The 71,801-nt window shown below is 44.1% G+C and overlaps 3 protein-coding genes and 1 pseudogene across 5 annotated transcripts in view; all 4 read left to right on the forward strand.

Moving 5' to 3' along the window:
• The window catches only part of LOC112235074 (keratin, type I cytoskeletal 18), a 6,001-nt gene extending 575 nt beyond the window's left edge, over positions 1-5,426 (forward strand). Inside the window, exons 2-7 of the mRNA XM_024403469.2 lie at positions 2,314-2,396; positions 3,113-3,269; positions 3,630-3,794; positions 3,919-4,044; positions 4,397-4,617; positions 4,918-5,426. Coding sequence (XP_024259237.1) covers positions 2,314-2,396; positions 3,113-3,269; positions 3,630-3,794; positions 3,919-4,044; positions 4,397-4,617; positions 4,918-5,038 — 873 coding nt within the window. The 3' untranslated portion in view covers positions 5,039-5,426. The remainder of the gene's footprint in view (positions 1-2,313; positions 2,397-3,112; positions 3,270-3,629; positions 3,795-3,918; positions 4,045-4,396; positions 4,618-4,917) is intronic.
• A 1,292-nt stretch (positions 5,427-6,718) lies between these two features.
• Positions 6,719-9,771, forward strand: LOC112235075 (keratin, type I cytoskeletal 18). Its single transcript, XM_024403470.2, has 7 exons — positions 6,719-7,230; positions 7,983-8,065; positions 8,190-8,346; positions 8,459-8,623; positions 8,704-8,829; positions 8,931-9,148; positions 9,462-9,771. Exons 1-7 carry the CDS (start codon positions 6,817-6,819, stop codon positions 9,610-9,612), a joined length of 1,314 nt encoding a protein of 437 aa, XP_024259238.1. The 5' UTR covers positions 6,719-6,816; the 3' UTR covers positions 9,613-9,771.
• A 20,733-nt stretch (positions 9,772-30,504) lies between these two features.
• LOC112235081 lies at positions 30,505-45,200 on the forward strand (annotated as a pseudogene).
• A 21,648-nt stretch (positions 45,201-66,848) lies between these two features.
• LOC112235199 (tensin-2) overlaps positions 66,849-71,801 on the forward strand; it is a 60,200-nt gene continuing 55,247 nt past the window's right edge. For 2 of the 3 annotated variants that reach the window (XM_042299711.1, XM_042299710.1), the window contains exon 1: positions 66,849-67,174. In XM_042299711.1, coding sequence (XP_042155645.1) covers positions 67,049-67,174 — 126 coding nt within the window. In that variant the 5' untranslated portion in view covers positions 66,849-67,048. The remainder of the gene's footprint in view (positions 67,175-71,801) is intronic. The other variant, XM_042299709.1, reaches the window with a different exon arrangement.

Genomic DNA, 71,801 nt, shown 5'->3' on the forward strand with positions numbered 1-71,801 from the left:
TATGAGATGCTGGACAAATCTACACCATAGAGCTTTAGGGAAGTAATATATATTTCAAATGCAAGTTCACTGTAATAGAATGGCTGACCCGACGGAAGAGAGTAACAGAGTGACAGAGAGTAGTGTGGGAGTGAAAGAGGAAACACAGTGGCCCTACTATGTCCTTGTCAGGTTATTGACCTGGGTAGTAAAGACCCAGTGTAGCTGGTTCGTCCTTTAGAACCCTGCTGATTAGTGATGGCAAGGTGCCGGCATCCCCAGGCAGAAGGTCAAGGGGCAGACAGAAAGCAATAAGAAGGGGAATTCCAAGGGGTTCTGCTAGCTGACCTTCGACATGGCCAGAGTTCCAGGTCCAGCTAGCATTTTCAGGGGTCATGGATGTGTTTATTTAACTTCCTGTTATCAGTTAACTGTCTATCACAAAGATTGTTAGCAATGAAATGATGATACTGTAGCATTTCAAACGATTATCTGCATTATAACCATCAAGAGTTATGCACAAATTTAACCATGAAAACTGGGAGAGTCGTTACAGCTGTAGGTAAAGTTAAAAAGGTTATTTTGATATTTTCTCTCAGCTGTGGTAAGTGTGTAGCAGTAAATTAAATGAGAAAACTCCATCATAGACTATAGATGAGAGAAAGTTCAACTCCTTACACAAGGCTACTACCCACTGGGCACAGACGTCAATTCAACGTCTATTCCACGTTGGTTAAATGTAATTTCATTGAACATAAGTTGGTAAACAATGTGGATTCAACAAGTGTGTGGTCTGTGGGTCTTTTATGGTGTGGTTCTTACTCACAACTTACACAAGGCTACTATTTCATGGTGTGGGTCTTACTTTGATGGTGGAGCATGGTAAATGAGTTTGTGAGTCAATGTACTGTGTCATTAAAAAGTAGTCCGTCTAACCACGTCATTCCATTCCCATTTCTCTGATAGTGTTCCATGTATATATATAACAGTACTGAATGATTGACATATGGGTTTATAATGGTTTATGTGTGTATACTGTTGGGCGAGCAAGGATATTCTGAGTCATTCAACTGGACATGTTCAGAGCTGCTGATACTTGGGAAAAATACTGTTAGACATCTAGTAAACAGTCATTATTATAGGCCTATTGCATCTGCAACAAGTTACTCTTGTACTTTAAAGCATACAGTAAATACTGCCTGATACTATATTATATTATTTATTAAAATATTAAAAAAACATATCTGAAAAGCTCTTTCCATTGGATTCTGGAACATTCCAGTCATGCTTCTGTGGTTTTGCTGTGTAGACCTTGCTGGAGCAACGTGCCAAAGTCAAACCACCTAAAGTGACAAGAGTAATAACTATGGAAAATATGGAGATTAGATGCAAGATACCAATAGAGAGAGACAAAATGCAAATATATCACAAGACTATCATTACAGAATTTATATTGTTAGCTAACTGAGCTCCTGTCCATTGTGAATTAAGTTCCTGATGAACTCCACTAACAGAGTGGAGCAGAGACCAGGCTTTGTGGAATTCAGCTCCGACTACATCGATTCGCCCAAGGTCAATACTTTAACAACATTGTATTATAAAATGCTACATAAAAGGTCAGGGGAGGAATGTCTAGGGAGTTAAGCTGGTGTTTGCCAACATGGATGTGTTGGCTTTACCAACTGCCCATTGCACGTAATCAACCCCCAACGCATAGATCACAATGGGTTCATTTTTCTTTGTCGTGATACCAGGATGTGACCGCTAGTTCAAATATTCCTCCTTTACAAAAACAAGGCTTCTCACGACAGGAACAACAGGAAACCCAACCCAGTAACCACCCCCTCCCCATCACACACACACCAACCTCCCACACACACCAACCTCCCACACACACACCAACCTCACACACACACACACACACACACACACACACACACACACACACACACACACACACACACACACACACACACACACACACACACACACACACACACACATACACACACACACACCAACCTCCCGCCTGATGCAAATCACCTGCCTCCATCCTGACATGTAGTCCACTGCACTTTCAGCTTGGCTGTTTGTTAATGATTGCCTCCCGAACTTTGTAACCTGCATCCATCCATCGCCAGCCTTATCTACTATACCATGGATAGCAAACACTGCGGCTGTGGGGCAGCTGGCCTCCGCTGCTCCTGGCTGCCACTGTCATCAGCCTTGTCACTTTCATACTCATTACACAATAGTACAGCATTGAAACTGCTGTGAAAGAAATGAAATGAAAAGTATGTTGACGTTAACTTGTTTTCTCCTTGTCAATGGCAGGTGTTTGATGCCACAACAGACAACGCCCGTATGTGTCTTCAGATCGACAATGCCCGCTTAGCTGCTGATGACTTCAGGGTGAAGTAAGTCAAGCTAGGCAAAGCAGACAGTTGCACACGCGCCTTAATTAACGGTGTAAAATAAGCAGACATTTGCTGACACGCCTTAATTAACGGTGACTAAACAAGCAGACGGTTGCTGACACACCTTAATTAACAGTAACTTAACAAACACCGTTGATGTGCCACATTAACTGCATACCCTCCATACTCTACAGTCTATGCTTTAACTGCCCAATGCAGCCATTTTTATCTCAATATCCAAATATCTAAATAGCTTACTGTGATTGTTTTCAATTAAAATGGTCAAACTGACACAAAAATAGCTTCTTAGCAAAGAGACATTTCTCAAAAAATAATTTAGGATTTTCTGGAAGTGTTCTTAGTGGGCAGTGGAAAACTGAAAACTAGGTGTTATTGGCAGAGAGGTTTGGAACTCTCTTTCTAATTGGTCTACTAACCAAATGACCGCCTGGTGATGTCAACAGGAAGGCCAAAACTCCATCCCACCAAAACAGGCTGAAAAGGATGTCTTTTCAAACTGCTCTTACACTAATTGGGCATTTTCATAATTTTAACACTTTCACAGCATTAATTCAAATCTCATATTATGGAAGTATATACAAAACACAGGAAAATTATGTTTTGACCTCATTGGGCCTTTAAACGGACACTTTGGAGAATATTTCACCGTAGCTCTCCAGGGCATTGTATCTGATGCTGTTTGCTGTGTGTTGCAGGTTTGAGTCTGAGCTGTCCATACGCCAGTCTGTGGAGGCTGACATCGTTGGCCTGAGGAAGGTCATAGATGACACCAACATGGGCCGCATGAACCTGGAGAGTGAGATCGAAGCTCTGAAGGAGGAGCTCATCTTCCTGAAGAAGAACCACGACAACGTAAGTTCACCATGGCCAAACCCCCCCTTTCAACCACCAAACCAACATAGTACACAACCCCACCCCTCTTGCACCACCAAACAAATGTTTACCATCTCCCTTGTCATCACAATGGCTTAACTAGAGCAAGACCTAGCATGCCACCATCGGAGACAGTCAACCATACTGTATAAACAGGGGTTGTTTCGTGTGATATCTTTGGGATTTAGCGGGGGTGTGGTGGGTGCGGCACACACATAGGACGCACCCAGGGGGGCACGTTGAGTACCCAAACGAACAGCCTAAATATGGACGCTGACTTCACTCTTGAAAACATATTGCTTAATAAATTTTAACGTTGTTGTCCTTCTACCCCAACAGGAAGTGATGGAGATGCGTAACATGATCTCCCAGTCTGGAGTGCAGGTGGACGTGGATGCTCCTAAGGGCCAGGATCTGGCCGCCATCATGGCTGAGGTCCGGGCCAAGTACGAGAAAGAGGCCCTGAAGAACCAAGAGGAGCTCAAAGCATGGCATGAAACACGGGTAACACCTACCAGCTTATTCATTTACCACACACTGATGACTTCACAGTGAAACCGTCACAGAAACTCCTACTTAACCAATGATTTTAAAACTGACATCTGTATCACCTCTATGTCCCTTCCAGATCACAGAGGTGCAGTCTGTGGTGTCACAGAACACAGAGGCCCTCCAAGGCGCACACACAGAGATCAACGACCTCCGTAGACAGCTACAGACACTGGAGATCGAGCTGGACTCACAAAAGAGCTTGGTAAGATCCCTCAACAATACTATATTCACACAGCCAGTGTGTACAAAAGACATCATGGCATCAATGCTATTGGTTAAACTCTATCTTTTGGTATTTATTTAATTAGTCTATTGTTGATATTGTCCCAGGTTTTACATGTCAGCCGTATTTCTATATTTTAAAAGTTATATATCTTGAAAACTGGATTGCTGACATGCACCACATTTTGGGACTATATCAACAATGGACTTATGAAACAAACACCAAATGATAGTTTTTTGGGTGGAGTTTTTCTTTTAAGTTTTATGTTAATTTACAAGTTACAATCACCTGTACTGACTGTCTTTACTCTTCCTCTCTCTCTGTCTAACAGAAAGGATCTCTGGAGGGGACGCTGCGAGACACGGAGATGCGCTACAACATGGAGATGGAATCCTTGAACAAGATCCTCGTGGGTCTGGAGTCTGAGCTGACCAACCTCCGCTCCAACATCCAGCAGCAGACGCAGGAGTACGAGCACCTGCTCAACATCAAGATGAAGCTGGAGGCGGAGATCGCCACATACAGGAGACTGCTGGACGGAGGAGACTTCAAGTGAGTAAGACAGAGGGAGAGAAATCCTTAATTGGTGTTGCATGCATAATTCCTATAATTAAGCAGACTTGAGAAAGGGAATTAACATGAAGTTTGTTGCCAGCCAAGAGCCTACTGTGGTAAATAGTCATCCAATGGCCATTTTCTGTCTTGGAGGCAAAAATAGCCATTGCATAAATATTTTTATGTTGACTGATAGTTGTGAATCTCTCTCTCTCTCTCTCTCTCTCTCTCTCTCTCTCCCTCTCCCTCTCCCTCTCTCTCTCCCTCTCCGTCTCTCTCTCTCCCTCTCTCTCTCAGGCTCCAGGATGCTCTGGAGGACCAGCGGACAGTGAAGACCAAGGTGATGACCGTCACACAGACCCTGGTGGACGGGAAGGTTGTCTCCTCCAGCACAGAGACAAAGGAGAGGAACCTGTGAGACTACATCCATCATTCCACATCGTCCTGATTGTACAACACCATCCAACACACCAAAGACATAAGATAACATCTAGCTGGATAAGAAGAAAATTATCTCCACTTTATTTATTTCATCGTGTTTCTTTTGCTTTTGAGTCTTAAGTGTTTTTTAACTTACGCATTTAGGCGTATATACATTTACAGTACAAGTTCAGAACTGAGTAATTTGGGATGAAATTGGCTTTAACCAATATGATTTTACCTTTAAAACTAGCAATTGGATTAAGTAAAATATCTGTAAACCTGTAAAATGTATTTTTCTACCCTTGTCATCTTAGTTTTCTTTCTGTCCAGTTGAATTTGCCTGGTGTGATGTACTTTCATTGTCCAATAAAACATTGGTCAGACTCTTGGCTCTTCTCTTTTAATGGCTATGCACTTGCTGTGTAACTCAAAAATCAGGTTTTATAGGTTATCACTTCTCATAGATTGTGGTAAATGTCATCATGGCAACTTTAATACAACTAATTGACACCAATAATTAACACACATTGAACAGAGAAGTTAATCATTTGCACAGATCTGAAATATGGAAATCATTTAAAAAAACAAACATTTTATTTAACTAGACAAGTCAGTTAAGAACTAATTCTTATTTTGAATGACAGCCTAGGAAAGGTGGGTTTAGTGCCTTGTTCAGGGGAAGAATGACAGATTTGTACCTAGTCAGCACAGGGATTTGATCTTGCAACCTTTCAGTTACTAGTCCAACACTCTAACCACTAGGCTACCCTGCCACACCTGTATCTTTCATAGTTAGTGTTATGTTACCTACTGATAGTGCTTCACAAAAGATCAAACATGACATTTTAGTCATTTAACAGACGCTCTAATCCAGAGCAATTTACAGCAGTGAGTCCATACAGTTTCATGCTTTTTCGATACAGGTCCCCTGTGGGAATTGAACCAAAAACCCTGGCTTTGCAAGCGCCATGCTCTACCAACTGAGCCACATGATGAAAGAAATATTTGCTTCATTGGTTAGCTTTGATTCAGAGGGGTTGGGTTATCTACGGAAGACACATTTCAAATCAAATGGTATTTGTATTTGTCACATGCGCCGAATACAACACAATACTGTACACATGTGCCGTGTACGTGTACAGTAGAGCCCTTAAGCCCTTAATTAAAGCATTGTTGGTTAAGGAGTTAAGAAAATAAATAAAAATAAGTGTTGAGCAAAAAAATAGAATAGTAAAAAATGTAAAATAAAAGTAACAAATAATTAAACAGCAGCAGTAAAACGACACGTGAGGCTATCTCCTACGGCTATCTCTTCGGTTGAAGGCATTCAGTTGTGCAACTGACTTGGTATTCCCTTTCCTTTTCCTTCCTTAGCTATTGATATTAGATTATAATAAAACAGCAGTTGGCTGTCAATATTTATTCTGAATGACTTCCGAATAAGAGTCTATAACTGCTATTTTAAATTCAGTACATTTGCTATCTACAGTTCAATCTTACATAAGTGGCATAGACTACACTTTCCCCTTCCTCATTGACCATAGTTACCAAACCACAGTCACAATGTGGGGTGGAGAGGTGGAGAGGACAGAGTCTATGTAGGAGACTAAAGGTTAGAAAGTGATAGTGATCGAAGGGAGTGGCGCGTCAGAATGCAGCCTTGTATATAAAAACTCTAACATCCATCCTCCTCGCGCTCGGTAGAATCAATCTGTGCCAGTGTCAGGTGGTTCTCTGTTTCTTCTTCTCTTCTTGGATTTTCTCTCTAAAGACATGGAGTCTGTACGTATCAGTACGCATCCTGGATTTACTTGTCATCGTGCTGAAAGTGGCAGTGGAGGCCTATACGCAAAGCCATGGAGCTCACAGAGTGCCCATGGCGGTGGCGGGGTACACGGGACCAGAATCTCCTCCGTCCACACCAGCAGGCTCGGGGGCTTCAGAGGAGGGGCAGAGCACCAGGTGTACACAGGTGTTACAGCTGATGGTGGCTTCACTATGGGTAATGAGAAGCTCAACATGCAGCTCCTGAATGACCGTCTGGCCACCTACCTGGAGTCAGTAAAGAACCTGGAGCAGGTCAACAGCAAGCTGGAGCTACAGATCAGGGAGGTACTGGAGAAGAAAGGGCCAGCTGGGGCAGACTACAGCCGCTACGAAGCCACGCTGGAGGACCTGAGGAAGAAGGTGAGGCCCTCAAATAACAACATTAAATTCAAGCATGATTCATACAAAGTATTATGTGTGTGGAATCATATCCTGTTCAGGGTTGGGGTAAATTCCATTTTAAATCAAGTCAATTCAGAATGTAAACCAAATTCCAATTCCACATTTTTTAAAATTGAAAATCACTGTTTTTTTGGGGGTACTTCCAGAATTGACTGGAATTTAAATGGAAATGAACCCAACCCTGATCCTGACTGCTCCAAACTGCCCCTACTGTATGGTTAATTGAGTCTCCCCACTCATTAATTTCACAATATTTAAAGCCAATATTTGCAGTTCTCAAATACCCCCAAAAGTACACATTTTTTGCTGTAACCCCAGACAAGCACTCCGGATTCAACTCGTCAACTAATCATCAAGCCATTGATGAGTTAAATGAGGTGTGTTTGTCTGGGGCTACAACAAAAAAATCTATACTGCTGGGGGTACTGGAGGACTTTGAGTTGGGAAATACTGTCTCAAGCCTTTTATTAGGCGAGGTTTCACAGAACCACCTCACAGTAAACTGATATGATTTACAGCACATCTTATCAGAGGTGGCTCCACTATGTTGACGCTGTGTAGACATTTAAGTGAGTGTCACTTTGTTTCTACCTGCACAAAGGTGGAGTGACGGGTTTCACCAAGGGACATGTTTATGTTGCTCCACCCTGTAGAACAGATCCACAGTTATACCCAGAATCATCGCTCTCCTCCCTCTAATATTCCCTCAGATATCGGAGATGACAGTGGGCAATGCACAGATCGCCATCCGAGTTGAGGGTGCCGGCCTAGCCGCAGAGGACTTCAAGGTCAAGTGAGTGCTTATAAACAAAGAAACGTGTCACTTGCTATCATCTGTTGGCATGAATCTATAGGGCCAACATTCTTTCATTATGGCTATGTCCACGTCTTTACATTCTTAATGTTGTTGTCAATAGGCATGAAAGTGAGATTGGGATGCGCCAGACTGTCGAGAGTGATGTCGCAAATCTGAGGAGAACACTTGATGACACCATCGTGCTCCAGCTGCATCTGGAGAACGATATCGAGTTTCTGACAGAGGAACTGATCAACCTGAAGAAGAACCATGCAGAGGTAAGGAATGGTTCCTGTCAACTGACACATTTTCAAATAGGTTACATAGATAGGTTACTACCATAAACACCATGTCATTAATTTAATGGATTTCCTGTTTCCTTTGTGTCAGGATGTGCTGGAGCTAGATACCCAGATTTCCATGGCTGGCGTGCAGGTGGAGGTGGATGCTTCTAAGGGACACGACCTGGGAAAGATCATGGAGGAGATGAGGGCCAAGTACGAGAAGATGGCCTTGAAGAGTCAGGAGGAGCTCAAAGAGTGGCATGAATCCAAAGTACGACTCCTTCCTAACACTTTTCAATGTTCTGCACTGTATTACTGTGGGTTAACATGTTGGTGTGTGTGTGTGTCCAGATCACAGAGGTGCAGATCCAGGTGACTGAGAATACAGAGGCCCTGAAGGAGGCACACACCACATTCAGTGAAAGCAGGAGGAGCTTTCAGTCCCTGCAGATTGATCTTCAGTCCCAGATCAGCCTGGTAAGAATTATTATTTTATACAATAGCTACCAAACCATTTCAAAATGAACTCAATCTTGGTGGATCCATCCTACGACCACGTACTTTCCTCCCAACCACAGAATGCGTCTCTGGAGGGGAACCTTCATGACATTGAGATGCGCTACAACATGGAGTTGCAGAAATACAACGCCGTCCTCCTGAGGCTGGAGGCTGAGTTGACCCAGATCCGCTCCGACATCCAACATCAGACTCAGGACTACCATATCCTGTTCAACATCAAGATACAGTTGGAGGCTGAGATCGCCGAGTACAGGAGGCTGCTGGACGGAGACTTGAAGTGAGTAAAACAAGGAGAGATGACAGGTGGAGCTACATGTCCTGCTTGGTTAGGGTAGTGTAACAACTACAATACCTGAAGTATGTTGAGATGATAAAACTATCAAGTTACTGGAGCGATACAGCTGTACTAGTAGCTTATCATTAAACGGCTGGCCTTGTTCTATTGTTTGCTTCTTATTCTATGAGGCATGGGAATATTTGCAAATTAGATTCAAACTAGCTTCATGCGACTATGCACAAGGGCTCAGGTCTGATATGGAAATGACTGTGTTGTAGTTATGGTATCTGTCTTTTCATCTGTGTCTCTCTAGAGTTGAGGTTGCTGTCGAGAAGAAACCAACTAAAGCTTTCCGAACAAAGACGCTGATTGTCACCCAGACACTAGTGGATGGCAAAGTAGTGTCTGAAGGAGTGACTGAGGATGTCAAATCTGAAGGAGGGATTGAAGCTGTCCATGGATAACCACCCAGTCAAGAAACATCTTCTCTCTCATCATCATCATCACCATTTTCATCATCACCACCATCATCATCATCATCACCATTATGACACAACACTAACAGTTAATTGTTCACAAAATGACCAATGAAACAATCACAATAAATGAAGTCAAACACTTAATGTAATGGTTGTATGTGTATGTCTCTGTTTTCATCTACTGTAACCAATCAGGACAAATCAGTTGGTTTCCTCTCTAAATGCATACACAAAATAAATGCTAAATTGGGGCTCTATTGAATCTATATTGCTGATAGTAATTTATTATTGAGCCGACATCTGCAGCATTTATCAAGTCAAGTCAAGCTTTATTTATATAGCACATTTCAGACATGAATGCAACTTAAAGCACTTCACAGGAAAAAATAATAATAAAAATATAAATATATACATATTTACTACACAACAAACATAAGAAGATGAAAAACAAAATAATAACAATAAAAACTAAGAGATTAAAAAGCACCCTAAGGAAAAGCAAAGCTAAAAGAAGGTTTGCTTTAGGATCTGTTTTAAATATGTACACAGTTTTGGCCCCCCTCAGGTTCTCTGGCAGGCTATTCCAGAGGCCTCTGCTAACACAGAGACATTGCCTTTACATTGAAATCACACTGTAACTCTGAATTTCCATGATACGGATGAAATAGAGCTCTTGATGTGACGTGGAAAGCAACAACAACGTAAAACCCCCACACACTGTAGATATACAGCGTTAAAGAATTGGCACACCCCATCCAGCTCTGTTCCCGGTCTAGCCAGACACATAAATGTCTATGAAGTTCTCTGGAATTCTGGGTTCATTCTGCATTTTGACCCAACATTCTCTCTCTACCCCCTTACTGATGGACTGGGCCTCCATTCCAATGCTATTTCATTACTCACAGTCCACTCTTTTCCTGCACATTAGCTAGTCTGCACTTTATTTGATGCACTTTTTTAGCCTCTATGGTGATCCACTTGCATCCTTTATGACGATCAGACATCCGGTTCAATAAGTTAATATCAACAGGTTGTTATTGGTCAGTTCAAAGTTAAAAACTAGACCACACACAGATATATGTTGTTAGAGCCAGAGATCCCCAGCCGCCTTGCATTAGAGGGATGGAAGCAGAGCAGCGAGTGTATCGGGGAGACTGAGCATGCCAGGCTAATTCCAGAGGCAGTGTGCATAATCTCTATACTGCATACCTGCCATTCCTCTGCATCACTGGGCTCCACTGGACTCTCCTGCCAAGAGATTACCCCTGCAGGCCATCAAAGGTGAGCCGTTATTAGTCCACAGTGATCAGATATGCTATTATTCTTTCTCTCAGCCTGTCAGATTCAAAGGAATACACAGGAATGTGCATGGAGTTTTTCCTTGGAGGAAGTACTGTCGGCCTATTATAATAATTGAATTGTGCCATATAGTAATATATTATTAGACAGTTGGAGGGAGGTGTCATACAGTCATATATTACAGTAGGAGGGTAGTGTCATACAGTCATATATTACAGTAGGAGGGAGGATTCATACAGTAATATATTATACAGTTGGAGGGAGGTGTCATACAGTCATATATTACAGTAGGAGGGAGGATTCATACAGTAATATATTACAGTAGAAGGCAGGTGTCATACAGTAATATATTGCAGTAGGAGGGAGGTCTCGTACAGTAATATATTACAGTAGGAGGGAGGTGTCATACAGTCATATATTACAGTAGGAGGGAGGATTCATACAGTAATGTATTAGACAGTAGGAGGGAGGTGTCGTACAGTCATATATTACAGTAGAAGGGAGGTGTCATACAGTAATATATTACAGTAGGAGGGAGGATTCATACAGTAATATATTACAGTGGAAGGGAGGTGTCATACAGTAATATATTACAGTAGAAGGGAGGATTCATACAGTAATGTATTAGACAGTAGGAGGGAGGTGTCATACAGTAATATATTACAGTAGGAGGGAGGATTCATACAGTAATATATTACAGTAGAAGGGAGGTGTCATACAGTAATATATTACAGTAGGAGGGAGGATTCATACAGTAATATAGTAGACAGTAGGAGGGAGGTGTCATACAGTAATATATTACAGAAGGAGGGAGGATTCATACAGTAATATATTACAGTAGAAGGGAGGTGTCATACAATAATATATTAGACAGTAGGAGGGAAGTGTCATACAGTAATATATTACAGTAGGAGAGAGGTGTCATACAATAATATATTAGACAGTAGGAGGGAAGTGTCATTCAGTAATATATTACAGTAGGAGAGAGGTGTCATACAGTAATATACTACAGTAGGAGGGAGGTGTCATACAGTAATATATTACAGTAGAAGGGAGGTGTCATACAGTAATATATTGCAGTAGGAGGGAGGTGTCGTACAGTAATATATTACAGTAGGAGGGAGGTGTCATACAGTCATATATTACAGTAGAAGGAAGGTGTCATACAGTAATATATTACAGTAGGAGGGAGGATTCATACAGTAATGTATTAGACAGTAGGAGGGAGGTGTCATACAGTAATATATTACAGTAGGAGGGAGGATTCATACAGTAATATATTACAGTGGAAGGGAGGTGTCATACAGTAATATATTATAGTAGAAGGGAGGATTCATACAGTAATGTATTAGACAGTAGGAGGGAGGTGTCATACAGTAATATATTACAGTAGGAGGGAGGATTCATACAGTAATATATTACAGTAGAAGGGAGGTGTCATACAGTAATATATTACAGTAGGAGGGAGGATTCATACAGTAATATATTACAGTAGGAGGGAGGTGTCATACAGTAATATATTACAGAAGGAGGGAGGATTCGTACAGTAATATATTACAGTAGGAGGGAGGTGTCGTACAGTAATATATTACAGTAGAAGGGAGGTGTCATACAGTAATATATTACAGTAGGAGGGAGGATTCATACAGTAATGTATTAGACAGTAGGATATATATTACAGTAGGAGGGAGGTGTCATACAGTAATATATTACAGTAGGAGGGAGGATTCATACAGTAATATATTACAGTGGAAGGGAGGTGTCATACAGTAATATATTACAGTAGAAGGGAGGATTCATACAGTAATGTATTAGACAGTAGGAGGGAGGTGTCATACAGTAATATATTACAGTAGGAGGGAGGATTCATACAGTAATATATTACAGTAGAAGGGAGGTGTCATAGAGTAATATATTACAGTAGGAGGGAGGATTCATACAGTAATATAGTAGACAGTAGGAGGGAGGTGTCATACAGTAATATATTACAAAAGGAGGGAGGATTCATACAGTAATATATTACAGTAGAAGGGAGGTGTCGTACAGTAATATATTACAGTAGAAGGGAGGTGTCATACAGTCATATATTACAGTAGGAGGGAGGTGTCATACAGTCATATACTGTATTAGACAGTATGAGGGAGGTAGTGCCGTCTCGGCTACTGTCTTTTCTTAGTTGTATATTTGACTTTGCTCTGGGCTGTTTGAGGCCATTCATGGTCAGTGTTTCAACAAGACTGGAATGAGATTTAGAACCAGTAAAGTGCTCTAAAATGGAATGGAATTAAATAAATTATGTGCAATGAAGAGACAGCCAAAGACAGCACAGTAAAGCACTTAGTAGAAAGCATATCCGCCAGTTCAAAGGTTATCTCAGCCTTATTTAAAACCTCATTCAAAAGTAAAGAAAAACCCTGCAGCACTAGATAATGAACTTCAAAATAACTGACTTGTAGCAGGCAGGGGGTTGTGGGGGAGGAGTGAGAAGGCCGGGGGAGGCAAAGGGAAGGAGACGGGTGGATTAAGTAAGAATATAAGTGTGAAAGAGGCCACTGTTCACCTAGCTTTCAGGCTCTCCCTCCTTTTCATTTTCCATTTCTGGTGCCTGGGTAGAAGGTTGGACATTTCAGGCGAACCGCACAAAAGACGTATTTTGGCTGTTCCGGTGGTGCATGAGTCACTGGTCTGGTCCCAGTGGTCTGGTACAGTGGTCTAGTCCCATTGGTCTGTCCAAGTGGTCTGGTCCCATTGGTCTGTCCCAGTGGAAACTCTAACCAGAGAACTGAACAACCAGTCACAGAGAGCCACACAGTATAGTATGACTACTTTCGGCTAAAAATACAGCTCCCTGGTGTGCAGAAGTAAGCAAACGTCTACTTCTTGATGTAAGATTTCACAGTGTGCCATTCATTCTTACAGTATATCTGTGAGGAGTTACCATGAAAACACATCTGGGAGTAAAATGAGTTTTGAATGTAAACTATAATAATTTAAACTATAATAATTCACCCACTATTATGAAATCAAACTAAAGGAACAGGAACTTATTATTCTATACCAGTACCAAACGTAAGCTCATCTAAAACCTAACCTTGGCATTCTTGGAATGAGTAACTAACTCAAACTCCACAATTGAAGTTAAATGATTAGAACAAGTAGTAATGGTGTCTGACTAGAGAAACTCAGGATCTTTTAGTTCATTGTGTACAAAGACCACTGTACTTTGCTATGTGAATACTGTGTAGAGAAAGGAATGTTATAGCAGGAAGGGAGAGTCAACATTTATAGTGAACAAAGGATGAAATGACCCCCCCCCCCAATTAAAACAACCCACCCACAAACCTGCTGAGTTCATCAACAGGTCTTTCCTCCAACATGAAACGTCAATAGACACGTCAGGTTCACTTTGTCAACCTGTTCTGGACAAGACCTTGGAAAACAAGATCCAGCTTGTTTTGTGTTTACCGTTATGAGTGGAAAATATGGCCAGGGTAGTCCTGTCCACCCCATTCGCATTCCTTTCTATCTGGGCACTGATACAAAGGGCAAGGCAGGCGTATCTGACCAGAGGAATGTAGGGAGTGGAGAGTGGAGGAGAAGGCATGGGATTAAATGTTAAGTCTCCTAAATGGGGGAGTTTGAGCAGTTCTGGACTGGCTCCAAATGACATTTCTGTGAGCTTCTTTATATCACCAGAAAGACCGATCTGTCTGCTCTCTGTTTCCACTCTTTCAGCAGAGCTGACTTGAAGTGTCAGATTTCAGACCCCACATTTGCATAGGGAGTGACATGTCACATTTTCTGGCCTATTCAGAAAAATAATCAATGTTCTTCTTTCTCTGAGTGACGGAGTTGCATTCGTTAACGAGTCTGCACACATTTAAATGGTGTCTCTGTGCCGCTCAGTGGACGTTTAGAGATAAATGATCTGTCGTCAGTTATATGAAATGGTGCACTAATTATGATGATAATTATTTTACAGTTATAAAAAAGGTGAAATCTTATAGTAAGTCATTTATATTTGATTGTTACTAAATTTAGAAAAATAATTTCAGTCATTTCAAGCCCTATTTGTTGAATAGGGAAAATATCATACCACATTTTTCAGATTTGCATTGTATGTTTACTTGAGCTTGTGTCCTTTGCAATTTTGAACTATTTTTTTTCCAGACCTTTCTAAAACAATGCAACATTACCAGTTATTGTTTATGGCCATCTCATGAAAAATAATAACGTTTGGGTATGTCTATTTGGGCTGAAATATACATTTTGCCCTATCATTCCAGTTAACAATGGTGCCATTTGATGATTAGGTCAGACATTCACTCAGAGCCCCATCCACAGACCTGTCCAAGTGTTAATGATCTGGGAATCCATTGTAGGGTGCGTTCGTAAGTTCACTCCGGCTATCTACTCTGATTTCAGAGCACTCTCGTCTGAGTGTGCCAGAGAGCAGAATAACTGATGAATTTACGAACGCTCAACACCCGTTGAATAAACGTTGGCAAAAAAGCGGAATTAAATTGTTGCCAGCAGCACAGTTACAGGTCACCAAAGCTCTGGATAACATGAAAACAGCCTAACCAGCTCTGCTAGGGTGAGTAAAATGTGAGGTGTTCTCTCATTTGTGTCTGGAAGTAGCTAGCCAACGTTAGCCAGTTAGCTTGGGTGCTTGACTGCCATTGTGAGGTCAGAACGCTTGGATCAACCCTACTCCTCGGCACTCCAGTGTGCACTCTGAGCGCTCCGAGAGTAAAAAGCTCTGAACTTACGAATGGACAATCTGACAACACTCTGAGCGCACTCTGCCACTCCAGATAGAATTTATGAACACACCCTGAGAGACATCTCTCCCACCCTATACTGGAGGGTGTCCACCTTGGTCTATTTGTTGTGAAGGTCCTTCGTGGTCAAGGTCCAAAGTCTTCAGGACATTGTGTCAATCCTCTGACTTGACTTGGCATCTCTCTAGTCACACATTGGATGTTTTGTGTAAAGCCCTTCTTTCATGACATTTGTTTCCTAGACTATGTTGAGATGAGAGGTTTGTGTTTATTGACCAATTTTAACTGAGGAAATGGGCCAACATCCATCAGGTTGGCATCAGGTTTTGTTTACATTGAGGTCGTCAGGTAATTCATGCCATCCCACTGCAGTCTTGCTTCTGAAGCTAAGCAGGGTTGGTCCTGGTTGGTCCCTGGATGGGAAACCAGATGCTGCTGGAAGTGGTGTTGGAGGGCCAGTAGGAGGCATTCTTTTCTCTGGTCTTAAAAATATTCCAATTCCCCAGGGCAGTGATTGGGGACACTGCTCTGTGTAGGGTAGTGTCGTTTGGATTGGATGTTAAAAGGGTGTCCTGACTCTCTGAGGTCATTAAAGATCCCATGGCACTTATTGTAAGAGTAGGGGTGTTAACCCCGGTGTCCTGGCTAAATTCTCAATCTGGCCCTCAAACCATCATGGCCACCTAATCATCCCCAGCTTACAATTGGCTCATTCATCCCCCTCCTCTCCCCTGTAACTATTCCCCAGGTTGTTGCTGTAAATGAGAATGTGTTCTCAGTCAACTTACCTGGTAAAAAAAAATTAAGGAATAAGAATCCTTGTTTGCCCAGTTGTTCTGGCAACATATACGTTGTACATCAACGTTTTCAGTGAATGTTGCCAGAGCAACAGTGGCAAACACACTAACGGCCTCTGAGTAAACCATCTTTATACTATAAAATAGATTATAAAGTAGCATTTTACATGAGTAATATTCTCTAGCTGTGAGAAATGATTGGTCTGCCTGGACTGGACACATGTCATCAGGGAGTGTATGACTGTGACCGCAAAGCTGTAAAAGGGTCACAGTGGCTGTGACCACGCGGCTGTAACGGTTACCACAGTGACAACAGGGTCATCAGGAGACTGTCACCACCATCACACCCCTCTACTGGCCATGCCCCAGGCACGGCGAGTCACAGACCCTCTACTGGCCAGGCCCCAGTCACGTCTGGTCACAGCAGTCATGCAGAACTTCTGCTTTACTCCTCGTGACTTCCTGCTCCTCTGGAGAAGATGCTGACCAACATGGGATCCCTCTTTTCCAATGACTAATCCACAATCCTATTGCTATAGGAATGCATTGGCTTGTATGCTAGTTATACTATCAGATCAGTTCCAGTATTTACAGATAACAGCCATTGGACCATTTGAGAATACGACAGAAAAAAAAGTTGTAATTATATATAATTACCAGCAGGCTATGTATGACTCTAATTTCATGCATACTAACTTGTCTTATCTGAGTATTTCATCTGAAAATTCTCCTGGCATGACAGCTCTGACTGTGAAACTAAACAGGAGCAGTCCAGGCCTTAGATGCAATCATGCAGCTTTGCTAAGTCTTCCTCCCTTTGGACTACTTGGCATTTGGCCTGTCATTCCAGTCAGATAAGACCAAAAAAGGAACTTTCTGCTACTGCTGGGAGTCAGGCACTATCTCTCCCCTAGATAGAAGTGGAAAAGAACTCTGCAGTTGTTGGGCAGAAGGGAGAAATGTTGTAAACCGCTACTTGGCTTTAGCACTAATACTCATAAAAGACTATGCCAAGGGTCTAATAGAACCCAGAGATGAGTTACCTGACTGGAAGACACTTTCTATCTGAGAGTGACATCAATCTGGGGAATCATCATATCTTGTTACACTATATTATCGGCTTGATCATTGTGCAGTTTGAGTGGGCAGAATACCGTAGTGTCAAAAGCAACTCACATAGGAGCTTTGGGACTAAAGTTCCAACAGGACACATATTCATAGCTCTGTCTGATGTTATATGCTCTACGGTCATCTGGGGTGGGAGTGGTTGAGTCTAGGGGGGGAGTGGTGGAGTCTAGGGGTAGGGGTAGGAGTGGTGGAGTCTAGGGGTAGGAGTGGTGGAGTCTAGGGGTAGGAGTGGTGGAGTCTAGGGGTAGGGGTAGGAGTGGTGGAGTCTAGGGGGGAGTGGTGGAGTCTAGGGGTAGGGGTAGGAGTGGTGGAGTCTAGGGGTAGGGGTAGGAGTGGTGGAGTCTAGGGGTAGGGGTAGGAGTGGTGGAGTCTAGGGGGAGTGGTGGAGTCTAGGGTAGGAGTGGTGGAGTCTAGGGGTAGGGGTAGGAGAGGTGGAGTCAAGGGGTAGGGGTAGGAGTGGTGGAGTCTAGGGGTAGGGGTAGGAGTGGTGGAGTCTAGGGGGAGTGGTGGAGTCTAGGGGCAGGGCTAGAAGTTGTGGAGTCTAGGGGGAGTGGTGGAGTCTAGAGGTAGGGGTAGGAGTGGTGGAGTCTAGGGGTAGGAGTGGTGGAGTCTAGGGCTAGGAGTGGTGGAGTCTAGGGGTAGGGCTAGAAGTGGTGGAGTCTAGGGGGAGTGGTGGAGTCTAGAGGTAGGGGTAGGAGTGGTGGAGTCTAGGGGTAGGGGTAGGAGTGGTGGAGTCTAGAGGTAGGGGTAGGAGTGGTGGAGTCTAGGGGTAGGAGTGGTGGAGTCTAGGGGGAGTGGTGGAGTCTAGGGGTAGGGCTAGAAGTGGTGGAGTCTAGGGGGAGTGGTGGAGTCTAGAGGTAGGGGTAGGAGTGGTGGAGTCTAGGGATAGGGCTAGAAGTGGTGGAGTCTAGGGCTAGGAGTGGAGGAGTCTAGGGGGAGTGGTGGAGTCTAGGGGTAGTGGTAGGAGTGGTGGAATCTAGGGTAGGAGTGGTGGAGTCTAGTGGTATGGGGGAGCAGTGGGGTCTAGGGGTAGGAGTGGTGGAGTCTAGGGGTAGGAGTGGTGGAGTGTAGGGTAGGAGTGGTGGAGTCTAGGGGTAGTGGGAAGTGGTGAAGTCTATGGGGGAGTGGTGGAGTCTAGGGGTAGGGGTAGGAGTGGTGGAGTCTAGGGGTAGGAGTGGTGGAGTCTAGGGGGAGTGGTGGAGTCTAGGGAAGGGGTAGGAGTGGTGGAGTCTAGGAGTAGGGGTAGGAGTGGTGGAGTCTAGGGGTATGAGAGGTGGAGTCTAGGGGTAGGGGTAGGAGAGGTGGAGTCTAGGGGTAGGGGTAGTAGTAGTGGAGTCTAGGGGTAGGGGTAGGAGTGGTGGAGTCTAGGGGGAGTGGTGGAGTCTAGGGGGAGTGGTGGAGTCTAGGGGTAGGGGTAGGAGAGGTGGAGTCTAGGGGTAGGGGTAGTAGTAGTGGAGTCTAGGGGTAGGGGTAGGAGTGGTGGAGTCTAGGGGGAGTGGTGGAGTCTAGGGGGAGTGGTGGAGTCTAGGGTAGGGGTAGGAGTGGTGGAGTCTAGGGGTAGGAGTGGTGGAGTCTAGGGGTAGGAGTGGTGGAGTCTAGGGGGGGTAGGAGGGGTAGGAGTGGTGGAGTCTAGGGTAGGAGTGGTGGAGTCTAGGGGTAGGGGTAGGAGTGGTGGAGTCTAGGGGTAGGGGTAGGAGTGGTGGAGTCTAGGGGGAGTGGTGGAGCCTAGGGTAGGAGTGGTGGAGTCTAGGGGTAGGGGTAGGAGAGGTGGAGTCTAGGGGTAGGGGTAGGAGTGGTGGAGTCTAGGGGTAGGGGTAGGAGTGGTGGAGTCTAGGGGTAGGGCTAGAAGTGGTGGAGTCTAGGGGGAGTGGTGGAGTCTAGGGGGAGTGGTGGAGTCTAGGGGTAGGGGTAGGAGTGGTGGAGTCTAAGGGGGAGTGGTGGAGTCTAGGGGTAGGGGTAGGAGGGGGAGTCTAGGGGTAGGGCTAGAAGTGGTGGAGTGTAGGGGGAGTGGTGGAGTCTAGGGGTAGGGGTAGGAGTGGTGGAGTCTAGGGGTAGGGCTAGAAGTGATGGAGTCTAAGGGGGAGTGGTGGAGTCTAGAGGTAGGGGTAGGAGTGGTGGAGTCTAGGGATAGGGCTAGGAGTGGTGGAGTCTAGGGCTAGGAGTGGTGGAGTCTAGGGGGAGTGGTGGAGTCTAGGGATAGTGGTAGGAGTGGTGGAATCTAGGGTAGGAGTGGTAGAGTCTAGTGGTATGGGGGAGCAGTGGAGTCTAGGGGTAGGAGTGGTGGAGTCTAGGGGTAGGAGTGGTGGAGTCTAGGGTAGGAGAGGTGGAGTCTAGGGGTAGGGGTAGTAGTAGTGGAGTCTAGGGGTAGGGTTAGGAGTGGTGGAGTCTGGGGGAGTGGTGGAGTCTAGGGGGAGTGGTGGAGTCTAGGGGTAGGGGTAGGAGTGGTGGAGTCTAGGGGTAGGGGTGGTGGTGGTGGAGTCTAGGGGTAGGGGTGGTAGTGGTGGAGTCTAGGGGTAGGGGTGTAGTGGTGGAGTCTAGGGATAGGAGTCTAGGGATAGCATTTGTGTTTAGGGAGTCCTTTAGATTAGAGGCTATAAGGATGTCCAGGGATGTTATCTTGTGTGAATATAAGTGTGTGAATTGGACCATTTTCCTCTCCTGCTAAACATTCAAAATGTAGTGAGTACTTTTGGGTGTCAGGGAAAATGTATGGAGTAAAAACTACATTATTTTCTTTAGTAATGTAGTGTTGTAAAAGTAAAAGTTGTCAAAATATAAAAAAGTAAAGTACAGATACAACAAATAACTACTTAAGTAGTACTTTAAAGTGTTTGCACTTAAATACTGTGTTTTGTCATAGGTACGACTGAATAAAAAGAGACAGTACACACACCAACATGACAGCTGGGCTTTCTCACACTCACAAATTCTGTACATACTCCTGCATTCATATGGGAATGTTATCTAAGGCTTAAACCTGGACAACGTATGCCAGAGATCTGTGTCTGCTGCAGTGTTGGGAAAGCTACTCTGAAAATATAGTTTACCAAGCTACCAATTACTTCACAATGGAAGAAGTTCAGCCATATCTACGTCTGATATGTAATAGACTACAAATTGCAAGGAAATATCTCTCTGAAGTCAGATGTTAACAGAATGTGTGATTTAGACTATTGAACACAAAAAGTGAGAATTAGGCACACACATTTTATTCATGTCAGAATTAGGCTGGTCTGATGCCGAAAAAGAAAGATCATTTTTGCCTACTTTTGCAAAATAAGTATTGTGTAGTTCCAGTAGTTAGCTACTGTCAAATATGTCATTAACTACTGAAATCACTACCAAGATTTGAACTCAAATCAAATATTATTTGTCATATTGCCCGAATACAACAAGAGTAGACGTTACAGTGAAATGCTTACTTACAAGCCCTTAACCAACAATGCAGTTTAAGAAAATATCAACAAAAAAAGAGATAAGAATAACAAATTATTAAAGAGCAACAGTAAATAACAATAGCGGGGCTATATACAGGGGGTACCGTTACAGAGTCAGTGTGCGGGGGCACCGATGTCGAGGTAATTGAGGTAGTATGTACATGTAGGTACAGTAATTAAAGTGACTATGCATAGATGAATACTTAGAGTAGCAGCAGCATAGAAGAGGGGGGGGGGAATGCAAATAGCAAATAGTCTGGGAAGCCATTTGATTAGCTGTTCAGGAGTCTTATGGCTTCGGGGTAGCTGTTTAGAAGCCTTTTGGACCTAGACTTGACGCTCCGGTACCGCTTGCCGTGTGGTAGCAGAGAGAACAGTCTATGACTAGGGTGGCTGGAGTCTTTGGCAATTTTTAGGGCCTTCCTCTGACACTGCCTGATATAGATGTCCTGGATGGCAGGAAACTTGGCCCCGGTGATGTACTGGGCCGTATGCACTACCCTCTGTAGTGCCTTGTGGTCGGAGCCTGAGCAGTTGCCGTACCAGGCAGTGATTCAACCCGTCAGGATGCTCTCGATGGTGCAGCTGTAGAACCTTTTGAGGATCTGAGGACCCATGCCAAATATTTTCAGTCTCCTGAGGGGGAATAGGTTTTGTCATGCCCTCTTCACGACTGTCTTGGTGTGCTTGGACCATGTCAGTTTGTTGGTGATGTGGATGCCAAGAAACTTGAAGCTCTCAACCAGCTCCACTACAGCACCGTCGATGAGAATGGGGGCGAGCTCGATCCTCCTTTTCCTGTAGTCCACACTCATATTTTTTGTCTTGATCAAGTTGAGGGAGTGGTTGTTGTCTTTGCACCACACGGGCAGGTCTCTGACCTCCTCCCTATAGGCTGTCTTGTCGTTGTCGGTGATCAGGCCTACCACTGTTGTGTCATCAGCAAACTTAATGATGGTGTTGGAGTCATGCCTGGCCCTGCAGTCATGATTGAACAGGGAATACAGGAGGGGACTGAGCACGCCCCCCTGAGGGGCCCACATGTTGAGGATCAGCGTGGCGGATGTCTTGTTTACCTACCCTCACCACCTGGGGGCGGCCCGTCAGGAAGTCCAGGATCCAGTTGCAGAGTGAGGTGTCTAAGTCCCAGGGTCCTTAGCTTAGTGATGAGCTTTGAGGGCACCATGGTGTTGAATGCTGAGCTGTAGTCAATGAATAGCATTCTCACATAGGTATTACTTTTGTCCAGGTGGGGAAGGGCAGTGTGGAGTGCAATACAAACTGCATCATCTGTGGATTTGTTGGTGCAGTATGCAAATTGGAGTGGGTCTTGGGTTTCTAGGATAATGGTGTTGATGTGAGCCATGACCAGCCTTTCAAAGCATTTCATGGCTACAGGTGTGAGTGCTACGGGTCGGTAGTCATTTAGGCAGGTTACCTTAGTGTTCTTGGGCTCAGGAACTATGGTTGTCTGCTTGAAATATGTTGATATTACAGACTCAGACATGGAGAGGTGGTCAGCGCATTTTCGGAGTACACGTCTTGGTAATCCGTCTGGCCCCGCAGCCTTGTGAATGTTTACCTGCTTAAAGGTCTTATTCACATTGGCTGCGAAGAGCGTGATCACACAGTCATCTGGAACAGCTGATTCTCTCATGCATGTTTCAGTGTTATTTGCCTCGAAGCGAGCACAGAAGTTATTTAGCTCGTCTGGTATGCTCGTGTCACTGGGCAGCTCTCGGCTCTGCTTCCCTTTGTAGTCTGTAAGGGTTTGCAAGCCCTGCCACATCCGACGAGTTTCGGAGCCGGTGTAGTACGATTCAATCTTAGTCCTGTATTGACGCTTTACCTGTTTGATGGTTCGTCGGAGGGCATAGCGGGATTTCTTATAAGCTTCCCGGGTTAGAGTCCCGCTCCTTGAAAGCGGCAGCTCTACCCTTTAGCTCACTGCGAATGTTGCCTGTAATCCATGGCTTTTACTCCAATCGTCATATTAGAGTAAAAGCAAAGATACCGTAATAGAAAATTAAAAGTGAAAGTCACCCAGTAAAATACTACTTCAGTAAAAGTCTAAAAGTATTTGGTTTTAAATATACATCAAGTATCAAAAGTAAATGTAATTGCTAAAATATACTTAAAAAGTAAAGGTATAAATAATTTCACCTTGCTTATATAAAGCAAACCAGATGGCACAATTTCCTTCTTTTTTTAAATTTACAGATAGCCAGGGGCAGACTCCAACACTCAGAAATAATTTACAAAATATTTGTGATTAGTGAGTCCACCAGATCAGAGGCAGTAGGGATGACCAGGGATGTTCTATTGATAAGTGTGAATTGGACCATTTTCCTGTCCTGCTAAGCATTCGAAATGTATGGAGTAAAAAGTACATTATTTTCTTCAGGAATGTAGTGAAGTAAAAGTAAAAATGGTCAAAAATATAAATAGTAAAGTAAAGTACTAAAGTAGTAAAAATCTACTTAAGTAGTACTTTAAAGTAGTTTTACTTAAGTACAGCAATGGAATTTAGTTCAACTACCACCAAGCTACTGCAAAATGTACATGTAGTCCACTACTCCCCAACAATGGTCAGCTGACACAGTCGGAATTCAACGATACCATTTGAGTTGCACTTTCATGGATCATGTAGAATTGACCTCAAAATTCCACATTTAGCCAGTTATCCCTGGTGTTACTTAACAGGACTAGATGTTCTGCCCTCTTCCCAGGGTTTTCCTGTCAGCCTGTTGTGTGGAGTGAGCTGTGAGCTGGACACAAAGGGGTGGGATGAGTCAGAGAGGATAATGGCTGAAGTATAATGAAAGTTATTTGTTGGAAAAATCTCCACCAATTTGACCCGAAACAGTTTCACTGACATTACAAAATCTGGCTTTTCTGCAGAGGAGTTGTCTCACCTTCTGTACACCATTGGCTGTTTATCCTCCCTGTGCAAATAAACCAGCTTATTTATCAAATGCCAGCCCAGCCAAACGCTCCTTATTAAAACAGGAAAAACAGAATTAGCTCCATTTGAGTGAGGAGTTTGGTAGGATCAGGATGTTCAGATCACATCATATTTATACAAACATGTCTGTGGGAACATAAACAGGACTTTTTTTAAAGCAGACACATAGAGCTACACAATCCAATGCACAACAATAATACAAACTGTTATTCCTTGGTTTCTTTTCTTCATTTTCCCAACTATGAGAATCAGAGAGATGCCTAGATATCACAAGGATGATATTATGACCTCAAGTGGTCCCTTTATTTGAAGCATGCAATGTATCTGGCACCACGTGTCCATAGTTGGCCCATATTATCTCCTGACTGTAGACATTACAGCTGAGATCACACACTAATCATCAAGGCCCAGACAGATCAGACAGACACACTGAGAAATACTAGCTATCTTGAGCTGAACGTTGAAATAATTTCTGTACCCATACACACAGACTAATGGGAAATCTCAAGGATTAAGATAATTAAGAGAACTGATTTATTAACCAAAGCTGACAAAACTGCTGACAACAAGTAGATGTAAAAATGTCTGTTTTGAATGAATCTAGATCACCACTCCCTCGTGTGGTAGAATATTGCTGAGGATATCAACCATCTACACTCTCTCACTCCCTCCACAAAGCAATACTTAATCTAGCCTTTTGGGGGCCCAAAGCAATTCTACTGTTTTTGCCTTGGGGCTAGACTAATTTACAAATCTAACAATTGTTAGCTGACATGGGCTAATTGAGTGACTGTCAGTGACTGACATAACAAGAGAAAAACTGCTGATGCACAACCAAATGTCAAAGTTGCACCTTGTAAATTATACAATTCTAACTCTCAACAGTAAAAAATGTTTTTTGCAGTTTTAAAGTGTTTTTTTCCCCCATCAAAATCTGTCAGTTTAAGCTAGAGATACCAGATTTTTTGCGTGGGCTCAATCCATTGCATCCGCCCATGTCTGCCTTCCGCATACGACTCTCTGGAAAGGGGAGACTCTCACGAACACAATGGTGTTCTCCGTTTTTCTCTATGACCACAACAAGCGTCACGGGACTCGTCTGAATGTAACCCATACAAACAAATGGAAGTACAGCATGGAGGTAGTTTTGCGCCCCCAAAACTATGGGGTTTAAATATGTGTAAAAAACAAAACGTCCTAGATATAGGACAAACATTTTAAAACCTTATTCCTTATGATTTATTTTATTTTTCTATATTTCTTGCAATTTATGAATGTGTTATTCAATTAGTTTCTATGGGCTATAGCAGCAAATGCCAAATTCAGTATTTATCAGATTATTTTATATCATTTTTTGGGATACCTAAAGGGCTCATACACATTTTGCCATGGGGCAGAGAATTCTTTTTCGATTTTATGACAAATTGTATGCAATTCTACACATTTTGCCATGGGGCAGAGATTTTTGTTGTTGCAGTTTTACTGTTAATTTCTTACAATTCCACAGATTTTTCTGTGATTTATGCCATGTTAATGATATCTGAGTGAGAGTGACTATCAAAATCAATGGGGGCCCTCTGGGCACGTGCCCTGCATGAGCGGTCAGTATTCTGCCATTATTACTGGCTAGGCTAACGTACTTATCTAAAAAGTGTTGGCTGACATGGCTAATTGAGTGACTGACATAACAAGAAACAATTTGGTGATGCACAACTTGCACCTTGTGTACTCTACTATTCTAACTCAAAACAATAAGTTCAGACCTGACTGAGTTACTGTTATGTTATATATATTTTTATTTTTCCTCTGGTGTTCCTTAGCGTCCTGGGGCCCTAAGTGACCACTTACGTCATTTATGCCTGGAGCCAGTCCAAACTTCATCAAAGGGATGTCAATGTTATTGTTCATGAAATCATCTCCCATCCATGGTAAAATCAAACCCAGGTCAGTTAACAAAGTCCTGTAACTTAGATTCCCAACATAGGTTCCTTTGTCTCCGCTTAGTCTCTCCTCATCAGTGCTCTTCAGTAAGGATGAGGAGAGCTGACATTTTTGTGATCTGTAAAACCTCAGGAGACTAGTTTGCCTGCCAAGAGAGAGAAGGGAGGGTGTCATTAAAATGGGGCTTTAGCATTGTAATTTAATGCCACCCCTGCACTCTTTACTGCCACTGCTGCACACACTTGAATAGTTTCAGATGGAGCGTGATCCACAGCAAACATCCCCCTTATCGCTGTAAAATCATATTCAACTAATTTACCAGCCCTTTTCTCAGCTCTGCTGTTTGCAAATCAAGGAGTGTGAGAGAACAGATCTTTAATCAATCACGCAGTTCGTCTGCATACCTTCTGCAATGTTGACAGACCTGCCTTTTGGGGAGCTCACACGTAGATGTCACTGCAAATAACACAATCCATGTGGAATTTAGTGCAGCTGGACAGCCACTGCAGGTATGGCTTTACCAACCTCCCCCTGCAGGTTTAAACACATTTTCTGACCTATTCAATGTCTTTCTACAGCTCACTCTGACATCTTTGTTCATTGTTCTCAAGACAGATCAAACACAGCTTGAAAAGCTTGAAAACGTGTTTATGTGATTTCATTGCTAACAATGAAATAGTATAATTAAGAATAGTGTTTTCTTCCAAACTTCTAATTGCAGTAATTTTCTGAGCATGGTTTGGACTATATACAATTATTAAAGAATTTGGTTAAAGGACTTCGTCCCAGCATGGTCAGTGTGGTTCTTTCTAAAGAGACAGTGTGTGGTCAAGTAAGTCTTATGATCGTGTACGTAATGAGCTTGAGCCAGCATTCCTTCTGCTTTCTGTGTCGAAAAATCGAATAAATGATCCTGCCAGTAACCACAGAATAATCTTGGGTGGACCTGGTTACGCTGTTCCCAAGGGAGATCATCTTGGCTTTTTAAGCCTTTTAGTGTAATTCATTTGTTTTGGTTATTACATGCCAGTTACACATTTAGAGTGAAACACAGCTTGCTTTGCGAATAGTTGATTCTACAGGCTATATTATAATACCATCTGAAAACGGATAAAGTGAGAACTATAACAAGTGAGCTGGAGGTGTTGCACTGTGAAGCCACAATCTGTAGATGTCAAAATGAGGCCATGTCAGTCTGAATAGGGGAACACATGTCACCCATGGAATGTAGTAAATATCATAACGTAATATCATTGGCTAAGAGCATCAGAACTACACAGAAAACATATCTGTCAGGAGAGCTTTAGATCATATGTCGGTGGAACTTGCAGTGAAATGAGACATCGGTTCTAATGACAGATCTAAGGAACTGTGCACTCATCACTTGATGAGATTTTAAAATGTATTTTTAAATGTAACCTTTACTTAACTAGGCAAGTCAGTTTAGAATTTTTTTTTATTTACAATGACAGCCTACCGGGGAAACAATGGGTTTACTGCCTTGTTCAGAACAATAGATTTAAACCTTGTCAGCTCAGGGATTTGATCCAGCAACCTTTCAGTTACTAGCTCAACGCTCTAACCACTAGGCTACCATGCCGCCTGAGATGTCCTTGAACAAGTCCAATTTGTTATTATTAATCCATTGAGAAATGTTCTATGAGTGTTATGAGATGCTGTTGAAAGGGTACTTACAGTACAGTAGTCGATTGGCAGGTGCTGACTGATGCTTTTCGGGGGAACCAAGAGTACATTCCAAAAGCAAAAGGACAAGAACTCACTTAGTGACAAAAATCATTTAAAAAAAATATATATATATACTTTCCCAACAATAAAAAAAAATCTGAAACACTGAATAATTCTCTATCATTCCATGTATTCTGTGAAAATGGTACCCATATGTTTTGTGGATATACACTGTACTGCTGGTATTGTACAAAAACATATCTGTCATCAATTAACCCCCACACACACACACACACACACACACACACACACACACACACACACACACACACACACACACACACACACACACACACACACACACACACACACACACACACACATACACACACATCAACCATAATGAAATGATTTCCAGTAAGACATGTCAGCACCAGTAAATCTCTCTGTAAAGGAGCAGGGAACCCACAAGTGGAGCCGAGTCCAACCAACCAGACTGGCATCCACAGCCTTGTGCTGTAACAAGGACCCTGTGATGGTTATGGAAGAGAGAGATGGAAGAGAGAGCATACACTTGGCTCACTGGGTTTTCCATTCTGTCATCTACCAGCAGCTTCTAGATTAGCAACATACAATGGCGCAGTCTTATAAATCTACTAAACAAAATCTGACTCAAAATAAGTCAGACCACACAAAGATGTATTGTGTCCAATGTAAATTGTAACAGTGTTCGTTAAATTCATTTGACTGGATCTATGATCTAATAAGCAACACTCGCAAAGACAAAAAAAACTATATAGACACACACACACACACACACACACACACACACACAATCAGGCCAGGCTCCAGACCGGAATAACTAATTTCCTGCCTAGTCATTGAGCAGAAACTCTGACGTTCAACGGTGCTTTCCATCATCATGAGGGTTAGCCTAAGGCAAAAACGAATGGAAAATATGTGTACAGTATATCAAATGAAGGACTACAATATGTAGAAAAAAAGAGGTAGGGAAGTGCTGCTTAGGTACACAATAGTAGATTTTGGTAGACAGAGGGTGCTCTTTGGTAAAAGGGGTAAATTGATCATGGTAAAGAAAGGAGGACCAAGGCACTCTTCGTATAATTAATAAAAATACCATTATTTGTATGGAATTGTCACGCCTATTCCTGTTGCCTCCTGATACTTTGCCATTGGACAAACAGATAACAATCATGGACAAACATGTACAATAAAATGGTTTCGCAAGTGAGCAGTCAAAATGTCCTTCAGTATAACAGCAGTATCTTTTCACTCAACAGATAGAAATGACCTTATGACATATTTGTCAAGCACAACCAAATATTATCCAACTAGCAGGTTAAGTCAAACCAAATAAGATAGAAGTTTTAAGACCAAGGTTTTCATTACAAAGTTGTATCACAGTGACATTGTACTTCCAAGTCTAAGTCTACAGGCTACTGTGTGGAATGCATGTGGATTCCTGTTGTCAAAACACTGATTGAAGTGTTTTGGAGTAACTAAGTATTTCAGATCTTGGTTTCGGTAGCCAAGGAAATGAGTGAGGGAGTTAAGATCTCCCCTTGGCCCTAACCTCTGACTTGTGTGATACGCCACATCCGCATGCAGCCACACACACAATAAACCCATCCAAAATACTGGCTTTGTTTTTCAAAAGTTATAAGGCATGGGGAAGCTGTTGCCACAGTAGCTCCAAAGTTTAGGGCAAAACATACAATGCAAAAAGGGGAAGTTTTGAGCAGACAGTCATACTGTAGCCAACATGTGCATAGTTATTACAATATATGCTTGAACCAAGTAATATTTCCACTTACCTTTTGCTTAATAATGCTTACATATTTTGCAATACTCATCTCACATGTATATTTGTTTATTTTATTGAACCTTTATTTAACTTTATTCTGTCCTATTCTACTGTATCTTAGTCTATGCCCTTACATTGCTCGTCCAAATATTTATATATTCTTTATTCCATTCCTTTACTTTAGATTGTGTGTATTGTTAGATATTACTTGTTAGATATTACTGCACTGTTGGAGATAGAAACACAAGCATTTTGTTACACCCGCAATTACATCTGCTAAACACGTGTATATAACAAATAACATTTGATTTGGATGGATATTCTCCACTCAGAACAGACCAAACACCTTTTCTACCACAGATTTTGCATCACACAAGCATAAAATTGCCTTTATCCTCATTGGGAGGTGGGAAATGTCCGTATGAGGGAGAATCTGTCTAGTTTTACTATCGTTGTTGGGACTTTTGAAGATTGAAGAACCAATAAACACAATAAACCCCTCCACTCAGAATGAAACAAACACATTTACACCTTTATTTACCAAATACAGTAAATGGCATCATATTAAGGTCATCATGCAACAGGATTAGCATAGTGAATATAGGCATACGTTCACTGTGCTAATCCAATTCTACTGTATTTTAGTCTATGCTCTTACATTACTCGTCCAAATATGTATATATTCTTAATTCCATTCCTTTACGTGGAATGTGTGTATTGTTACTTGTTCGATATTACTGCACTGTTGGAGATAGAAACGCAAGCATTTTGTTACACCCTCATTAATAACTTTTGAAAACCTCTCATTCCGTCAATTAGGCCTAGCCTGCTCTCCAGTGGTGATAGAGTGATCTACACCACAGTGATAGAGTGATCTACACCACAGTGATAGAGTGATCTACACCACTGCAAATCACGAAAACACGATGCGCAGCATGCACGCGGATACTTGTGTGCCCGCGTCTCCATCCAGGATCCTGGCAGTTGTTCTCCAACATGGCGACGTCAGGTGAGAATTATGTTAGCTAAATTCTGCATGGGCCGGGTGTTTTTAGAAAGGGATGGATTCACCGTTTTGAAATGCATACTTTTTCCGGGTGTGTCGACTTCACATGCTTTGTGTCAGGAGGGGCTGTATCGTGGCGGACGCTGCAGGGAGGGAGTGGGCATGGAACCATGTAAACATCGCACTTTACAGGGTAACGTTATTTTTCTCCGAAGACCAGCTGGTCATTGTGCACAGGAATGATCATGCGCCATCATAGATAGTTTGTTTGGGACTGCGACAGTTGCATACTATGTCAACACAATGAGTTATATCTGCAGGGTTTTACAAATATGTATCCAAAGTTATATAGACACTTGACCTGATATCTATGTAAACTATGTAAAAGAGTAGTCAGCTGGCTATCCTACGTTGACAGTGTCTGGGGCATGCGTAGTAGACCAGGGTGAGGGGTAGTTTATGTTTATGTGGTGCGTCAACATCTGATGGATGAGGGAATGGTGATGGCCTCATTTCATGCTCTTCTGGAAGTCTGTAAAGTGAACATCCACGTTACACACGGTTCTGTGACCCATGTGGCGGGCTTGGAATGACCCTTAAAAATCGGGCTCTGTTAGTCTCTTTGCAGGGATATTATTTTCCGTCACTGACTCACTGCTAAGTGCAACATACCTTAACACTTTTGCCTGATTCAATTCCTTTGGCCCAAAAGCAAGCCACGCTGAGTTGTACACTACTGGGATGGCCAGGTTACCCGTCCACCCTTATTGCTGGAATCATAGTGTAACGACCCTGGGTTTATAAGCGCTGTGCTTTTGCGGCACAATCGATAGCCGGACCTCGGGCTCGAATGTCGAGGGTTCGAGACCTGCTGTTTCATTACAATATTATAATGGACAGTGTAAAAATATATGATCCAAGCCAGCACAATAAGGCCAAAGACGGTATGAAGATATGTTACATGTCCTTCTCCACTAGAATCCCCAATCACACTTGTAATGTGTAAAAAGAAAAACGTCATGGCGATGTTGGCTAGCTAAACTAATGCGTGGAATGACTTATTGGAATGGATTTATTGATAATATCTGTTGCAAAAAAGTTTGGATGTTGCCACACACATACCTACTTGTTAACAAAATTAAGGAAGTTTCCTTTAAAATTATTCATAAATATTATCCTGCCAACCACTATATGAAGAGGTTTAAGGAAAACATCAACTCAAATTGCTCCTTTTGTAATGACCACCCAGAAACAGTTGTGCATCTTTTTTGGCATTGTATGCATGTAAGAAAACTGTGGCAAGACATCAGTAGGTTTATAATTGAACACATTTATGAAGATTTCACACTATTGTGGAGAGATGTCCTGTTTGGATTCTTTACATACAATAGAAATAAGCGGGATCATTTTCATGTAATTAATTTCATTATTCTTTTGGCCAAATTTCATATACACAAATGTAAATTTACAAACAGAAAACCACATTTTCGTACCCTACAAAAAGAAATTGAAGTGTATTTTAAGACGGTTAAATGCTCTACTAACAAAAAAGCTGTTAGAATTGTAAGTATATGCATGTCCCTTAAGGTCCTTGTGTAATTGTAATGTGATATTGTACCCCCTAGCCCCGCTCCTAGCCCCGCCCCTAGCCCCGCCCCTAGCCCCGCTCCTAGCCCCGCCCCTAGCTCGATTGTCTATTGTTTGTAATCTATGTATGCTTGTGTTCCCTCATGTGCTTTATGTATTGATTTGTTATTAATAAAAAATAAAATAAATTAAAATTAAAAAATAATGCGTGGAATCACGTAATCGTGTTTAGCGCTGAACTGCGCATTTGCAACTCAAAGGCACTCCTTCAATATAAAGTTGTTTTTGACAACAACAAAAAATGAAAAAGTGTCAGTAAGTCACTTTCACGAGGTAGGAGTAATAACATGTTCAACTATTTAAGACATTGGCTCGAATCTAGGTTGTGCCTTTAGATTTCGAGGAAAATTCTTCCATAGAGGTTATTCACTTCTCAGACCCCTGTTTGGTCTGTTTCACAAGCGTTCCCTGAGGGGGGACTCCTGTCACAGTGAGTCTTGTCAGAAACTTGCCAAAGAGCTGTTTGACCATGATAAAATGTCACCCTCTCCTCACAGCAGCTAAGAAGAAGGGGAATAAGACCCTATCCCTGACTAACTTCCTGGCAGAGGACAAGGGGGGTAATGCAGCACTACCATTTTCCTGTCACAGTGAGTCTTGTCAGAAACTTGCCAAAGAGCTGTTTGACCATGATAAAATGTCACCCTCTCCTCACAGCAGCTAAGAAGAAGGGGAATAAGACCCTATCCCTGACTAACTTCCTGGCAGAGGACAAGGGGGGTAATGCACCCCCAAGTTACCCCACCAAGCCCACTAGCAGCTGGGCCGACGAGACAGATGACCTAGACACAGAGGGTGAGATTCTTCAGAAAAAGGATGCAGCATCAGAGTGATTTGTTCTCCTTTCTCCAATACGTTGAGTGTTCCCAACCAGGATAAATGTTGTTAAGATTTGGCTACTGTAACTTATGTAGGCCCAATCCCGTTCTGTGACATTCATCTCTGGTCAGTACACAGAACAGCATCTGACCCATCTTATCGTAAGGATCCGTACATACCAAGGCAGCATGATCTTGAAAGGGAAATCTGCAGTTTAAACAATGACAAAAATTGCGACCCCGGCACTGTTTTTGGTAACTATCTGAGGATTGGGGCTGGAGAAATGTAACCACTCTCAAATTCATAGACAGAGCTATGCATGCAATGACACATCATCCATGAGATCAAAATGATACTTTCAACCATGTTTTGAAGCTATAAAGTGTTTGTTTACAATTACATTGTTTATAAACAATGGAGTAAAAGTGAAAACTGTAACTAGGCCACTCAGGAACATTCAATGTTGACCTGGTAAGCAACTCCAGTGTATATTTGGCCTTGTGCTTTAGGTTATGGTGCTGCTGAAAGGTGAATTTGTCTCCCAGTGTCTGTTGGAAAGTAGACTGAACCAGGTTTTCCTCTAGGATTTTGCCTGTGCTTAGCTCTATTCCATTTATTTTTATCCCCCCCAAAAAACTCGCTAGTCTTTGCCAATTACAAGCATACCCATAACATGATGCAGCCACCATCATACTTGAACATTTGAAAAGTGGTGTTCCTTTATGTGTTGTGTTGCATTTGCACCAAACATAACACTTTATATTCAGAACATTAAGTTAATTTCTTTGCCACATTTTTTGCAGTTTTACTTTGGTGCCTTATTGCAAAAATGCATGTTTTGGAATATTTGTATTTTGTACAGGCTTTGTTCTTTTCACTCTTTTTACTCTAGGTTAGTATTGTGGAGTAACTGCAGTGTTGTTGACCCATCCTCAGTTTTCTCCTATCACAGCCATTAAACTCTGTAACTGTTTTAAAGTCACCATTGGCCTCATGGTGAAATCCCTGAGCGCTTTCCATTAAGGTGTATTGTGTGTAGGCGAGAGACACAAAATCTGAATTGAATACATTTTAAATTCAGACTGTAACACAACACAAAGTCAAGGGGTGTGAATACTTTCTGAAGGCACTGTATATTATTAATTTGAAAGTTTAAAAAAAATCATGTCCAATCATAGATTGGCCCTTTAACCTCCAATCCCTCTAAATTTCTCCCTTCTCCCTCCAGTATCCACCTCCTGGCATACAGAGGAGGATATTTCCCGGGCCCCAGCCATCGACCGCTCCATCCTGCCCACAGCACCCCGTTCAGCCCGGGAGTCAAACGTTGACCGCTCTTGTATTCCTCGCGGTCCCCCTTACACCGCCTTCCTGGGCAACTTGCCCTACGACGTGACTGAGGACTCCATCATGGACTTCTTCAGGGGCGTGGGGGTAAGTGCATTTCAAATTTAGCACATGTTTGGCCCTACCCAAAACATAACATTTAAGCCTAAATCTGTTGTATTACACAGTTAATTCCTTTGTGGGTCTTCTGTAGCTCAGTTGGTAGGGCATTGCACTTGTAATGCCAGGATAGTGGGTTCGATTCCCAGCACCACCCATACGTAATATGTATGCAGGCATGACTGTAAGTCTCTTTGGATGAAAGCATCTGCTGAATGGTATACATTATTGTAAGCCCTCAAACTGAAATCTGGACCTTGAAGGCAGTTCCACTGCTTTTTTCTTTCTTTCATTCTTTCCCTCTAATCAGGGACTGATTTAGACCTGGGACACCAGGTGGGGGATTCCCCTCCAATCAGGGACTGATTTAGACCTGGGACACCAGGTGGGGGATTCCCCTCTAATCAGGGACTGACTCAGACCTGGGACACCAGGTGGGGGCAATGAATTATCAGGCAGAACAGAAAAGCAGCAGCAGTCCGGACCTCGTAGAGTCAGATTTAAATACCCCTGTTACCCCTGTTAATAACCCTGTTATAAAGTATTTGCCAACTTGCTGCTAGTATTTGTTCATTTAAACCCAGACATACTATATCTTTGTTTGACTCTGTCTGTCTGTCTGTCTGTCTGTCTGTCTGTCTGTCTGTCTGTCTGTCTGTCTGTCTGTCTGTCTGTCTGTCTGTCTGTCTGTCTGTCTGTCTGTCTGTCTGTGTGTGTGTGTGTTTGTGTGTGTGTAGATCAGTGCAGTACATCTTCCTAGAGAACCCAGTAACCAAGACCGCTCGAAGGGTTTTGGCTATGCTGAGTTTGATGATGTGGAATCTCTCCTGAGTGCCTTGAGTCTAAATAAAGAGGTTAGTCCAATATACAAAGTGAGCTTCAAGGAAAATAGTTAATAGGTTTAGCCACTAGCTGGTGAAACGGCAGTCAATTGGTTTGGCCACTAGATGGCACATGTCATCCATTACTTTTTTAATGCTGTTTGCTCTTCCTCCTCTTCCTCCATGCAGAACTTCGGAAACAGAAGGATCCTTGTGGACATTGCAGATTGGTCTTGTTGGATTTGACATTTTGAACATTGAGATAATAAAGACATGATAGATCAGACGCATAGTATATTAAGGAGTGAGATCTGTAGAAAGAGAGTGGCTGTGGAATGTGTTGGGTGGACGGGAGGAGATCAACGGATTGCTATTGGGGAGACGGATGGACATCTGTGGACTAGAAGGAGGAGGGGTTGAGGTCGGGAGGTGAGGTCAGATCCCCTGAAGGTAAAGGTTACTAAAGGTTTACTACCCTTTTCCTGGGGAACCATAAGATTTAAGGATTGGAGAGAAGGAGGAGTGTCTTAAGGGGGATGTATATAACTGTGATGGTGAGAAATGTTGGTCTGTCTGACCCTTTGAGCAGAATTAAATTTGGTTAAAGCTTCTCTAGAGTCTGTGAGTTATTTACTCTGAAAGATAAGAACCTAACAGTCTAAGGACAAACGTGTGAATCTTATGTTTGTGTAGCTACAGTAGAAAAGCTGAAGAACATACGTACGCACATCTAGGTACTTTTTTGCAGGTGATGGAGTTATAGGCGACCTCGTGAAAAAGGAAAACGCCACACGATGCTGTTCATGCTCCCAGGTGATTTTGTTGCAACGTTTCGACCCTGAGGTCTTCATCCCTTAGGTCTTATCCCAAGATGGCATAGCAGTCAGATGTCCTTTGTCCTCGTCTTGGTGTATATATTTACACCTTTCTTCGCATATCTTTTATATATTTTATTCTCCAAAAACTCAACTTCAAAACACTCTCCTGCAACCGGCCTCAACAATTAAAAAAAAAAAAAAGTTATTATTTACCTCAAATCTGAAATCCACAATAGAAGCAATAGCCAGAAGCTAGCCAGTTTACTGGCTAACGTTAGTATTCAGCTAACCACGGTTTGTGGTCATCAGCTATCCTTTAGCTCGAAAATCTATCGCCAGTTTTGTACAACGCGACTCAGACCAGAACATACCGGACCTATTTTTCTTTCCATATCCCCGGATTTCAACCGCAAGCTCTGGACATTTACACCTGGATCTCGCAGCTAGCTAGCTGCTATCCGTGTGACTATTGGCTTACATTGATCCCGGAGCAAACATCAATTATTCCGGAGCTAGCCAGCTGAAGAGTTCCATCAGCCACTCCTGGGCCACAATCACCTATCCGGACCCGTTTTACTGCCAATGCGGAGCCCCACTGGACCTTCACGACTGGACTACCGACGTGAGGGAGTTATCCAACTGGCTCCTCCGTCGCGACGTTACCTGAACGCCCATCTAGCTAATCGTTAGCTGTCTTATCGGCTGCAATCTGAATAGATCTATCAGACAATTTTTCTTGGGTCACTATAACTATATCTATTTTGCCAATTGGATTGATCCCCTCTACCACATGGAACCCCACTAATCTACCGACGGAAAGGCACGAGGTGGCTAAAAACAGACCTCCATCCTATGCTAGCTTGTTACCGATGGCACGGCTAGCTGTCTGAATCGCCGTGACCCCAACCAACCTCATTACTCACTGGACCCTTATGATCACTCGACTAAGCATGCCTCTCCTTAATGTCAATATGCCTTGTCCATTGCTGTTCTGGTTAGTGTTTATTGGCTTATTTCACTGTAGAGCCTCTAGCCCTGCTCACTATACCTTATCCAACATTTCAGTTCCACCACCCACACATGCGATGACATCACCTGGTTTCAATGATGTTTCTCGAGACAATATCTCTCTCAAATTCACTCAATACCTAGGTTTACCTCCACTGTATTCATATCCTACCATACCTTTGTCTGTACATTATACCTTGAAACTATTTTATCGCCTCTAGAAACCTCCTTTTACTCTCTGTTCCAGACGTTCTAGATGACCAATTCTCATAGCTTTTAGCCGTACCCTTATCCTACTCCTCCTCTGTTCCTCTGGTGATGTAGAGGTGAATCCAGGCCCTGCAGTGCCTAGCTCCACTCCTATTCCCCAGGCACTCTCTTTTGATGACTTCTGTAACCGTAATAGCCTTGGTTTCATGCTTGTTAACATTAGAAGCCTCCTCCCTAACTTTGTTTTATTCACTGCTTTAGCACACTCTGCCAACCCGGATGTTCTAGCCGTGTCTGAATCCTGGCTTAGGGAGACCACCCAAAATTCTGAAATTTTCATCCCTAACTACAACATCTTCAGACAAGATAGAACGGCCAAAGGGGGCGGTGTTGCAATCTACTGCAAAGAGAGCCTGCGGAGTTCTGTCCTACTATCCCTGACTGTACCCAAACAATTTGAACTTCTACTTTTAAAAATACACCTCTCTAAAAATAAGTCTCCCACCGTTGCCGCCTGCTATAGACCACCCTCTGCCTCAAGCTGTGCTCTGGACACCATATGTGAACTGCTTTCCACCTGGCTACCCCTACCCCGGTCAACAGCACTGCACCCCCTACAGAAACTCGCCCAAATCTTCCCCATTTCTCCTTCTCCCAAATCCAGTGAGCTGATGTTCTGAAAGAGCTGCAAAATCTGGACCCCTACAGATCAGCCGGGCTAGACATCTGGACCCTTTCTAAAATTATCTGCCAAAATTGTTGCCACCCCTATTACTAGCCTGTTCAACCTCTCTTTCGTGTCGTCTGAGATTCCCAAAGATTGGAAAGCAGCTGCGGTCATCCCCCTCTTCAAAGGGGGGGACACTCTTGACCCAAACTGCTACAGACCTATATCCTACTCTGCCTTTCTAAGGTCTTTGAAAGCCAAGTCAACAAACAGATCAAATCAAATCAAATGTATTTATATAGCCCTTCGTACATCAGCTGATATCTCAAAGTGCTGTACAGAAACCCAGCCTAAAACCCCAAACAGCAAGCAATGCAGGTGTAGAAGCACGGTAGCTAGGAAAAACTCCCTAGAAAGGCCAAAACCTAGGAAGAAACCTAGAGAGGAACCAGGCTATGTGGGGTGGCCAGTCCTCTTCTGACTGTGCCGGGTGGAGATTATAACAGAACATGGCCAAGATGTTCAAATGTTCATAAATGACCAGCATGGTCAATAATAATAAGGCAGAACAGTTGAAACTGGAGCAGCAGCACGGCCAGGTGGACTGGGGACAGCAAGGAGTCATCATGTCAGGTAGTCCTAGATTACCGACCATTTCGAATCCCACCGCTATGCAATCTGGTTTCAGAGCTGGTCATGGGTGCACCTCAGCCACGCTCAAGGTCCCAAACGATATCTTAACCGCCATCGATAAGAAACAATACTGTGCAGCCATATTCATTGACCTGGCCAAGGCTTTCGACTCTGTCAATCACCACATCCTCATCGGCAGACTTGATAGCCTTGGTTTCTCAAATGATTGCCTCGCCTGGTTCACCAACTACTTCTCTGATAGAGTTCAGTGTGTCAAATCGGAGGGTCTGTTGTCCGGGCCACTGGCAGTCTCTATGGGGGTGCCACAAGGTTCAATTCTTGGACTGACTCTCTTCTCTGTATACATCAATGATGTCGCTCTTGCTGCTGGTGAGTCTCTGATCCACCTCTACGCAGACGACACCATTCTGTATACTTCGGGCCCTTCTTTGGACACTGTGTTAACAACCCTCCAGGCGAGCTTCAATACCATACAACTCTCCTTCCGTGGCCTCCAATTGCTCTTAAATACAAGTAAAACTAAATGCATGCTCTTCAACCGATCGCTGCCTGCACCTGCCAGCCTTTCCAAAATCACTACCCTGGACGGCTCTGACTTAGAATATGTGGACAATTACAAATACTTAGGTGTATGGTTAGAATGTAAACTCTCCTTCCAGACTCACATCAAACATCTCCAATCCAAAGTTAAATCTAGAATTGGCTTCCTACTTTGCAACAAAGCATCCTTCGCTCATGCTTTCAAACATACCCTTATAAAACTGACCATCCTACCAATCCTCGACTTCGGCGATGTCATTTACAAAATAGCCTCCAATACCCTACTCAATAAATTGGATGCAGTCTATCACAGTGCCATCCATTTTGTCACCAAAGCCCCATATACTACCTACCACTGCAACCTGTACGCTCTCGTTGGCTGGCCCTCGCTTCAAACCCACTGGCTCCAGGTCATCTACAAGACCCTGCTAGGTAAAGTCCCCCCTTATCTCAGCTCGCTGGTCACCATAGCAGCACCCACCTGTAGCACGCGCTCCAGCAGGTATATCTCTCTGGTCACCCCCAAAACCAATTATTCCTTTGGTCGCCTCTCCTTCCAGTTCTCTGCTGCCAATGACTGGAACGAACTACAAAAATCTCTGAAACTGGAAACGCTTATCTCCCTCACTAGCTTTAAGCACCAGCTGTCAGAGCAGCTCACAGATTACTGCACCTGTACATAGCCTATCTATAATTTAGCCCAAACAACTACCTCTTTCCCTACCCTATTTATTTATTTATTTATTTATTTTTGCTCCTTTACACCCCATTATTTATATCTCTACTTTGCACATTCTTCCACTGCAAATCAACCATTCCAGTGTTTTACTTGCTATATTGTATTTACTTCGCCACCATGGCCTTTTTTTGCCTTTACCTCCCTTATCTCACCTCACTTGCTCACATTGTATATAGACTTATTTTTCCACTGTATTATTGACTGTATGTTTGTTTTACTCCATGTGTAACTCTGTGTTGTTGTACGTGTCGAACTGCTTTGCTTTATCTTGGCCAGGTCGCAATTGTAAATGAGAACTTGTTCTCAACTTGCCTACCTGGTTAAATAAAGGTGAAATAAAAAAAATAAAAAATCAGGAATGCATGTCCTAGGTTGGGGTGGAAGGACCTACAGTTGAAGTTGGAAGTTTACATACACCTTAGCCAAATATATTTAACATTTAATCCAAGTAAAAATTCCCTGTTTTAGGTCAGTTAGGATCACCACTTTATTTTAAGAATGTGAAATGTCAGAATAATAGTAGAGAGGGATTTATTTAAGCATTTATTTATTTCATCACATTCCCAGTGGGTCAGAAGTTTACATACACTCAATTAGTATTCGGTAGCATTGCCTTTAAATTGTTTAACTTGGTTCAAACATTTCGGGTAGCCTTCCACAAGCTTACCACAAAACGTTGGGTGAATTTTGGCCCATTCCTGGTGTAACTGAGTCAGGTTTGTAGGCCTCCTTGCTCTCACACGTGTTTTCAGTTCTGCCCACACATTTTCTATGGGATTGAGGTCAGGTCTTTGTGATGGCCACTCCAATACCTTGAATTTGTTGTCCTTAAGCCATTTTGCCACAACTTTGGAAGTATGCTTGGGGTCATTGTCCATTTGGAAGACCCATTTGCGACCAAGCTTTAACATTCCTGACTGGTGTCTTGAGATGTTGCTTCAATATATCCACATAATTGTCCCTCCTCATGATGCCATATATTTTGTGAATTGCACCAGTCCCTCCTGCAGCAAAGAACCCCATAACATGATGCTTCCACCCACGTGCTTCACGGTTGGGATGGTGTTCTTCGGCTTGCGAGCATCCCCCTTTTTCCTCCAAACATAACGATGGTCATTATGGCTAAACAGTTCTATTTTTGTTTCATCAGACCAGAGGACATTTCTCCAAAAACTATGATCTTTGTCCACATGTGCAGTTGCAAACCGTAGTCTGGCTTTTTTATGGCAGTTTTGGAGCAGTGGCTTCTTCCTTGCTGAGCGGCCTTTCAGGTTATGACGATATAGGACTTGTTTTACTGTGGATATAGATACTTTTGTTCCTGTTTCCTCTAGTGTCTCCACAAGGTCCTTTGCTGTTGTTCTGGGATTAATTTGCACTTTTTGCACCAAAGTAGGTTCATCTCTAGGAGACAGAACGCCTCTCCTTTCTGAGCGGTATGACGGCTGCGTGGTCCCATGGTGTTTATACTTGCGTACTATTGTTTGTACAGATGAACGTGGTATCTTCAGGCGTTTGGATATTTCTCCAAAGGATGAACCACACTTGTGGAGGTCTACAATTTGTTTTCTAAGGTCTTGGCTGATTTCTTTTGATTTTCCCGTGATGTCAAGCAAAGAGGCACTGAGTTTGAAGGTAGGCCTTGAAATACATCCACAGGTACACCTCCAATTGACTCAAATGATGTCAATAAGCCTATCAGAAGCTTCTAAGACCATGACAAAATTTTCTGGAATTTTCCAAGCTGTTTAAAGGCACAGTCAACTTAGTGTATGTAATCTTCTGACCCACTGGAATTGTGATACAGTGAAATAATCTGTCTGTAAACAATTGTTGGATAAATTACTTGTCATGCACATAGTAGATGTCCTAACCGACTTGCCAGAACTATAGTTTGTTAACAAGAAATTTGTGGAGTGGTTGAAAAAAGCGAGTTTTAATGACTCCAACCTAAGTGTATGTAAACTTCCGACTTCAACCGTATTACTGAGGTTGGTGTATTTATTCCAGGCCCTGCCAATTTCAATTCCATCCAACTTTTTTAATAAAATAAATGGCCTGCTCTCCAACTTTATTTGGAATGGAAATACCTCAAGATTCAAATGGACTGTTTTTACACTTGCTACATTCCCAACAGAATGCACACAGAAATGTCACATTTGGAGATGCAAAGAGCACAACGGAACCCTATTACATGTGCTGGTCATGTGACTAACATCTTTTGGGGATAATGTCTGTGCTAGCATTTCATTGTGTTTAGGAATTTACATCCATCCATCTCCACAATTTATGTCTGTTGGGAAATGTAAATATTGGTGATCGATGTCAGAGTAATTTTTTAAATCTAGGTCTAATTGCTGCAAAACAATATATACCCATCGATTGGAAAGCCTCATGCTCACCGTCAATACCAAACTGGAGGGTTGACAATCTAGTAACCTCCCGTTAGATTTGGTATATTATAAAGTTAAACAAAAACTGAAAATATTTGACAAACTTTGGAAAATATATGTTGATCACATTCGACTTTTGTATAGTGGGTGTTGTGTTTTTGTTATGTTGTTTGTGAAGTCTTGTAGTATGACTAATATTGTATTTTTCTTCCCTCGGGTAGTTTTGACTGTCGCGCCGGTGGTGGTGGTGGTGGTGGTGGGGGTCGCAGGGCATTTGGCACTGGTTACAGGCGTGATGAGGGAGGACAGGATAGCTACCAGCAAGATGGCTACCGACAGAATAGCTACTGACGGGATGACACCAGGGTAGTGGGGATCGCTATGGTGACCAATACGAGAGATGGGAGGAAAGCCGTTGTGACCGAGGTGAGAAAGTTTTAAATAAAATTGTCATTCTTAATGTGCACTGGCCCAGCCACACAGTACCAGGGTGTACATTAAAACCTCTCTCCTTTTTTTGTCCTCTATGGTCATACCCAGGTGCTGTGGAGAGGCCCAAGTTGATACTGAAACCCCGTAGCCTACCTAAAGAGGTGGAGCAGAGCAGCGCCCCGTCTGCCCCCTCGGACAGGGCTGCCTCCATCTTCGGTGGGGCCTAGCCAGTGGACACGGCTGCCAAGGAGAGAGAGGTGGAGGAGAGGCTGAAGAGGGAACAGGAAAAACTGCAGCGAGAGCTAGAAGACAGAATCACAGACCACAATCCTAGAGAGAGGTATGTTACGAAAGGGAAGAAGATCATAGGCTAACATGAGGAAATGGAGTATGTCTGTAGAATAAACTTAAATTATACTGTGTTATGTTATCTTTGACTCATTGATCCTGACCATCCCTCAGGCACCCCAGCTGGCGCAGTGAGGACCAACGTGCAGGACACTTTCAGACTGGCAGTGAGTCTTCCCAAACCAGGCAGCCGTGGCCAATCCTGCAGAGGTGAGCAATTTACTGGTTATGATGGGTAATTGAATCAGCGACGATATCAGTACTCTATTCACTTAGACACCATCAGATGGTAATGTTGTGGTTCAAGCAGGCTCCTTTCCCAGGGTTGGTATAAAAGCAGGACACTCATTTCCTGTTGGACATTTGTTGACATAGGACAACATACTCCATTTCCTCATGTTTTTATTTTATTCTTCCTCTCCGATTCCCAGCCTCCAAGCGCAGGGAGAGCGAGCGCTCGGTGGACAGTGGGCGTGAAGAGGAGCCCTCCTCCCCTGTGGCCGAGCCCTCCCAGACAAGACAGTCCGCCTCGCTCCACCTCCCAAGGAGAACGCCTGGGCCAAGAGGACCACGCCCGTTGGGGGCTCCAGTGAGGGCGAGGCCCGGCCACCGACTCCCCCGCAATGACACACCCCTACAGCTCACCAGGTTAGAGGTCAACCCGTAGATTAATTCTATGGTACACCTCACCCTACAATCCACAGTCCCCTAACACCTAGAACAGGAATGACCAACCCTATTTGTTTGTTACTCTAGCAATCCACCTAACTGAAGGTAGGTTTATTGACATCTGTCCTTTTTGTATTTTCCCGCTCCTCTAGCTTAGCTGAGGATGAAGTGCCTCAGGCAGATAAAGAAGGTAAGCATTGATTGCTGACAAACTGAATGTAACTGCTATATTCAAACGTTTCAATTGAAAAACTGATCTACTTTCCCCCCCCAATTCTCTTCAGAGGTCGATCGCAGCGAATAGATACAGTATGCAACCTTGACATAATGGACGCAGATCCACATGACAATATGGAGGACAATGCATAGGGAGGGTGAATGAAAGAAGTGAAGAAGATGGAAGATGCAAAGAATGAGGTCTGCCCAGCAACCTGGCTGGAGCAGCTCTACAGCTCCCTTCCTGCTAACCTGCTTAAAGAGAAACCCACCCCACTGCCGGCTGGCTGCACCTTCAAGATTGGACCTAAACATAGAGAAATACTAGTCTGGGTACCAGTCTTTTTAGCTAACATTCCACTTCTTGTCACTCCTGACAATTTTCCAAATCTTTGGCAAGGAGTGGTATGTAATATATCTAAACGGAAACAGCAACCAGGTTAGAGAAATGCTGGACGGGTTTTTAATAAGGTTGAATTTGTCATTATAAAACAAATGTAAAAGGTGGGGTTGAGAGATGTAGCTACATGCGTCTTCACCACCCGCCAGTCTAGATGTTGGACTATGTAGGTTCTCTGAGCTCTAAACCTGGTTATACTAATGCTGGAGGGTCTATCTCAGAGGGACAGACTGGAGTTTTAAATAAAAGAAAAGACAGGAAAGTCCCCTGTTTTAGGGGGCTTTTGCTGACATACATTAACAAAAAAAATGTACTGTGAGGGATGTGATCTCTGATCATCATCTGTAGCCGTCATTAACTGGATCTTTTCAGCCACCGTCCCAATATACCGTGAACTGTCCTAAACGTATTGGAGGCATGATCTTCACTCACTCTTATCCATGGGCCATGTGTTGAATGGAATTGAATGCAGAGGGTGTTTCTAACATTGTATGTACTGTATGTAACCCCACTATCACAAGTGAAGAAGCACATCTCATTGGATGTTTGTTTCTCTATGTAACGTGCATGACTGTGGAAACAGACTCATGTGGTTCTTTAAGCCATGGGAATGTTGAGATGGATTTAATCAACTCCATGTGGGTAGGTCACAGAGTGGGAGAGATTTACCAAAGTGGATGTAAGGAATGTATTTTATGGTATACCACTACTAAATTATGCAGTTTTGATTTTCTGAATATAACCCCTCACTTCACAGCTTAAAGCATTATTCACCCATTTTTTCAGTTTCTTCTGTTGAACTGGGCTATAAGTTTCTCTGTCACATTTTAGGTTCTCTTGTTCACTTCAAATAGATGAAAATACAATATTTGACTATTGATCTTGTAATATCCCGTATATCCTAACCACCCCTTCCACCACACCCCTGACCCCTGTGACCTTAAGCTGGGTTTTGGCCCAGGTTGTGACCTCTGACATTCAGTTCTCCACTTCAGAACGCTGATGGGAAACAGGCATTGCTGTGTAACTGAGGAGAGAGGGAGCGATGGGAGTAAGCTGTGGTCTGAGGATGGCGAGGGTCCTGAGGCATATACTGTAGTCTGAGGATGGCGTGGGTCCTGAGGCATATACTGTAGTCTGAGGACGGCGTGGGTCCTGAGGCATACACTGGTGTCTGAGGATGGCGTGGGTCCTGAGGCATATACTGTAGTCTGAGGATGGCGTGGGTCCTGAGGCATATAGTGTAGTCTGAGAATGGCGTGGGTCCTGAGGCATATACTGTAGTCTGAGGACGGCGTGGGTCCTGAGGCATATACTGTAGTCTGAGGACGGCGTGGGTCCTGAGGCATATACTGTAGTCTGAGGGTGGGGAGGGGGTCCTGGAGTGTGCTGTAGTCAGAGGAGGGGGGTTCCTTAGGAGTGTGCTGTAGTCAGAGGAGGGGGTCCTGAGGAATGTGCTGTAGTCAGAGGGGGGTAACTTAGGAGTCTACTGTAGTCGGAGGAGGAGGTGGGGTCCTGAGGACTATACTGTAGACTGGGGGAGATTCTGAAGAGTATACTAAGTCTGGGGGTCCTGAGGAGTATACTGTAGTCTGGGGGGGGTCCTGAGGAGTGTACTGTAGTCTGTGGGGGGTCCTGAGGAGTGTACTGTAGTCTGTGGGGGGTCCTAAGGAGTGTACTGTAGTCTGTGGCGGGTGTCCTGAGGAGTATACTGTAGTCTGTGGGGGGTCCTAAGGAGTGTACTGTAGTCTGTGGGGGTGTCCTGAGGAGTATGCTGTAGTCTGGGGGGTCCTAAGGAGTGTACTGTAGTCTGGGGGTGGGGTCCTGAGACGTATAATACAGTCTGCGGAGGGGGGTGACAATCTGAGGCTGGAACAGCTGCATGTCCTCTGAGTAACTGGTGAACTTGACATTTTCCCAGCATCTCTTCCTGCTTGTCTCCCATATGGTCTATTCCTGTACACGGAGGCAGGCAAGCTCCTCTGCCCCCGGGGGAAATCTACATTTCCTATCCAGGGGGGAGATGAACTCCCGGGCTGTGTTCAGTCAAGGTTAAGTGTGGTCAGTAATGGCCTCAGATCTGAATTCAAGGGTCAATTGAAGGAATTTTACAAGGTAATAAGCTCACCACAGCTGTGAGGAGTCACAGTTTAACTTTATTCCCACACAATCAACTTTAATTATATTTTTGGAATGTGACACTATCCAATCTCCCACCTCTATAACAGCCAATGATTTGGGATTCACATACACACACACACACACACACACACACACACACACACACACAAAAACCCTTGATAGGGATGTTTTGTCTTTGAAGTTTCCTATTTAACACATTCCATCGCCTGTTCTGTTCCTATTTCCTCTTGTGTTTTCCATGACTACGACCTTTTGACACTGTGTTTTATGTCCGGCCTTTGTGTCTGAGGGCATAAAATTGTCCAAAGTAACCAACTGACGACAATCCTACATTTGAGGATTGATTGATACATTACATGGCCTAAAGTATTTGGACACCTACTCATCGAACATCTCATTCCAAAATGATGGGCATTAATATGGAGTTGGATTCCCCTTTACTGCTATAACAGCCTCCATTCTTTTGGGAAGGCTTTCCACCAGACGTTAGAACATAGCTGATTAACTGATTCTTAGTCATTAAATGGATAGTTCACCCAAATGACACATTGAAAAAAAAATCCTTACTTTGTAAGCAGTTTATGGACAAGGTATCACAGCAATCCATGCTTTGGTTGTGTTTACATGGCCGACTGTTTCAAATGCTAACTTTTTAGCATTTGTGGCCCAAATCCAATGCCAGTCGATGGTACCTATATTAGCATTTTCATGCTTAATGTCTAAATCATCCATAATGAACTTCTTTGAGTTACACGGTACATTTGCAGATACTTTAGGATGATTTGGACATGACATGCATAATTCCTTTAAATATAACGCTGTACCCGCACCCCACCATACCCCTGTCTGCGCACTATGCCCTGAATATATTCTACCATGCCCAGAAACCTGCTCCTCTTATTCTCTGTCCCCAACGCTCTAGGCGACCAGTTTTGATAGCCTTTAGCCGCACCCTCATACTACTCCTTCTCTGTTCCGCGGGTGATGTGGAGGTAAACCCAGGCCCTGCATGTCCCCAGGCACCCTCATTTGTTGACTTCTGTGATCGAAAAGCCTTGGTTTCATGCATGTCAACATCAGAAGCCTCCTCCCTAAGTTTGTTTTACTCACTGCTCTAGCACACTCTGCTAACCCTGATGTCCTTGCTGTGTCTGAATCCTGGCTCAGGAAGGCCACCAAAATTCAGAGATTTCCATACCCAACTATAACATCTTCCGTCAAGATAGAACTGCTAAAGGGGGAGGAGTTGCAGTCTACTGCAGAGATAGCCTGCAAAGTAATGTCATACTTTCCAGGTCCATACCCAAACAGTTCGAACTACTAATTTTGAAAATTACTCTCTCCAGAAATAAGTCTCTCACTGTTGCCGCCTGCTACCGACCCCCTCAGCTCCCAGCTGTGCCCTGGACACCATTTGTGAATTGATCGCCCCCATCTAGCCTCAGAGTTTGTTCTGTTAGGTGACCTAAACTGGGATATGCTTAACACCCCGCCAGTCCTACAATCTAAGCTAGATGCCCTCAATCTCACACAAATCATCAAGGAACCCACCAGGTACAACCCTAACTCTGTAAACAAGGGCACCCTCATAGACGTCATCCTGACCAACTGGCCCTCCAAATACACCTCCGCTGTCTTCAACCAGGATCTCAGCGATCACTGCCTCATTGCCTGTATCCGCTACGGAGCCGCAGTCAAACGACCACCCTCATCACGGTCAAACGCTCCCTAAAACACTTCTGTGAGCAGGCCTTTCTAATCGACCTGGCCCGGGTATCCTGGAAGGACATTGACCTCATCCCGTCAGTTGAGGATGCCTGGTCATTCTTTAAAAGTAACTTCCTTACCATTTTAGATAAGCATGCTCCGTTCAAAAAATGCAGAACTAAGAACAGATACAGTCCTTGGTTCACCCCAGACCTGACTGCCCTCGACCAGCACAAAAACATCCTGTGGCGGACTGCAATAGCATCGAATAGTCCCCGGGATATGCAACTGTTCAGGGAAGTCCGGAACCAATACACGCAGTCAGTCAGGAAAGCTAAGGCCAGCTTCTTCAGGCAGAAGTTTGCATCCTGTAGCTCCAACTCCAAAAAGTTCTGGGACACTGTGAAGTCCATGGAGAACAAGAGCACCTCCTCCCAGCTGCCCACTGCACTGAGGCTAGGTAACACGGTCACCACCGATAAATCCATGATTATCGAAAACTTCAATAAGCATTTCTCAACGGCTGGCCATGCCTTCCGCCTGGCTACTCCAACCTCGGCCAACAGCTCTGCCCCCCGGCAGCTCCTCGCCCAAGCCTCTCCAGGTTCTCCTTTACCCAAATCCAGATAGCAGATGTTCTGAAAGAGCTGCAAAACCTGGACCCGTACAAATCAGCTGGGCTTGACAATCTGGACCCCTATTTCTGAAACTTTCCGCCGCCATTGTCGCAACCCCTATTACCAGCCTGTTCAACCTCTCTTTCATATCGTCTGAGATCCCCAAGGATTGGAAAGCTGCCGCAGTCATCCCCCTCTTCAAAGGGGGAGACACCCTGGACCCAAACTGTTACAGACCTATATCCATCCTGCCCTGCCTATCTAAGGTCTTCGAAAGCCAAGTCAACAAACAGGTCACTGACCATCTCGAATCCCACCGTACCTTCTCCGCTGTGCAATCTGGTTTCCGAGCCGGTCACGGGTGCACCTCAGCAACACTCAAGGTACTAAACGATATCATAACCGCCATCGATAAAAGACAGTACTGTGCAGCCGTCTTCATTGACCTTGCCAAGGCTTTCGACTCTGTCAATCACCATATTCTTATCGGCAGACTCAGTAGCCTCGGTTTTTCGGATGACTGCCTTGCCTGGTTCACCAATTACTTTGCAGACAGAGTTCAGTGTGTCAAATCGGAGGGCATGCTGTCCGGTCCTCTGGCAGTCTCTATGGGGGTGCCACAGGGTTCAATTCTCGGGCCGACTCTTTTCTCTGTATATATCAATGACGTTGCTCTTGCTGCGGGCGATTCCCTGATCCACCTCTACGCAGACGACACCATTCTATATACTTTCGGCCCGTCATTGGACACTGTGCTATCTAACCTCCAAACAAGCTTCAATGCCATACAACACTCCTTCCGTGGCCTCCAACTGCTCTTAAACGCTAGTAAAACCAAATGCATGCTTTTCAACCGATCGCTGCCTGCACCCGCATGCCCGACTAGCATCACCACCCTGGATGGTTCCGACCTTGAATATGTGGACATCTATAAGTACCTAGGTGTCTGGCTAGACTGCAAACTCTCCTTCCAGACTCATATCAAACATCTCCAATCGAAAATCAAATCAAGAGTCGGCTTTCTATTCCGCAACAAAGCCTCCTTCACTCACGCCGCCAAGCTTACCCTAGTAAAACTGACTATCCTTCCGATCCTCGACTTCGGCGATGTCATCTACAAAATGGCTTCCAACACTCTACTCAGCAAACTGGATGCAGTCTATCACAGTGCCATCCGTTTTGTCACTAAAGCACCTTATACCACCCACCACTGCGACCTGTATGCTCTGGTCGGCTGGCCCTCGTTACATATTCGTCGCCAGACCCACTGGCTCCAGGTCATCTACAAGTCCATGCTAGGTAAAGCTCCGCCTTATCTCAGTTCACTGGTCACGATGGCAACACCCACCCGTAGCACGCGCTCCAGCAGGTGTATCTCACTGATCATCCCTAAAGCCAACACCTCATTTGGCCGCCTTTCGTTCCAGTACTCTGCTGCCTGTGACTGGAACGAATTGCAAAAATCGCTGAAGTTGGAGACTTTTATCTCCCTCACCAACTTCAAACATCAGCTATCTGAGCAGCTAACCGATCGCTGCTGCTGTACATAGTCTATTGGTAAATAGCCCACCCATTTTCACCTACCTCATCCCCATACTGTTTTTATTTATTTACTTGCTCTTTTGCACACCAATATCTCTACCTGTACATGACCATCTGATCATTTATCATTCCAGTGTTAATCTGCAAAATTGTAATTATTCGCCTACCTCCTCATGCCTTTTGCACACATTGTATATAGACTCCCCCCTTTGTTTTCTACTGTGTTATTGACTTGTTAATTGTTTATTCCATGTGTAACTCTGTGTTGTCTGCTCACACTGCTATGCTTTATCTTGGCCAGGTCGCAGTTGCAAATGAGAACTTGTTCTCAACTGGCCTACCTGGTTAAATAAAGGTGAAATAAAAAAATAAAAAAATAACCAGCTTTCACATAGCATTTTCCTAGGAGCAACCTTCCTAAAGTGAAGATGTTGGTAAGGCCCAAAAATTGTACTTGAATATACAGCACATTTTGTTTATGAGTAGCTTATTACTTTGGTCTTGTGGTCTGTGATATGGACCATGTTTTTGTTCTTCCTGTTTAGGGATCATGCCCACACTTGGTGCAAATCTGTCCTTGCCCATAGAGATAGATAGATGGCTCTAGTGCCCAAAAGCCTGTTTTAGCATGGGCAGCACCATTGAGGATTTTTGCCATTTTGAAGTCGTCAGCTTAGTGGGACTTCCTATGGGTTAAGGAAGAATCACATAATTATATCCAGGTCACGAGGGATCTGCCAATACATTATACTCATGAGAAAATGTTTCATAACTGCAGGTTGCAGTCTCCAACCTTGGCTTTATACCTGTTCAAACAACACCCTCTAGGTGGCAGTATGCACCCTTTCAGTTTGTTTATCAACTCATAGAAGTAGTAGAAGAAGAAAATGGTCTACATCAAAATGGAGATGGCCTCAATTGGTGCTGCCCGTGCTCTCACAGACGCCATAATGGGGCAGATACAATGACGTGATGTTTATCTAAGTCTATGGGTTTACCATATACAGAAAATAGGGTTCTATTTGAATTTATGCTTAAATGTATGTTTGGAAATAGAAAGCCACCAACAAGTGGTAGGCTATGGGAGGGGCCCCTTAACAAAATAATCACTTTTCTAGCTTTGAGAATGTGGCTAATTTATTTACATAAACTCATAAAGACAAAGGAAGTCAAATACAGTTAATATTAATAAATAATATACATTGTAGTGAAAATAAATCTCTATCCCCATAGTTCTGTGACCTCTGACATCATCACAATAAATTTATGGTATATTTCTAGGACAAAAAGCACATGTTCAGCTTAATAAAAACACATTTTCCCAGCTAAAAAAAAGGACTATATTAAGTGCCACAAAAAATAACAGGGTTAACTGGAACAGGATAGACGTTTTCTTTTTAAATCAGCCATAAATCCCCTTGTGACAGAGGGAATGGGAGCTTGATGTGTGCAACAGAGAGTGGCAAGTGAATGCAAGATTCACCCCGACTTCGGCGATGTCATTTACAAAATAGCCTCCAACACTCCACTCAATAAATTGGATGCAGTCGTTCCCAGTGCGATCCATTTTGTCACCAAAGCCCCATATACTACCCACCACTGCGACCTGTACGTTCTCGTTGGCTGGCCCTCGCTTCATACTCGTCTTCTAAGCAGCTACAGGAAACGTTCTGTGGAGGTTGTTGCTGCTAAAGGAAGATCTACAAGTTAATAAATTCAAGGGTTCACTTACTGTTTCCAGCCTGCACTGTGAATGATTACTCAATGTCTTCAATAAAAATGGGAAAAGTACATCCGTTTGTGTGTTATTAGTTTAGCCAGATTGTGTTTGTCTATTATTGTGACTTAGATGAAGATCAGACCACATTTTATGTGTAATCAATGCAGATATCCAGGTTATTCCAAAGGGTTCACAAACTTTCTTGCAACTGTAGACTTAACTGGCCACTTTAACAACTGGAACACTAGTCACTTTAATAATGTTTACATATCTTGCTTTACTCATCTCATGTACAGTATATACTGTATCCTATACTATTCTGCTGTATCTTAGTCTATGCCGCTCTGACATTGCTCGTCCATATATTACATACTCTTAATTCCATTCCTTTACTTAGATTTGTGTGTATTGGGTATATTTTGTGAAATTGTTCAATATTACTTGTTAGATGTTACTGAACTGTCGGAGCTAGAAACACAAGCATTTCACTACACCCGCAATAACATCTGCTAAACACGTGTATGTGACCAATACAATTTGATTTGATTTGATTTGATTTACACTCTGCATATATTAAAGGGCACTTCGTTTAATTTAGCAAGCAGGCTTTTAAAATTCAATATTCTACTTAAAATATCAAAGGTACACAAAATGCGCTCTTTTAGTGTCACTGTATCTGATCTGATATTGAAAGGAATGCAGTATTCTGGCTTCAAGGACCTCTGTTAACTTTGGTATACTTTGATAACCAGTACTACGTGTCTGGAAGCCCAGCTCTAGATCCTCAGGCGTTATCCAAACATTCTCCCTGTGATCAGTCTGCTCCACACAGGATCTAAGGACTAAGTTGATTAACAGGAGTTCATTTTACTGTGGTTAAAGCAGGAGGGGTTCAGTTGAAAACACACAAATAGGGATCTGGAAACAACTGGAGGGGTGGGAGGAGGGGTTAGGGCAAGAGAGTTGGGGTGGGGGTTTAGGGAAAGAGAGTTGGGGGTAGGTGGGGGTTAGGGCAAGAGAGTTGGGGGTAGGTGGGGGTTAGGGAAAGAAAGTTGGGGTGGGGGGTTAGGGAAAGAGAGTTGGGGTAGGGGAGGGGAGGGGGTAAGAGGGGGCGAGAGAGAGAGGAAAGGGGAGTGGAGTGAGGGAGTGAGAGGGGGTTTTGGAGGCACATCAAGAGTTTGCCTTTTAAAGGGATACTTTGGGATTTTGTCAATGGGGCCCTTTATCTACTTCTCAGGAGTCAGATTAACTCGTGTATACCATTTGTATGGTACCCACAAGTTCATCTGACTCTGGGAAGTAGAAAAAGGGCCTCATTGCCAAAATACTGAAGTATCCCTTTAAGGGGTATGATATCAATTCCCTGCAAGCTCACATGCAGCAGCCAACACACTGAACAGGAGAAACAAACTACAGCAAAAAGACAGGAGAATCAAACAACAACAAGACAGGAGAATCAAACAACAACAACAAGACAGGAGAAACAAACAACAACAAAAAGACAGGGGAAATAAACAACAACAAGACAGGAGAAACAAACAACAACAAAAAGACAGGAGAATCAAACAACAACAAGACAGGAGAAACAAACAACAACAAAAAGACAGGAGAAACAAACAACAACAAGACAGGAGAAACAAACAACAACAAAAAGACAGGAGAAACAAACAACAACAAGACAGGAGAAACAAACAACAACAAAAAGACAGGGGAAACAAACAACAACAAAAAGACAGGAGAAACAAACAACAACAAAAAGACAGGGGAAACAAACAACAACAAAAAGACAGGAGAATCAAACAACAACAAAAAGACAGGAGAATCAAACAACAACAAGACAGGAGAAACAAACAACAACAAAAAGACAGGGGAAACAAACAACAACAAAAAGACAGGAGAAACAAACAACAACAAAAAGACAGGGGAAACAAACAACAACAAAAAGACAGGAGAATCAAACAACAACAAAAAGACAGGAGAATCAAACAACAACAAGACAGGAGAAACAAACAACAACAAAAAGACAGGGGAAACAAACAACAACAAAAAGACAGGAGAAACAAACAACAACAAGACAGGAGAAACAAACAACAACAAAAAGACAGGAGAAACAAACAACAACAAGACAGGAGAAACAAACAACAACAAGACAGGAGAATCAAACAACAACAAGACAGGAGAAACAAACAACAACAAAAAAGACAGGAAACAAACAACAACAAGACAGGAGAAACAAACAACAACAAGACAGGAGAAACAAACAACAACAAGACAGGAGAAACAAACAACAACAAGACAGGAGAAACAAACAACAACAAAAAGACAGGAGAAACAAACAACAACAAAGACAGGAGAAACAAACAACAACAAGACAGGAGAAACAAACAACAACAAAAAGACAGGAGAAACAAACAACAACAAGACAGGAGAAACAAACAACAACAAAAAGACAGGGAAACAAACAACAACAAAAAGACAGGAGAAACAAACAACAACAAAAAGACAGGGGAAACAAACAACAACAAAAAGACAGGAGAATCAAACAACAACAAAAAGACAGGAGAATCAAACAACAACAAGACAGGAGAAACAAACAACAACAAAAAGACAGGGAAACAAACAACAACAAAAAGACAGGAGAAACAAACAACAACAAGACAGGAGAAACAAACAACAACAAAAAGACAGGAGAAACAAACAACAACAAGACAGGAGAAACAAACAACAACAAGACAGGAGAATCAAACAACAACAAGACAGGAGAAACAAACAACAACAAAAAGACAGGGGAAACAAACAACAACAAGACAGGAGAAACAAACAACAACAAGACAGGAGAAACAAACAACAACAAAAAGACAGGAGAAACAAACAACAACAAGACAGGAGAAACAAACAACAACAAAAAGACAGGAGAAACAAACAACAACAAGACAGGAGAAACAAACAACAACAAAAAGACAGGAGAAACAAACAACAACAAGACAGGAGAAACAAACAACAACAAAAAGACAGGAGAATCAAACAACAACAAGACAAGAGAAACAAACAACAACAAGACAGGAGAAACAAAGAAAGAATAAGACTAATGTTGCTCTCTGACTCTAGGATCTGGACGACTGACGAGCCTCTTCTGGGAGCAGTAGCAAAGTGTCATAGTGTCACACCCTGACCATAGTTTGCTTTGTATGTTTCTATGTTTTGGTTGGTCAGGGTGTGATCTGAGTGGGCATTCTATGTTGGATGTCTTGTTTGTCTATTTCTATGTCTGGCCTGATATGGTTCTCAATCAGAGGCAGGTGTTAGTCATTGTCTCTAATTGGGAACCATATTTAGGTATTTAGGCCTGGGTTTCACTGTGTGTTTGTGGGTGATTGTTCCTGTCTTTGTGTTTGCACCAGATGGGACTGTTTTATGTTTTCTCACATTTGTTGTTTTTGTTAGTTATCTCATGTGTAGTGTCTTTATAAATTAAAGAACATGAATAACCACCACGCTGCATTTTGGTCCACCTCTACTTCACCTAAAGAGAACCGTTACAGAATCACCCACCACAACAGGACCAAGCGGCGTGGTAACGGGCAGCAGCAGAAGCAGCGTAATAAAGATTTCTGGACTTGGGAAGAAATCCTCGACGGGAGAGGACCCTGGGCAAAGCCAGGGGAGTGTCGCCGCCCCAAGGTGCAGCAGGAGAAACGGCAGCAGGAGCAGCGAGAGGAATGGACATGGGAGGACGAATTGGACGGTAAAGGACCCTGGGCTCAGCCTGGAGAATATCGCCGCCCCAAAGAAGAACTGGAGGCGGCAAAAGCGGAGAGGCGCTGGTATGAGGAGGCAGCACGGTGGCGTGGATGGAAGCCCGAGAGTCAGACCCAAAAATATCTTGGGGGGGGGCTCACAGGAAGTGTGGTGAAGCCAGGTAGGAGACCTGCGCCAACTTCCTGTGCTTACCGGGGGGCTGGAGAGACCGGGCAGGCACGTGTTATGCTGTGAAGCGCACGGTGTCCCCAGTGCGGGTGCATAACCCGGTGCGGTACATACCAGCTCCGCGTATTGGCCCAGGCTAGAGTGGGCATCGAGCCAAGTGCCATGAAGCCGGCTCTACGCATCTGGTCTCCAGTGCGTCTTCTTGGGCCGGCTTACATGGCACCAGCCTTGCGCACGGTGTCCCCGGTTCGCCTGCATAGCCCAGTGCGGGCTATTCCACCTCGCTGCACTGGCAGGGCGACCGGGACCATTCAACCGGGTAAGGTTGGGCAGGCTCGGTGCTCAAGAGCTCCAGTGCGCCTGCACTGTCCGGTCTATCCGTCACCACCTCCACGCACCAGCCCTCCGGTGGCAGCCCCCCGCACCAGGCTGTCTCTCCGGCTCATCCTTACTGGGGCTCCCGCCTGTCCGGCGCTGCTGCCGGAGTCTTCCTCCTCTCCAGCGCTGCCGGAGTCTCCCGCCCCTCCGGCGCTGCTGCCGGAGTCTTCCTCCTCTCCAGTGCTGCCGGAGTCTCCCGCCTGTCCGGCGCTGCTGCCGGAGTCTCCCGCCTGTCCGGCGCTGCTGCCGGAGTCTCCCGCCTGTCCGGCGCTGCTGCCGGAGTCTCCCGCCTGTCCGGCGCTGCTGCCGGAGTCTCCCGCCTGTCCGGCGCTGCTGCCGGAGTCTCCCGCCTGTCCGGCGCTGCTGCCGGAGTCTCCCGCCTGTCCGGCGCTGCTGCCGGAGTCTCCCGCCTGTCCGGCGCTGCTGCCGGAGTCTGAGGCGCCAGAGCTTCCGCCCCTCTGTCCCGAGCTTCCGCCCCTCTGTCCCGAGCTGCCGCCCCTCTGTCCCGTGCTGCCGCCCCTCTGTCCCGTGCTGCCGCCCCTCTGTCCCGAGCTGCCGCCCCTCTGTCCAGGGGGGTCATTAAGTAGGGTCACCGTGGCTAGGAGGCCACGGAAGCGGACAAGGTGGGGGACTAAGACTACGGTGAAGTGGGGGCCACGTCCAGCACCAGAGCCGCCACCGCGGACAGATGCCCACCCAGACCCTCCCCAATAGGTTCAGGTTTTGCGGCCGGAGTCCGCACCTTGGGAGGGGGGGTACTGTCACACCCTGACCATAATTTGCTTTGTATGTTTCTATGTTTTGGTTGGTCAGGGTGTGATCTGAGTGGGCATTCTATGTTGGATGTCTTGTTTGTCTATTTCTATGTCTGGCCTGATATGGTTCTCAATCAGAGGCAGGTGTTAGTCATTGTCTCTGATTGGGAACCATATTTAGGTAGCCTGGGTTTCACTGTGTGTTTGTGGGTGATTGTTCCTGTCTTTGTGTTTGCACCAGATGGGACTGTTTTATGTTTTCTCACCTTTGTTGTTTTTGTTAGTTATCTCATGTGTAGTGTCTTTATAAATTAAAGAACATGAATAACCACCACGCTGCATTTTGGTCTGCCTCTACTTCACCTAAAGAGAACCGTTACACATAGCAGGTTTTAGTAAGTTAACTTTGTCTAGCCTCTGAGAGGTGTAGACAAAATGTTAGATGTTTAGCTTATAGATGACTATAAGCTAAACAGCACTTCTGACCACTTCAACTCTGCCGGCAGTATTTGGAACTTATGTTGCAAGTTTGTAACTAGTCTGGGAAGAGGAGACTGCTTCCATGCTAAGAGGTATATGGTTCCATGCTAAGAGGTCTGTGGTTCCATGCTAAGATGTCTGTGGTTCCATGCTCAGAGGTATGTGGTTCCATGCTCAGAGGTATGTGGTTCCATGCTAAGAGGTCTGTGGTTCCATGCTAAGAGGTCTGTGGTTCCATGCTAAGAGGTCTGTCGTTCCGTGCTAAGAGGTCTGTGGTTCCATGCTAAGAGCTCTGTAGTTTTAGAGAGAGGGAGTAACAGAAAGGGTTTCAGAGTGAGAGAGAGAGGGAGTAACAGAGGGTTTCAGAGTGAGAGACAGAAGGAGTAACAGAAACGGTTTCAGAGTGAGAGAGGGAGGGAGTAACAGAGAGGGTTTCAGAGTGAGAGAGAGAGGGGGTAACAGAGGGTTTCAGAGTGAGAGAGAGAAGGAGAAACCGAGAGGGTTTCAGAGTGAGAGAGAGAAGGAGTAACAGAGACGGTTTCAGAGTGAGAGAGAGAGGGAGTAACAGAGGGTTTCAGAGTGAGAGAGAAGAGAGGAGAGAGAAGGAGTAACAGAGAGGGTTTCAGAGTGAAGAGAGAGGGTTTCAGAGTGAGAGAGAGAAGGAGTAACAGAGACGGTTTCAGAGTGAGAGAGAGAGGGAGTAACAGAGAGAGAAGTTTCAGAGTGAGTTAGAGAGGGAGTAACAGAGAGGTTTCAGAGTGAGAGAGAGGGAGTAACAGAGAAGGTTTCAGAGAGAGAGAGGAGTAACAGAGAAGGTTTCAGAGAAGAGAGTAACAGAGAGGTTTCAGAGTGAGAGAGAGAGGGAGTAACAGAGACAGTTTCAGAGAGAGAGGGAGAGAGGGTTTCAGAGTGAGAGAACAGAGGAGGGTTTCAGAGTGAGAGAGAGGGAGTAACAGAGAAGGTTTCAGAGTGAGAGAGAGAGGGAGTAACAGAGAGGTTTCAGAGTGAGAGAGAAGAGGGAGTAACAGAGGGTTTCAGAGTGAGAGAGAGAGGAGTAACAGAGAGGTTTCAGAGTGAGAGAGAGAGAGAAGTAACAACAGAGAGTGTTTCAGAGTGAGAGAGAAGGAGAAACAGAGAGGTTTCAGAGTGAGAGAGAGAGGGAGTAACAGAGAGGGTTTCAGAGTGAGAGAGAGAGGGAGTAACAGAGAAGGTTTCAGAGTGAGAGAGAGGGAGTAACAGAGGGTTTCAGAGTGAGAGAAAGATGGAGTAACAGAGAGGTTTCAGAGTGAGAGAGAGAGGGAGTAACAGAGAGGGTTTCAGAGTGAGAGAGAGGAGTAGGGAGAACAGAGGGTTTCAGAGTGAGAGAGAGAGGAGTAACAGAGAGGGTTTCAGAGTGAGAGAGAAGGAGTAACAGAGACGGTTTCAGAGTGAGAGAGAGAGGGGTAACAGAGGGTTTCAGAGTGAGAGAGAGAGGGAGTAACAGAGATGGTTTCAGAGTGAGAGAGAGAAGGAGAAACAGAGGGTTTCAGAGTGAGAGAGAGAAGGGAGTAACAGAGATGGTTTCAGAGTGAAAGAGAGGGAGTAACAGAGAGTGTTTCAGAGTGAGAGAGAGAGGGAGTAACAGAGAAGGTTTCAGAGTGAGAGTGAGAAGGAGTAACAGAGAGGGTTTCAGAGTGAGAGAGAGAGGGAGTGTTTCAGAGTGAGAGAGGGAGAACAGAGGAGTAACAGAGAGGGTTTCAGAGTGAGAGAGAGGAGTAACAGAAGGGTTTCAGAGTGAGAGAGAGAAGAGTAACAGAGACGGTTTCAGAGTGAGAGAGAGAGGGAGTAACAGAGAAGGTTTCAGAGTGAGAGAGAGAGGAGTAAACAGAGAGGGTTTCAGAGTGAGAGAGAGGAGTAACAGGAGAAACAGAGAACAGGGTTTCAGAGTGAGAGAGAGAGGGAGTAACAGAGAGGGTTTCAGAGTGAGAGAGAGAAGGAGTAACAAAGGGTTTCAGAGTGAGAGAAGGAGTAACAGATACGGTTTCAGAGTGAGAGAGAGGGAGTAACAGAGGGGGTTTCAGAGTGAGAGAAAGAAGGAGAAACAGAGAGTGTTTCAGAGTGAGAGAGAGAAGGAGAAACGGAGAGGGTTTCAGAGTGAGAGAGAAGGAGTAACAGAGAGGGTTTCAGAGTGAGAGAGAGAGGGGGTAACAGAGGGTTTCAGAGTGAAAGAGAGAAGGAGAAACCGAGAGGGTTTCAGAGTGAGAGAGAGAAGGAGTAACAGAGAGGGTTTCAAAGTGAGAGAGAGAGGGAGTAACAGAGGGTTTCAGAATGAGTGAGAGAGGGAGTAACAGAGAAGGTTTCAGAGTGAGAGAGAGAGGGAGTAACAGAGGGTTTCAGAGTGAGTGAAAGAGGGAGTAACAGAGAGTGTTTCAGAGTGAGTGAGAGAGGGAGGGAGAAACAGAGGGATTCAGAGTGAGAGAGAGAGGGAGTAACAGTAAGGTTTCAGAGTGAGACAGAGAAGGAGTAACAGAGACGGTTTCAGAGTGAGAGAGAGAGGGAGTAACAGAGAAGGTTTCAGAGTGAGAGAGAGAAGGAGTAACAGAGAGTGTTTCAGAGTGAGAGAGAGAGGGAGTAACAGAGACGGTTTCAGAGTGAGAGAGAGAAGGAGTAACAGAGGGTTTCAGAGTGAGAGAGAGGGAGTAACAGAGACGGTTTCAGAGTGATAGAGGGAGGGAGTAACAGAGAGGGTTTCAGAGTGAGAGAGAGAGGAGTAACAGAGGGTTTCAGAGTGAGAGAGAGAGGGAGTAACAGAGACGGTTTCAGAGTGAGAGAGAGAAGGAGTAACAGAGGGTTTCAGAGTGAGAGAGAGAGGGAGTAACAGAGACAGTTTCAGAGTGAGAGAGAGGGAGTAACAGAGAAGGTTTCAGAGTGAGAGAGAGGGAGTAACAGAGAAGGTTTCAGAGTGAGAGAGAGAGGGAGTAACAGAGAGTGTTTCAGAGTGAGAGAGAGAAGGAGAAACAGAGTGTTTCAGAGTGAGAAAGAGAAGGAGAAACAGAGAGGGTTTCAGAGTGAGAGAGAGAGGGAGGGAGAAACAGAGGGATTCAGAGTGAGAGAGAGAGGGAGTAACAGTAAGGTTTCAGAGTGAGAGAGAGAAGGAGTAACAGAGACGGTTTCAGAGTGAGAGAGAGGGAGTAACAGAGACGGTTTCAGAGTGAGAGAGGGAGGGAGTAACAGAGAGGGTTTCAGAGTGAGAGAGAGAGGGAGTAACAGAGGGTTTCAGAGTGAGAGAGAGAAGGAGTAACAGAGAGGGTTTCAGAGTGAGAGAGAAGGAGTAACGGAGACGGTTTCAGAGTGAGAGAGAGAGGGGGTAACAGAGGGTTTCAGAGTGAGAGAGAGAGGGAGTAACAGAGATGGTTTCAGAGTGAGAGAAACAGAGGGTTTCAGAGTGAGTGAGAGAGGGAGTAACAGAGATGGTTTCAGAGTGAAAGAGAGAGGGAGTAACAGAGAGTGTTTCAGAGTGAGAGAGAGAGGGAGTAACAGAGAAGGTTTCAGAGTGAGAGAGAGAAGGAGTAACAGAGAGTGTTTCAGAGTGAGAGAGAGAGGGAGTAACAGAGGGTTTCAGAGTGAGAGAGAGAAGGAGTAACAAAGGGTTTCAGAGTGAGAGAGATGGAGTAACAGAGACGGTTTCAGAGTGAGAGAGAGAGGGAGTAACAGAGGGATTCAGAGTGAGTGAGAGAGGGAGAAACAGAGAGGGTTTCAGAGTGAGAGAGAGAAGGAGAAACAGAGAGGGTTTCAGAGTGAGTGAGAGAGGGAGTAACAGAGAGGGTTTCAGAGTGAGAGAGAGAAGGAGTAACAAAGGGTTTCAGAGTGAGAGAAGGAGTAACAGATACGGTTTCAGAGTGAGAGAGAGGGAGTAACAGAGGGGGTTTCAGAGTGAGAGAAAGAAGGAGAAACAGAGAGTGTTTCAGAGTGAGAGAGAGAAGGAGAAACGGAGAGGGTTTCAGAGTGAGAGAGAGAGGAGTAACAGAGAGGGTTTCAGAGTGAGAGAGAGGGAGTAACAGAGAGTGTTTCAGAGTGAGAGAGAGAAGGAGAAACAGAGTGTTTCAGAGTGAGAGAGAGAAGGAGAAACAGAGAGGGTTTCAGAGTGAGAGAGAGAGGGAGTAACAGAGGGTTTCAGAGTGAGTGAGAGAGGGAGTAACAGAGAAGGTTTCAGAGTGAGAGAGAGAGGGAGTAACAGAGGGTTTCAGAGTGAGTGAAAGAGGAGTAACAGAGAGGTTTCAGAGTGAGAGAGAGGAGGAGAGGTTTCAGAGTGAAGAGAGAGGAGATTCAGAGTGAGAGAGAGAGGGGAGTAACAGAAGGTTTCAGAGTGAGACAGAGAAGGAGTAACAGAGACGGTTTCAGAGTGAGAGAGAGAGGAGTAACAGAGAAGGTTTCAGAGTGAGAGAGAGAAGGAGTAACAGAGAGTGTTTCAGAGTGAGAGAGAGAGGGAGTAACAGAGAGTGGTTTCAGAGAGAGAGAGAGAGAGGAGTAACAGAGGGTTTCAGAGTGAGAGAGAGGGAGTAACAGAGAGGTTTCAGAGTGAGAGAGGGAGGGAGTAACAGAGAGGGTTTCAGAGAGAGAGAGGGGAGTAACAGAGGGTTTCAGAGTGAGAGAGAGAAGGAGTAACAGAGAGGGTTTCAGAGTGAGAGAGAAGGAGTAACGGAGACGGTTTCAGAGTGAGAGAGAGAGGGAGTAACAGAGGGTTTCAGAGTGAGAGAGAGAGGGAGTAACAGAGACGGTTTCAGAGTGAGAGAGAGAAGGAGTAACAGAGGGTTTCAGAGTGAGAGAAGGAGTAACAGATACGGTTTCAGAGTGAGAGAGAGGGAGTAAAAGAGGGGGTTTCAGAGTGAGAGAAAGAAGGAGAAACAGAGAGGGATTCAGAGTGAGAGAGAGAGGGAGTAACAGAGAGTGTTTCAGAGTGAGAGAGAGAAGGAGAAACGGAGAGGGTTTCAGAGTGAGAGAGAGAAGGAGTAACAGAGAGGGTTTCAGAGTGAGAGAGAGGGAGTAACAGAGAGGGTTTCAGAGTGAGAGAGAGAGGGAGTAACAGAGAGTGTTTCAGAGTGAGAGAGAGAGGGAGTAACAGAGGGTTTCAGAGTGAGAGAGAGAAGGAGTAACAAAGGGTTTCAGAGTGAGAGAGATGGAGTAACAGAGAAGGTTTCAGAGTGAAAGAGAGAGGGAGTAACAGAGAGTGTTTCAGAGTGAGAGAGAGAGGGAGTAACAGAGGGTTTCAGAGTGAGAGAGAGAAGGAGTAACAAAGGGTTTCAGAGTGAGAGAGATGGAGTAACAGAGACGGTTTCAGAGTGAGAGAGAGAGGGAGTAACAGAGGGATTCAGAGTGAGTGAGAGAGGGAGAAACAGAGAGTGTTTCAGAGTGAGAGAGAGAAGGAGAAACAGAGAGGGTTTCAGAGTGAGTGAGAGAGGGAGTAACAGAGAGGGTTTCAGAGTGAGAGAGAGAAGGAGTAACAGAGGGTTTCAGAGTGAGAGAGAGGGAGTAACAGAGACGGTTTCAGAGTGAGAGAGAGGGAGTAACAGAGAGGGTTTCAGAGTGAGAGAGAGAGGGAGTAACAGAGAGTGTTTCAGAGTGAGAGAGAGAGGGAGTAACAGAGGGTTTCAGAGTGAGAGAGAGAAGGAGTAACAAAGGGTTTCAGAGTGAGAGAGATGGAGTAACAGAGACGGTTTCAGAGTGAGAGAGAGGGAGTAACAGAGGGATTCAGAGTGAGTGAGAGAGGGAGAAACAGAGACGGTTTCAGAGTGATAGAGGGAGGGAGTAACAGAGAGGGTTTCAGAGTGAGAGAGAGAGGGAGTAACAGAGACGGTTTCAGAGTGAGAGAGCGAAGGAGTAACAGAGGGTTTCAGAGTGAGAGAAGGAGTAACAGATACGGTTTCAGAGTGAGAGAGAGAGGGAGTAACAGAGGGGGTTTCAGAGTGAGAGAAAGAAGGAGAAACAGAGAGGGATTCAGAGTGAGAGAGAGAGGGAGTAACAGAGGGTTTCAGAGTGAGTTAGAGAGGGAGTAACAGAGAAGGTTTCAGAGTGAGAGAGAGAGGGAGTAACAGAGAAGGTTTCAGAGTGAGACAGAGAAGGAGTAACAGAGATGGTTTCAGAGTGAGAGAGAGAGGGAGTAACAGAGAAGGTTTCAGAGTGAGAGAGAGAAGGAGTAACAGAGAGTGTTTCAGAGTGAGAGAGAGAGGGAGTAACAGAGGGATTCAGAGTGAGTGAGAGAGGGAGAAACAGAGAGTGTTTCAGAGTGAGAGAGAGAAGGAGAAACAGAGAGGGTTTCAGAGTGAGTGAGAGAGGGAGTAACAGAGAGGGTTTCAGAGTGAGAGAGAGAAGGAGTAACAGAGGGTTTCAGAGTGAGAGAGGGAGGGAGTAACAGAGAGGGTTTCAGAGTGATAGAGAGGAGAAACGGAGAGGGTTTCAGAGTGAGAGAGAGAGGGAGTAACAGAGGGTTTCAGAGTGAGAGAGAGAAGGAGTAACAGAGAGGGTTTCAGAGTGAGAGAGAAGGAGTAACGGAGGGGGTTTCAGAGTGAGAGAAAGAAGGAGAGACAGAGAGGGATTCAGAGTGAGAGAGAGAGGGAGTAACAGAGAGTGTTTCAGAGTGAGAGAGAGAAGGAGAAACGGAGAGGGTTTCAGAGTGAGAGAGAGAAGGAGTAACAGAGACGGTTTCAGAGTGAGAGAGAGAGGGAGTAACAGAGGGTTTCAGAGTGAGTGAGAGAGGGAGTAACAGAGAGGGTTTCAGAGTGAGAGAGAGAGGGAGTAACAGAGATGGTTTCAGAGTGAGAGAGAGGGAGAAACAGAGGGTTTCAGAGTGAGTGAGAGAGGGAGTAACAGAGACGGTTTCAGAGTGAGAGAGAGAGGGAGTAACAGAGAAGGTTTCAGAGTGAGAGAGAGAGGGAGTAACAGAGTGTTTCAGAGTGAGAGAGAGAGGGAGTAACAGAGAAGGTTTCAGAGTGAGAGAGAGAAGGAGTAACAGAGAGTGTTTCAGAGTGAGAGAGAGAGGGAGTAACAGAGGGTTTCAGAGTGAGTGAGAGAGGGAGAAACAGAGAGTGTTTCAGAGTGAGAGAGAGAAGGAGAAACAGAGAGGGTTTCAGAGTGAGTGAGAGAGGGAGTAACAGAGAGGGTTTCAGAGTGAGAGAGAGAAGGAGTAACAGATACGGTTTCAGAGTGAGAGAGAGAGGGAGTAACAGAGGGGGTTTCAGAGTGAGAGAAAGAAGGAGAAACAGAGAGGGATTCAGAGTGAGAGAGAGAGGGAGTAACAGAGAGTGTTTCAGAGTGAGAGAGAGGAGAAACGGAGAGGGTTTCAGAGTGAGAGAGAGAAGGAGTAACAGAGACGGTTTCAGAGTGAGAGAGAGAGGGAGTAACAGAGGGTTTCAGAGTGAGTGAGAGAGGGAGTAACAGAGAGGGTTTCAGAGTGAGAGAGAGAAGGAGTAACAGAGGGTTTCAGAGTGAGAGAGAGAGGGAGTAACAGAGACAGTTTCAGAGTGAGAGAGAGGGAGTAACAGAGAAGGTTTCAGAGTGAGAGAGAGAGGGAGTAACAGAGACGGTTTCAGAGTGAGTGAGAGAGGGAGTAACAGAGAAGGTTTCAGAGTGAGAGAGAGAAGGAGTAACAGAGAGTGTTTCAGAGTGAGAGAGAGAGGGAGTAACAGAGGGTTTCAGAGTGAGAGACAGAAGGAGTAACAAAGGGTTTCAGAGTGAGAGAGAGGGAGTAACAGAGACGGTTTCAGAGTGAGAGAGGGAGGGAGTAACAGAGAGGGTTTCAGAGTGAGAGAAAGAAGGAGAAACAGAGAGGGATTCAGAGTGAGAGAGAGAGGGAGTAACAGAGGGTTTCAGAGTGAGAGAGAGAGGGAGTAACAGAGACAGTTTCAGAGTGAGAGAGAGAAGGAGTAACAGAGGGTTTCAGAGTGAGAGAAGGAGTAACAGATACGGTTTCAGAGTGAGAGAGAGAGTGAGTAACAGAGAGGGTTTCAGAGTGAGAGAGAGAGGGGGTAACAGAGGGTTTCAGAGTGAGTGAGAGAGGGAGTAACAGAGAAGGTTTCAGAGTGAGAGAGAGAGGGAGTAACAGAGGGTTTCAGAGTGAGTGAAAGAGGGAGTAACAGAGAGTGTTTCAGAGTGAGAGAGAGAGGGAGTAACAGAGGGTTTCAGAGTGAGAGAAGGAGTAACAGATACGGTTTCAGAGTGAGAGAGAGAAGGAGTAACAGAGGGGGTTTCAGAGTGAGAGAGGGAGGGAGGGAGAAACAGAGGGATTCAGAGTGAGAGAGAGAGAGGGAGTAACAGAGAAGGTTTCAGAGTGAGAGAGAGAGGGAGTAACAGAGGGTTTCAGAGTGAGAGAGAAGGAGTAACAGAGAGGGTTTCAGAGTGAGAGAGAAGGAGTAACGGAGACGGTTTCAGAGTGAGAGAGAGAGGGAGCAACAGAGGGTTTCAGAGTGAGAGAGAGAGGGAGTAACAGAGAAGGTTTCAGAATGAGAGAGAGAAGGAGTAACAGAGGGTTTCAGAGTGAGAGAGAGGTAGTAACAGAGACGGTTTCAGAGTGAGAGAGGGAGGGAGTAACAGAGAGGGTTTCAGAGTGAGAGAAAGGAGTAACAGAGACGGTTTCAGAGTGATAGAGAGAGGGATTAACAGAGGGTTTCAGAGTGAGAGAGAGAGGGAGTAACATAGACGGTTTCAGAGTGAGAGAGAGAAGGAGTAACAGAGGGTTTCAGAGTGAGAGAAGGAGTAACAGATACGGTTTCAGAGTGAGAGAGAGAGGGAGTAACAGAGGGGGTTTCAGAGTGAGAGAGAGAAGGAGAAACGGAGAGGGTTTCAGAGTGAGAGAGAGAAGGAGAAACGGAGAGGGTTTCAGAGTGAGAGAGAGAAGGAGAAACGGAGAGGGTTTCAGAGTGAGAGAGAGAAGGAGAAACGGAGAGGGTTTCAGAGTGAGAGAGAGAAGAAGTAACAGAGAGGGTTTCAGAGTGAGAGAGAGAGAGGGAGTAACAGAGACGGTTTCAGAGTGAGAGAGAGAGGGAGTAACAGAGGGTTTCAGAGTGAGTGAGAGAGGGAGTAACAGAGACGGTTTCAGAGTGAGAGAGAGAGGGAGAAACAGAGAGTGTTTCAGAGCAAGAGGGAGGGAGAAACAGAGAGTTATTGATATTGCTATGAGAGAAGACAGAGGGAGAGAGACCATATATGTAAAGAATATAGTATAGTATAATATAGTATAGAGACGGGGGATGCATGTGTCTGTGTGAGACAGAGAGAGGAGTGAGAGAAGGTATATCCTCTGGCCCTTGGAGAGTGAGCGTGAGGCTGAATGGGAGCCAGAAAAAGGGGAAGGGCCTCGCGTCAGCCAACAAAAACAGCTGCCTGAGACTACGCAGGAAAACAGTGTCTGGTAGAGTATAGGGAGAGGTGGACAGGGAGAGAGAGGACAGGAGAGAGAGAGAGAGCGCCAGGGCTGACATCTCTATATGGGTTGCGTCCTGACTGCGGAGCCTTGCTGTGGGGAGGAAGCAGAGCCTGTGCCCGTGGTGAGAGGGTCACTGACGCGCCGAGGTCCAGAGAGGTCCAACAGCGGCAGGATGAGGCTGACTAAGGTGAGTCTCTGGGTGGGCTTATCTATGGGGCCACAGTTGGTCCAATACAATAGAGCTGGGTTTTAGGACCCTTTCACATCCTGCTTTATATTTGCATATTTTCATAAAGGAATGTGTATGTGTTTGGTCTGTGTATATGAGTGTGCTTGTTACTTTGAGTTGTGTCTGGTGTCTGTGCCCATGTTTGGGTGCAGGTTTTAAATTACAGTGGGGGTTGAGGGGGCTCCCCCAATAACAAATCAGGGCCCCCTTATCAGAATGGAAATGGTCAAAGATATGGATGTTGGGCAACCCCAAGAGATGTTGGGCACCCCCAAGAGATGTTGGGCACCCCCAAGAGATGTTGTGCACCCCCAAGAGTCCGTGTATAATTGGAACCCTGATTGGTTACATTGGTGTTATTGTAAATCCCCATGGTTACAACACATACTATCCAGCGTGGGAATGCTTAGCCCTCTGGACGGCATCCAGCTGACTCGTCAGAAAGAGACCTGGGGTCTACTGTCAGAATGGGTTATTCTCTTCTCATGTTATTACTAATCTATCACAGAGCTGATCTACAGTACTGGCCTACTTCTCATGTTATTACTAATCTATCACAGAGCTGATCTACAGTACTGGCCTACTTCTAATGTTGTTACTAATATATTACAGAGCTGATCTACAGTACTGGCCTACTTCTCATGTTGTTACTAATCTATCACAGAGCTGATCTACAGTACTGGCCTACTTCTAATGTTGTTACTAATATATTACAGAGCTGATCTACAGTACTGGCCTACTTCTCATGTTGTTACTAATCTATCACAGAGCTGATCTACAGTACTGGCCTACTTCTAATGTTGTTACTAATATATTACAGAGCTGATCTACAGTACTGGCCTACTTCTCATGTTGTTACTAATCTATCACAGAGCTGATCTACAGTACTGGCCTACTTCTAATGTTATTACTAATCTATCACAGAGCTGATCTACAGTACTGGCCTACTTCTAATGTTGTTACTAATATATTACAGAGCTGATCTACAGTACTGGCCTACTTCTCATGTTGTTACTAATCTATCACAGAGCTTATCTACAGTACTGGCCTACTTCTAATGTTGTTACTAATATATTACAGAGCTGATCTACAGTACTGGCCTACTTCTCATGCTGTTACTAATCTATCACAGAGCTGATCTACAGTACTGGCCTACTTCTAATGTTGTTACTAATATATTACAGAGCTGATCTACAGTACTGGCCTACTTCTCATGTTGTTACTAATCTATCACAGAGCTTATCTACAGTACTGGCCTACTTCTAATGTTGTTACTAATATATTACAGAGCTGATCTACAGTACTGGCCTACTTCTCATGCTGTTACTAATCTATCACAGAGCTGATCTACAGTACTGGCCTACTTCTCATGTTGTTACTAATCTATCACAGAGCTGATCTACAGTACTGGCCTACTTCTAATGTTGTTACTAATATATTACAGAGCTGATCTACAGTACTGGCCTACTTCTAATGTTGTTACTAATATATTACAGAGCTGATCTACAGTACTGGCCTACTTCTAATGTTGTTACTAATCTATCACAGAGCTGATCTACAGTACTGGCCTACTTCTAATGTTGTTACTAATATATTACAGAGCTGATCTACAGTACTGGCCTACTTCTCATGTTGTTACTAATCTATCACAGAGCTGATCTACAGTACTGGCCTACTTCTAATGTTATTACTAATCTATCACAGAGCTGATCTACAGTACTGGCCTACTTCTCATGTTGTTACTAATCTATCACAGAGCTGATCTACAGTACTGGCCTACTTCTAATGTTGTTACTAATATATTACAGAGCTGATCTACAGTACTGGCCTACTTCTCATGTTGTTACTAATCTATCACAGAGCTGATCTACAGTACTGGCCTACTTCTAATGTTGTTACTAATATATTACAGAGCTGATCTACAGTACTGGCCTACTTCTAATGTTGTTACTAATATATTACAGAGCTGATCTACAGTACTGGCCTACTTCTAATGTTGTTACTAATCTATCACAGAGCTGATCTACAGTACTGGCCTACTTCTAATGTTGTTACTAATATATTACAGAGCTGATCTACAGTACTGGCCTACTTCTCATGTTGTTACTAATCTATCACAGAGCTGATCTACAGTACTGGCCTACTTCTAATGTTGTTACTAATATATTACAGAGCTGATCTACAGTACTGGCCTACTTCTCATGTTGTTACTAATCTATCACAGAGCTGATCTACAGTACTGGCCTACTTCTAATGTTATTACTAATCTATCACAGAGCTGATCTACAGTACTGGCCTACTTCTCATGTTGTTACTAATCTATCACAGAGCTGATCTACAGTACTGGCCTACTTCTCATGTTGTTACTAATCTATCACAGAGCTGATCTACAGTACTGGCCTACTTCTAATGTTGTTACTAATATATTACAGAGCTGATCTACAGTACTGGCCTACTTCTCATGTTGTTACTAATCTATCACAGAGCTGATCTACAGTACTGGCCTACTTCTAATGTTGTTACTAATATATTACAGAGCTGATCTACAGTACTGGCCTACTTCTCATGCTGTTACTAATCTGTCACAGAGCTGATCTACAGTACTGGCCTACTTCTAATGTTGTTACTAATATATTACAGAGCTGATCTACAGTACTGGCCTACTTCTCATGTTGTTACTAATCTATCACAGAGCTTATCTACAGTACTGGCCTACTTCTAATGTTGTTACTAATATATTACAGAGCTGATCTACAGTACTGGCCTACTTCTCATGCTGTTACTAATATATTACAGAGCTGATCTACAGTACTGGCCTACTTCTAATGTTATTACTAATCTATCACAGAGCTGATCTACAGTACTGGCCTACTTCTCATGCTGTTACTAATCTATCACAGAGCTGATCTGATAACTTATTTAATTTTGACTGGTTTGGCTGCAGCTGTTAATGTAAAAAAAATGTACATGAAGAGATCAGGATGGAAGATATCTTATTCACTTTTTATAACATTTAACAAAAATATCCCTCTGGGGATTACCGTTTCCCTGTTTGGTCAAAAGGGTGCCAAAGACAATGCTTTGCGTTCCTCTGCCTAGGTGTTGCTGACACCTGCCAGATCTTACGACACCTGGATAGGTATTTAACGTATCAGCTAAACACATCACATGTAATAGAAATCTTTCAGTTGATGACACAGTTGATGACACAGTTGATGACACAGTTGATGACGTGACACGCAACCATTGGTTGATGCATGCAGCTTCTGAGCAGGGGACTGCGACCAAGGTACTTGTTCTACTGGTCATTGTTCTTCAGCCTCACAGGTCATGTGGTACGAGTCATGATGCGGTCACTACTCTGTTATGCTGGCTGTTATCTACAGTACATCCGGTGAGTGGGCTGGCTGTGTTGTTATCATAGAGAAGCTCCATTTAATGGCTAATATAATTAAATGACTTGGCAGGCAAAAGAAAACACGATTTTCTGTAGCCGAATGTACAACAGGGATCATAGCCAGAGGGGTAATTTCTGCTTGGCAATTGAATATATCTTGATATGATACTCACTCTATTTCTAAGCCTATCATGATCTCCGGAGAACATTGTGATATTTTCCTATGATCCCTTCATCCTAAACCAGAGCTGGGCAGCTCTCCCTCTCTAGAGTTGTGAAGATTAGAGTAGAACAACACTGCAGTCCTATAGCATAGATGGGCAACTCTACCTCTCTAGAGTTGTGAAGATTAGAGTAGAACAACACTGCAGTCCTATAGCATAGATGGGCAACTCTACCTCTCTAGAGTTGTGAAGATTAGAGTAGAACAACACTGCAGTCCTATAGCATAGATGGGCAACTCTACCTCTCTAGAGTTGTGAAGATTACAGTAGAACAACACTGCAGTCCTATAGCATAGATGGGCAACTCTACCTCTCTAGAGTTGTGAAGATTAGAGTAGAACAACACTGCAGTCCTATAGCATAGATGGGCAACTCTACCTCTCTAGAGTTGTGAAGATTAGAGTAGAACAACACTGCAGTCCTATAGCATAGATGGGCAACTCTACCTCTCTAGAGTTGTGAAGATTAGAGTAGAACAACACTGCAGTCCTATAGCATAGATGGGCAACTCTACCTCTCTAGAGTTGTGAAGATTAGAGTAGAACAACACTGCAGTCCTATAGCATAGATGGCCAGATATCCCTCTGGTTGTACCTGTTACTTTGGTTTACAGATGTACCACACAGCAGTTCTTCAGGCTCAGATTACTCATCCATTCAATGGTCACAAGAAAATTGTTAAGAATTCCTTGAGGACCATCGATGCTTTAACCAGTACTGCGTCATGGCAACCATATTCCACAGGCATTTTCTAAATACCCAACACAGGAAAGAGCATTGTCGGGTCAAGGGTAAAAATATCCTGTACGACCAGATACTCTTACACAGACACAAATACACGTAAACACAACGATCCACTAACACACACAACCACAAACTCAATCACATGGAGACAAACACTGACAACCCACACCATCCTGTTATCTGTGGTCAAACTCCAGGAAGCTTTGACTAGACTGGATTGG

Source organism: Oncorhynchus tshawytscha, linkage group LG16, assembly GCF_018296145.1.
Source record: "Oncorhynchus tshawytscha isolate Ot180627B linkage group LG16, Otsh_v2.0, whole genome shotgun sequence".
In the NCBI taxonomy this organism is placed as follows: Eukaryota; Metazoa; Chordata; class Actinopteri; order Salmoniformes; family Salmonidae; genus Oncorhynchus; species Oncorhynchus tshawytscha.

Bases quoted from the DNA above. Each gene is read 5' to 3' on its own strand.
- LOC112235075 (XM_024403470.2), top strand. From the start codon at position 6,817: ATGGAGTCTGTACGTATCAGTACGCATCCTGGATTTACTTGTCATCGT. The intron at 8,347-8,458 runs GTAAGGAATGGT...CCTTTGTGTCAG, and splicing joins TGAAGAAGAACCATGCAGAG to GATGTGCTGGAGCTAGATAC. The intron at 8,624-8,703 runs GTACGACTCCTT...GTGTGTGTCCAG, and splicing joins AAGAGTGGCATGAATCCAAA to ATCACAGAGGTGCAGATCCA.